Genomic DNA, 72,089 nt, shown 5'->3' on the forward strand with positions numbered 1-72,089 from the left:
CCTTGTTAATGTGGTGTACAGATAAAGAAGATATACCACGACACCTGCAAAAATATCCATACATTTAATATTCTCCTGTTGCCACAGAAGCTACTGCTCCTCCCTTCAACAGAAATAACTTCTTGTAGGCGTTTTACATAATTGTTGTTCACGAGTTTCTGAGATTGGCTTGCTGAAATGTCTTTATTCCTTCAATTGTACGACATTTGAATGTTTCCCTGTATATACTGCCTGCTTTAACCCCCCCACACCCCCCCACATCCCCCCACATTATTTCAGTAGGATTTGAATCTGAGCTTTCAACAGGCTAATCCACAACCCTTTGTTTGTTTTTTCCTAGGTGAATTTGCATTGTTTTTCTTTAGGATCCAAAGGACTCCCATTATTTTCAGGCACTATTTAAAATGGTGCCTCTGAGTAAAATTCTTTTACACCTGTGGAATATCCTTTAACTCTTGCAACTATTTAGATAATAGCATGGCAACACTGAAAGCACAAGTATGGCACAGTCCTAGCGAATAACTTGCATGCAATTTGCAGAATCATGCTTTAACAAACCTGCGGTTAGCTTACCTCTTGACCTCAGTTTCCTCTGATGCCAAAAATATCTCTAGTCCAAAATTTGATTTAGATGCTTGAGTTTTTATTATTATTAATAAGAAATATCTTCCACCACTTTTTCATTCAGCAATGAAAGGTATATGTATTAAAGATAAAGTTTTAAAAAAGGCTAATCGAGTCAAACACTAGCATGAATAGCATGAAGTTTACCTTGAGTTAGCTTGTTTTCCTGTTGCTGCTAACATTTTTTTAATGTCAAAATCCAGCATCAAAGTCAGTCAACAAAGTCCTCCTCTAGTTTACTAAAGTCTTGCTAAATGAAAACTACACAGTGGCCAAATTTTTCAGTGAACAAGCGAGTAAGTCTAGCTTCTGAAGGATTCTCCTCTTCTCTATCGTAGCTGTGGTGACAATGGTTACAATGAACTTTGAAACAATAAAAAAGCAGTTCTGTTCAGTCAGAGGTTTAGAAATACCAGATCAAATAAGCTTCCCCTTTTTTCACTAACCTCATGACGGATGAATAACCCCTCCGCCGACCATGTCGACTGCACACAACAAAGAGCCCTCACATTCTCTAGTCTCCAAAATAGAGACTTACAATAAACTAAGACAGCAGTTCTTTAGCGCTGGCTTCTAAAACTAATTTATATCGTCATCACCAAAGCTAAACCAGAAACAGGCAACAAAATAGCTTTGGTGTTGCCTTTTTTACCTATTAGCAATTTAAGATAGCAATCTAAGCTAGCTTACATAACAGACAAAAATGTTAAATGCAAAATTAAATCATCATGTTGTGGCTGAAAAAGATACCCAAACCTTAATTTAGTGGTTAAAAATGTGCTAATTTTAACATACCACTTACGTTATTGTATTGCACTGTTAAGAGTGTTTCTGCTGAACCTGGTGGAATATTTAATATTAACATAAAGTGAAATAACAGTTATTTAGTTGAGCAACCAATCTCTGAAGCGGCTGACAAATCATTTACAAAAAGAGTGTACTCTAAAGGCTTTTCTAATTTTACACCCTTACCCGACCTGGTAATGCTAGAGAAGATTGGGCACGTTAGTCGCCATCAATTCAAAGCTTTCTCAGGTCCATGTCAGCTGTATCAGTGGATCTCGATGAATGTGACTATCTCTCACTACATAATTGCAGCGGGATTACTATTTTATCATTCCCTTTCAAGCGGAAGGCCTTCCAATTGTGGATAGTAAAATAAATCATTATCCAAAATTGCTGTGAAATAACAGACGTGCTGCAGGAGTGAGAGATTGCCCTGGCTGAGTTTCTCTCAAGCACGCACACACAAAATGAACTGTGATGGAGGTACACAGTGAGTTAAATGAGGGGAAATAATAAGGAAAGAGGAGGTTATCAGGCTCTGAGCCTGGTTCATTCAGCCTGCCAGACTGCAAGTCATCACATATGCAGACTTTACTCGAGCGTCAGGGCTTTCTCTCCCTCTCTTTCTGTTAATAGACTCTATTAGGACTTGGCTTGTATGGGAAATAGGAGTGAAATCAGAGGTCAGCGACCCTCCTTTATGTGCCTTGGCTTGAGAGGACCACAACAGCAGTCGCCACTGCTGTGCCATAATCGCCATCATCACCAGCCCCATCATCATCATTGATGCCGTCTGCCTCGCTAACATTGTCGTTCCCTTTTCAATCCTCAATGTCACTGTTGTCGTCAAAAGTGCCTCTCTGCTCTTCTTACTCTAATGCGCCCTAATATTAATCCTCCTTGGATCCCCCTCCTTAAATAATGCATACTTCCTTAAACGAACCCCCCATAGTAAATTAGATTCTGCACTTAATTACCGTCTTGCAATTAGCAAAAAGAAATGAGAGAGGATCTAAGAACATTGCCCACAACAAAATGTACCAGATTAGATTTTTTTTGTTTTTTTTTTCTTCCTCCTCTGTTTTGTTTTGTATTAAAGCCCCAGAAATATGAAGAGCTAAAGCTTTTTACCGCTTTTAACACAGATTAATTTCCGTCTAAAGCTATCAGTTCTTTTGAAAATTGAGATGCAATCCTCAGAGAGAGCCCGGCTTGCCCCCAAAGAAGCAACAGCCTCTCAAGAAATCTGACAGAGACACAGTGTAGCAAAACCTCCGCCTGCTGATGTAACGAAGTGTGACCTTGTGGCAGAACCCGGGGTGAACCAGCGAACACGTCTGAGTCTTATGCAAAATAGCATGGGTAACTTCATTAGTACAAGTTTTTAGCGGGTGGATTAGTGTCTGACTAATAAAAATTATTTACAGAAGCCACTGGTAGGATTAACCCTGACTGATTTAAATTGTATTTTGCTTCTTTAAGTGAATTTATATCAGCAATATGATTAGTAAACACTAACTGCAGTCAGGTGTGCAGATTTACTTGCTAGTCAGCATGAATTAGCTGTAGGTACGGTGGCCCTGAGAGGTCAAACTCAGTACAACTTTAAGAAAAGTCTGCAAAAGCACACGAAACACAACAGAATTAAACACTGCAAAAGCTCACAAAAATAAAAGTCATGGCGGAGCAGCTGCAGAGGTGACACGCTATTAGCCGTTTAGCTAATAGCAAACATGTATCCACAGTATTACTTGGATTGTGTGATTAAGACAGATTTGTATTCGCCCTCACAACAATCAGATGAATCCTTGCTTCTTTTACGGATGTAGAAAACAGTGTTTTCTGCACTTTTGCAGCATGATTGTATTTGCTAGTGTGTCTTAAGTTGCAATGCATTTGACCTCCCACAGCCACCACATATAGTACACGTCAAAATTTTGCTCATCATAATTTTCAGGCATCAGAAAGAGTTTCTAATGGGAAGGAACTATTTATATGGGACAAAACGGAAATTTGGGAAGAAGACTCTAAGCCTTTCGCTTCTCACTCCCCTTCAGCTCCCTCAACAAGTACAGCAGGGGGTGGATGGTGAAAATAATAGTCTCCCACCTATGGGGAGGCAGATACAATAGGCTGCAGATAGGTACTGGGGCAGAGAACGAGGCTTGTGAAAAGCTGTAAGAGCTGTGGTACATTTGATCAGAATGTATCTGACAAAAAGTACCTAATGGGTCTTTGGGTAAAATGGATCAAATCCGTATTCAGGAACTGTTAAGTCACACAGGGTGGTGTAACTCTAAAAGCCTGCTTTGATGAATGCTGTGTACAACTCCAGAATACAGAAAGAACATATCAAACGGCGTTGCTGTGTTTGTGAGCTATTTTATTGTTTTGTTTTTGTTTTGGAATAAATCAATTCTCATTTTCGATTTGATGCCAGCCACATAATGACCAAAAGAAGTTTCAAAACAGCCAATAAAAACTGTGGAAAAGTTGTGTCATGCTATAAAGAAACACCTGGTGGAATAACCCACAATTAATTAGGTTAATTGTCAACAGGCCGGTGACACAATTTGAGCAAAAACAAAAGATGGTATCCCGGAGACACCGAGCCTTTGAGACGTTAAGGCAGGGAGGTCAGCATCCTGTGGTACATCATATCCTTCAAATACTGTGAGAATTGTGGAAGTTGCCACACTGACTTGGGACAAGATCCAAAAACACCACCCTTGGCTCAAGCTCATCTAATATGGACTGAGGCAAAGTGGTAGATGTGCTCTGATCAAAGGATTGATTGACTGATTATTAAATTTAGGAAATCGTGGATGATTTCCCCTCATCCAGGCTAAAAAGGAGAAGCAGCATTCTCTGCTTGTTACCAGCACAGAATTCAAAACCCAGCATTCATGCTGGTATGGGGGTGCATTAGTGCACGCGACATGGGTAATTTGCACATCCTCAGGGGCATCATGATTTCTGAAGGATTCATATATTATTATGTATTTGGTGCCACATGTGCTGCTATCACCAACAGCCTTTTCTGAAACATCTGTTGCATTAAATATGACAAACAATAAAAAAGGGGGCCCTAAACTGTTGAATTGGAGAATAACTCTAGCCCCTCCTGGAGACTAGAAGAGAATAGATGGATTTATCACTATTTCGTCTGCTTCATCCATCCTTTCTCTTCCACTTATCCTTACCCGGGCTGCGGAGGGGCTGGAGCCTATCCGAGCTATCATAGCGCAACAGGCAGGTACACACCTTTGACAGGTCGCCAATTTGACACTCCACTACAAAAGGAGACAAGATGGTAGCTATTACTGGCACAGGATTCACTCATCTCCCTTACTCCCTCCCATCTTTTGGCTACACCTGAAGCTGCTGTGTTGCTAACTTTTTGTATTATAGATAGGTTTTCCTGGCTATGTTTTCCTGAGCTGCCTTTTAGCTGGCCTTTGTTCATTGTGAAGCTAACCTCAGCTCCTGTAAATCCTGTTCACAAGTTGTCAAGCTCAACAAATATCATCAATTTCTCCCAAGCTGCCTGGGCTTTGAGAGAAAAAAAGAGTCACTCTCATGTTGAGTCTCAGCCACTTCTAGATGGACACATCGCAGCACCATATCCTTCACCTCTGTAGCCACTGGCTACATAAATGGAAGAACTCACTTAACAGCTGTGTGACAAAGTTTAGTTTGCTTCCAGCAGTGTGGGTGGAGAATGACTGGCATGTTGTCCCCTCTGGACCAACCGTAGCCGTGTGTGCTCACTGCTGTGACTCTTCAGTACTACAAACCCATACAAAGCCCTATAATTGACTTGACCTGACTTGACTCCAGCTCTTGTACACACTTGTTGCCTTCGGTGCTCCCCGTTCTTGCCCAAGTGTGGCCAAAATTTCAACAGATATTGAAGAGCCCACTCAGAGGCTTTAGGGCTTACCGGTTCAGTCTGCCAGCCTGTTAGCCTGCAGATATATTCCTGATGTCCGTGGACTTTGACAAAGCCTCTGCTTGAAGTTAGAGCGACAGCTGTAACTGTCAATATCTCCATTGCATTGATTTAAAAAACAACTTCACCTAATACTAACACAGAAAACACCACATTCAACCCAGTACAACAAGGTGGACTGTTTGTGGGTAGCTGTGACTCAGGAGATACAGCAGGTTGTCGGTCGGTTGGAAGGTTGTTGGTTTGCAGGCCTTTGCGGTATCCTTGGGCACGATACTAAACGAGTTGCTCCCGATGCATCCATCCAAGCACTTGCACGAACGTGTGAGATTTGGTGATAGAGGCTTGTGGTAAAAAGTGCTATGAGTACTCAGTTAAGAGGCAGAAAGTGCTATTTAAGTATTATTCCATTGGATGTCTGGCCAAATAAAGTTTAAAGCTCAATAAGATGGCATTACAATATAATTCTCTTGACAACTAAAGCTATAATACTGAGTTATCACCCAGCTCTGAATAAAACCTTACAGCTACATCATATGGAACAGTTTATATGAGAACAAAGGAAAACCACAAAGCAGTCGGTTGATAAATAAACATGCACATCACTGTAAATTGGCCACAGCGCGTGTTCGTGTCTGGTTGTCAATACATGCGTGAGTTGCTTTAATAGAGAGACACGCAGGCTAAGTGACGGAGGAGTCTCTGGGTTCACGCTCAGTCCTCAGAAGATGCATCTCCAGCACACGAGGTAAATCAGTCCATTTGAATACAAATCCGGGTCAAACTGGGTCACAATCATAATTGTCTCTGTAATTAGATTCAGTCTCTGAGTCTCTGGCTTGTGTCAGTCCGGCAGACAGCAGCAGTCTACCCAGGGGGGATGGACCAAAATACACTGTTAGCCTCTGGAGCCAGAGGTCGGGCGGTCAAGAAGGGGTGAGGACAGGATAGCGCACATTCACATATAATGGTCTCTGGTGTAATGGTGTTTTCGTCCATGCCCTTTTCCACTCTCATTAAGGCATTCTTGGTGGATCACGTTGCTTCAGAACTCTAGATGCGAAGCTTTGTCGGTTTATGTACACTAATGATCCCAGTTGTTATGGTGCCATCATGGCATTGGATGTCATTCCAAACAACTCGTTGCTATGTTGCCGCACGTAAGCACACTGACCAAAATAACTGCATTGTCACTTCTTGCTTCTGAAAGGCTCTGTTTTCAGCCCACACTTTACCACCGCTGACAAAGTATTTTCCTTGAACCGTACAGCCAAAGCACTATCTGAAGTGCGGGGATTTCATTTACAGCAACTAAACGAGATGTCAAGCTTTATAAAAGCTGGTATGATTTTCAATTTCTCTTGCCATTATATTGGTAGTGAGCAGAGACACTTATTACTTGAAGTCAAGGTCTGAGATGCTTTGAAAAGTCCTCTTCTCTCTTCTACAGGTTAACAGTGTGCATTTGCATTAATCACCATGACAACTGCCTCCTGACTGCGTGTTATGCCTGGCAGAGAAAGAAGAAAGCAGCAGAGAGAGATGGCGATAGCCTCGTGACAAGATGTATTTTAATTTCACACTATGTGAATATTTTCACTTCAAACTTGTGCTGATATGCATTCGGCTTTGCTCAAATTGCAATTATTGTGTGAAAAGATGAGGTCACACCACACTGGTTGTGTTCCTTTTTCAATCCATAAACGTCCACTTCATCTCGGTTTCAGAAATCCAGTCTGAGGAGGGTTTTTTCTTTTTCCATTTATCCATTTAAACTTATCATGTGCCGCTTTAGAGTGTATCGGGGTAAAGGCAGAGCAGTTACAGGAACTTAATGATATTGGAATAGAACAGATGTTTATTGTCACTGTTACAAGAACAATGAAAGACAGTCTGCCATCTCTCCGTTAGCAGCATGTACCTTTTTACATTAAAATTCCTTCAGAATAAGAGAAAAAAAATAGACTTAAAGTTATAGAGGGAACTTGTAATAACGTAAGTATCTATACAGATTAGTTATATTTGCCAAATAAAGGCGTAGGTGCAATATAAGCTGCAATGTAATCAGTGGTAGTGCACATTGAGTAAGAGGTAGGAGTAGAGGTAGGAATGCTGGTTGCTATTATAATAAATGTGGTTTATAAATACAGTGTAAATGTCCATAAAGGTTAACAGCACAGTTAACCTTCAATCAGGGTGGAGGTGGGGCGTGTTTGACAGCCTGTGGGTAGAAACTTTTATTGAGTCTGTTGGTCTTTGACCTGATGGACCTGTAGTGTTTACCAGAGGGGGGGGGGGGGGGGGGTGGTAAATGGACTTGTTCTTATATAACGCTTTTCTACTCTGAGCACTCAAAGCGTTTTATACAACTAATTCATTCACCCAATCACACCCATTCACACAAGCACTTTTTTTTTTCTGACCTAAGTGCTAAGTAGTCTACCATTCATACACATTCACACTCCAGTGGATGCATCGGAGAGCAACATGGGGTTAGTATCTTGCCCAAGGATATTTGGCATGCAGACTGGAGCAGCCTAGGATCGAACCACCGACCTTCTGGTTAGTGGCTGACCTGCTCTGCTACCTGAGCTACAGCCACCCCATAATGTGGCTACACTCCAGGGTGCGAGGGGTCGAGGGGGGTGAGAGTCTGTGGTGCAAAAATGTTTGGGGACCGCTGCTCCACAGTACAGCAGTTAAACTAGCATGTACAGCAGTAGGTAGGTCAGAAGGCTCTCGGTGGTGGAGCGGTAGAATTTAATTAGCAATTTTTGGGGTAACTGAGCCTGACGCAACTTCCTGAGAAAGTACAGCCTTTCTTGTGCATTTCCTACTTGGTGGGAAATGTTTGCGGACCAGGTAAGGTCGGCTGAGATGTGGACCCCGAGGAACTTAAAGCTTTCTACCCTTTTTACCTCCTTCCCATTAATGTAGAGGGCAGAGATCGCTTTGTTCTTCTGAAGTCGATTACCATCTCCTTGGCCTAGGCTGTGTTCAGATGTATGTAAGCTGTTGTTGTCACACCATCGCTTCAGATGCTGAACCTCCTCTCTGTAGGCTGAGTCACTGTTGTACTCGATTGATAATGTTAGCAGTGCATTTGTATTTTTAAACTGATAAAATAACATAATGTTTCTTAGTATTACCCAAGCCTTATTTAGTTACAGTCATCATTTTTTATTAGTCTATATATATGCAGTGTACTCAAATAAAATCTTAATCTGGAATTACAGTAACTATTAGTTGCAACTTTTCATTAATATTAGAAGACGCAAAGAAGTAAAAATTACAGTAATTCCCTCTGAATTGTTGTGAGCTGCTGTACAACTAAACTACTGAGAAATGTGAACTAGAGAAAAGAAAGGTACCATTGTGGAGCTATATGTACTTATCTTATGCTTTTCTAGTCTTACTGACTATTCAAAATACTTCAGAAAGCAAGTCTAAATGAACATGTTGTACTGGAAAATAGCAACTAAGGCTACGTCCACATGTACACGGTATTTCTGAAAACTGAGAATTTCCATTTTCGTCTTTAAAAAGAATCCTGTTCACATGTGCAATTTTGAAAAAATATCTCTGACCACATGTAAACGCTAAAAACGTTGTCAAGAACATCCCAAATCCTAACGATGTAGAGTAGGGGTCCCCAATCCCAGTCCACGAGGGCCGGTGTCCCTGCAGGTTTTAGATCTCACCCTGGGTCAACACACCTGAATCACATGAATAGTTCATTACCAGGCCTCTGGAGAACTTCAAGACATGTTGAGAAGGTAATTTATCCATTTAAATCAGCTGTGTTGGATCAAGGACGCATCTAAAACCTGCAGGGACACTGGCCCTTGTGGACTGGGATTGGGGACCCCTGGTGTAGAGATTTTGGCCAATCAGAAGTCTGGAAGTCTGGGAGGGAAAGGGTAAACAGGGTTTTATGCAAACCTTAAGTACTTCTGAAAAGTTTGTGTTTTTCTGGAAAGGCAGCTAATTTTGTGTTACTTGTCAAGTGCCTTCATTATTTCAAATGTTAATAACTAAAGACATTATTTTGGCTGGAGTAAATTCACAACTTAGAAATGAACAAAATGCATACAGCATTAAATTAAATTAATTTTTTTTTTTAATTTATTCAAATCCAACATCGGGATTTGGGTTGTGAGAGCGTCTGTGGTGAATGTTGAAGCCACGTCTCTGAAGCTCACTCTGATGCCTCCGTCCTTCTAAATGACAGTAACTGCGTGTCTATATGTAAGCATGTAAAAACTGCAGATAGTAAGATTAACAGCAACAGTATTTTGACAGTATTTAAAACCTTAGGATGTAACTACAGCCCAGCCCATGCAGCAGTATATGAATGACTAGGGTTGCCAACCGTCCCTTAAAAAACGGAATCGTCCCGTATTTAGAAACAAAAGTACACGTCCCGTATTGAGCTAATAAGGGACGCACTTTGTCCCGTAATACAGTGAGAATCAAAAGTAGTCTATAAGTTGTAATGTAATTAACGCTTTGTTTGAAACCATAATTCCCAGCCCCGCCCCTGCTTTGTGACCAATGAGCTGACAGCACACTTATGACAATTCGAGTATGACAATTCAGATTACCGCTCATCTCATTGGTTGAGGAAAGGTCGCTTGCGGAGAAAATACCGGAAGACAACAGATGACCACAACAAAAAGCATGGCCAACAGGGAAATAAACGCCGACACTGCGGTGCAAGTCTCAGACGACAGTACACCTGAAGCTGGGCAAACACTGCGATTTTCAAACTGCACGATTGGCTCGCATGGGTTATAAGTTCGTAGGTCACGATGCAGGGTCTCACACTATACCGCCCGATGCTCTGATGCGACCTGAGTCACACTGTGCCTCCATAAAATGAAGGTTATAACAGAAAATCTGTCGCTCGCTCTCCCTCTCTGTCTTTCACTCACACAGACACACACCGCCATCAACTTTGCTAAATTACTAATGACAAACATGATCAGGCAGCTGTGATTGAGCAGCAATGTAAATCCAACTATTTTCACGGTTGTTGTGGTCGTGATAATTTGGTGATGCCACATCGAAAAGGCTCGGATGAGCTTTCCAAAGTTCTACAAGTTGTGCCTCCATCGCTTGTGTCCAGATCACACGCTGCACAGCCGTGCTGCTCCGTCTTTTTCACCGACGTTTACGTGTTTGCGCGTGAGCAGTGTGAGCGGCTGCGGTGACACCCTCACGAGCGATTGATGATCGGGAGCTGGTCGTGAGGTGTTAATCGCTTCTCGTTACCCCACGTATACTACACTATGCACGATGAAGGCCAAAATCGGGCCGATCACGACTCAAAAATCGGCTCAAAATGGGCCAAAAATCGCACAGTGTGAGCCAGGCATTAGACCAGCAATGTTTGTGCCTCTCAGAGAAAGAAAAAAAGGCTGCAAAAGTGCAGGGAAGAATGGGAAAAGGAAAACACCTGGCTGGAAAAGTTCACGATAACACCTATAAAGCGCACTGCACTGTGTGCCGGCGCACTTTTTCCATAGGCATGCTTCTAATGGTGGGCACATGAAGAACATGAGGGGCGTGAAAGCTCGGGGAACCCTTAACCAATTTTTGTCTACCAGGCCACGGCAGAACCAGATATGGTAAACACTGGTTTGTTTGTTTTTAAACCCTCTGGTTAAGGTTAAAATGGGCATGTGCAGTGAATATCAGCGCTATGTGGCCAGAAGTGTGATAATATAATTTATTTTGTGTAATAAACAACTGCAAGGATAGATGATTACAACAAATAGATGAGTAATACATAAAAGTAATACATAGATGAATAATGATGATGAGTTATGATGCGTAATCATGGGAACAAGTGGGTTTACAAACGGGAGCAAAAGCTGAAATAATGCCTCTGCTGAAGCCAATTGCACTAAATGCACTAAATGTGCACTGTTACAAGAATATTTTTCTTTCTATTGTTTTCTATTAATTTATATAATTTTAAGTTAAGCAGGACAGAGTTCTTTTAAAGAAAGATTTACTTTTATTATCAAAAGTTAAGCATGACAGGCTTCTGTTTAAGAAAGAGACCTGTTTTATTGTGTTAATGTTGTCATTTTGAGCTAAAAATAAATGGCTAAATGATTTTTGTTTCCCATGTGTTGATATCACAAAGAATACGCATCTACTTAAATCAAATTCAAGTCAAATGGTTAAAAAAAATAATTTCACACACAAAAAAAGAGCTAAAAAATTCACCACACTGGGAAGGGTGAAGACAACTGGGTCGCCCGGCCCTGGCCACGAGGTGTCCCTTATTTATTTCTCAGGGAGTTGGCAACCCTATGAATGACTAACCTCATATTGTGGATGGATTATCTCAGTTGTTCTCCTGGCTGAAGTTTGGTCCATTTACAGCATCCTGCCATGCGATTACATTTGTTCCTGACCACCGAGAACACTCAGTTAACTTTTATTGAGTGGAAAAAAAGTTAGCTTCTTTATATTATGCTAACATAGCTGTGTCGCTAGCGGTCACGTAGCACATCATTATATACCAGCTAGCCAAACTTCAGTAACCCTACAAACGTCACTGCTGTTTAGTTTTCTATCTTCATTTATGTTGGAATTGATAGCAAAGCTGTACGTTTTAATTTGTTTCCAAAACCAAAACCATGCTATATTGTATTTAGATAGAAGCTAGCGAGCTAACTTCCTGCTAACTTCTAACTCCGTTAAATGTCATAAATTCCGTTTTCATGGATGCCTGGATGTTAAACTCAATTGTTACACCTGGTAGAGCAGAACGCTGATCATTTTATTAAAGATGAAAGACTTTAGAACTAATGCACGTATAAGATGCTTATTTTTCTAGAATAGCAAAGATTTGCACTGTATAGACAGCACTTAATTAAAAGTACTTTACTTGCATTCTATTTTGGTTATATGAAATTCTTCACGTTACGTCAAAAAACAGATGAGGCACTGGCCTTTAAAAAGCAGCATCCCATACTTAGCTTTTGGTGTTGACCATCAGCAGCCGTTGTTAGCTTAGATTGCTAGAAGCTAGCTGTGAGTTCCTGGCAGGAAAGAAAAGGTAGCACCACTTTGGAATGTGAGGACTCCATTTCTCCTATGAGAAGTGAGACTAACTCTCCATCAAGCAAACACGGTGGCACCAACTTAATCCGCCAGCGCAAAACTAATCAACCTCACTTCCGGTAAGCTCCGAACTATTAGCTACAACTTGTTTCCTTACAGTACACTGAGTGAGCACGTGTGGTTTGATAGGCTAAGTCTCAACGTCATTATTAGCTGCACAAGAATTAACTTTGCTAAATAATTGCCCTTCTTTCATTTTATAATAGGTGCACTAAATGTAGCCATGTTAAGCCAGTCATCAAGTTTTACGAGTTATTTACACTTCACTCCATAATCTCTCATTTAAACCTAAAAGGCTACAAACGAACAAGAATGCTCACGCAGAATATTAATCCTCCTCTCTCCACCTCCATCTCAGGAATTAATTTTGCAATGCACACCAGCATTCTTTGCACTAGACCCTAATTAATTTCTGGTCACACTAATTAATTATCGACAGAAAAAATGTGAAGAGCGTATAGGAAATACTGTAAGGTTTAACAAGGAAAGAGGGGAGATTAAAAAAAATTGCTGGAGGTGTCTACATGCTAAAATGTGTGACAGTATGACTGAATGTTGTTAAAGTCCTATCTGTCTGCAAAGCTTGAACATTCTGAACTTTTAATATAGTGTGTAAAATGTTCGTTTTAAATTGCTTACCTAAGAAGAGCTTTTTTTTGTTACTGTAGGATACACATATGCAAATGGTCCTCATAGCCATGGAAAAAAAATAAACGACAGAAGAGGGAGAAAGGGCAAGCACTTTCTATTTTCAGCTGACATGCTCTCTAGCATATTTCAACGATTAATTGCTACTCCTTGTGGAAAAAGACATCTGTCGTCCAATTATTAAAGTGATTGTTTTGTTTTGCCGGCTTATTCTTGGGGTCAAGGGGTGCTGTAGTAAAATATAAATGACTCTGGCTCTCTTGCATGCTGGTGCATAATGCTTCAGAGACGACACTTAGGAATGTTAAAAGGTTCCGTAACCCTGGAGCGACATTGAAGCTAATGGTGGCGACTCTCTGGGAAGCGAGCAGCCTTTTAGTGCCAAAGTCCTTCTTGACCTTAGTGCAGCATTCGATACTGTTGACCATAATATTCTATTAGAGCGATTAGAACATGCTGTAGGTATTACAGGTATTGCACTGCAGTGGTTTGTATCATATCTATCTAATAGACTCCAATTTGTGCATGTAAATGGAGAGTCCTCTTCACACACTGAGGTTAATTATGGAGTTCCACAGGGTTCGGTGCTAGGACCAATTCTGTTTACATTATACATGCTTCCCCTAGGCAGCATCATTAGAAGACATAGCATACATTTTCACTGCTATGCAGATGACACCCAGCTCTATCTGTCCATGAAGCCAGATAACACACACCAATTAGTTAAACTGCAGGAATGTCTTAAAGACATAAAGACTTGGATGGCCACTAACTTTCTGCTTCTTAACTCAGATAAAACTGAGGTCATTGTACTCGGCGCTGAAAAGCTTAGAAATATGGTATCTAACCAGATTCTTACTCTGGATGGCATTACCTTGGCCTCCAGTAACACTGTGAGGAACCTTGGAGTCATTTTTGACCAGGATATGTCCTTCAACGCACATATTAAACAAATATGTAAGACTGCGTTCTTCCATTTGCGCAACATCTCTAAAATTAGAAATATCCTGTCTCAGAGTGACGCTGAAAAACTAGTTCATGCATTTATTACTTCCAGGCTGGACTACTGCAATTCATTATTATCAGGATGTCCAAAAAACTCACTGAAAAGCCTTCAGTTAATCCAAAATGCTGCAGCAAGAGTACTGACAGGGACTAGAAGGAGAGAGCATATTTCTCCTGTTTTGGCTTCCCTTCATTGGCTTCCTGTTAAATCCAGAATTGAATTCAAAATCCTGCTCCTCACATACAAGGTCTTAAATAATCAGGCCCCATCTTATCTTAATGACCTTGTAGTACCATATCACCCTATTAGAGCACTTCGCTCTCGCTCTGCAGGCCTACTTGTTGTTCCTAGAGTATTTAAAAGTAGAATGGGAGGGAGAGCCTTCAGTTTTCAGGCCCCTCTTCTGTGGAACCAGCTTCCAGTTTGGATTCAGGAGACAGACACTATCTCTACTTTTAAGATTAGGCTTAAAACCTTCCTTTTTGCTAAAGCATATAGTTAGGGCTGGACCAGGTGACCCTGAATCCTCCCTTAGTTATGCTGCAATAGATGTAGGCTGCCGGGGGATTCCCATGATGCATTGAGTTTTTCCTTTCCAGTCACCTTTCTCACTCACTATGTATTAACAGACCTCTCTGTATTGAATCGTATCTGTTATTAATCTCTGTCTCTCTTCCACAGCATGTCTTTATCCTGTCTTCCTTCTCTCACCCCAACCGGTCGCAGCAGATGGCCGCCCCTCCCTGAGCCTGGTTCTGCCGGAGGTTTCTTCCTGTTAAAAGGGAGTTTTTCCTTCCCACTGTCGCCAAAGTGCTTGCTCATAGGGGGTCATATGATTGTTGGGCTTTTCTCTGTATCTATGAAGCGCCTTGAGGCGACATTTGTTGTGATTTGGCGCTATATAAATAAAATTGAATTGAATTGAATTGAATTGAAAAGTCCACTCAGAAAAAGGTTATAGAAGAAGGAAAACCATTCATTGGTTATATGAAATCTCCACATTGGTGATTTTTACACTTCTTCTTTTTTTTCTTTGTGACATTAGCGGTATTTTTACAAAAGAAATACATTGTTTTTTAAAAAATAACCGGGTTTGTTGGAATTTTAAATCATTTCTATATTTTTATTTACAGTTTATCTTCATTTTATTAATGGATTACCTGTTTTTTTATCCTAAACATGATATTAATATAAAATTTAAACCAGTTTAAATTAAAGAACCATGAGTGAATGAGTCATATAGCACTTAAGTGCTCCAGTAGAGTAGAAAAGAACTATATGAGTCAATTTACCATTTATCAGTGTTAATGTTATTGGCTTGCAATTATATTTTTGAGTAAATAAATCTTCATGTAACTCTTATTTGTCAGTTTCTGACTATTTATGTTTTTTTTTAAAAAAAGATGCTAAAAAATAAGGTTTTAAAATTGTAGCAGTTTTGTGAGAGGACACCACAGGTTGGCATAAAAAGTGTTTGGAAAAATAAGAAAAAATAAGAGTTTGGAAATGTTTTCATTTTTTCAGTTCACTGAACTATTAAAGTGCACAGTGTACGTGTGCTTACTTGAACAAGTCAATCGCTCTCAACTTCATAAATTGCCGCTCAGAAAGCTATAACATCAAAAGATACTAAACTAACACAAAAAGCTCACAAGGGATCTGTGTTTGCTTTTTGGTTTGTGTGTTTTAGACAGTTGTGCACTGAAGTTCAGCCTTGATGTTTCAGGATTTATAGGGTAGGAAGCAACTCTAAAGCTACAGTGATACTAGATCAGCCGAGATATGCAAGTGAATAAGCAAGAGGCAGCGAGGCTGACTGACTGCACCTCGTCACGTCCGATAACTGCAGCAGACGGGCAACAGGTTATTTTGCATTTTAATTATGAGAAGGTCAGGCCAGGTTTTGTTCACCAGTCTTGTGTTTCATGTGATTAAACATGCACCGGACGCATAATTTATAGAGCACAGAGGACGCTTTGACCCCATCGAAATTTTTACAGTCTCTCGCATGTCTTTGTTGGTGCTATGTAAATAAAGACAGTAATTTATAGCAGAAAGATTAAAAGCTCTTAGAGGAGGGGGGGAAAAATCTATGATACATGTTGAGGAAATTTCATTTTTATTCTGCTTCTTCAAAAATCCAGACTTTTTTCTTTTTTTTTTATCTTGAAGTGCTTTGTGTTTTTTTTAAGTGGTGTTCTCGCCAAAGGAAACAGGAAACATCAATGACCAGGTAGCACATTTCCCACAGTGAACCTGCAGTTGAAAGTTCTTGTGCTGTTTCTACTTTCTGTCACCCAGCAGACTTCACTGCAATTCCCATTATTTATTCTCACTGAGCTATTTTGAGGGCCAGCACACACAAATGCATGGGGATGAAGAACTACACAGCGAGCATAGGTTGCATTTTGCAGCTTGAAAAATTCTAAAAATGCTCGATGGGTGCAAACCAGCACCCTCCAGCCCCAACAGATAACAAAAACGGTTGCTCTTTTAGTTCCCATTTATTTCCCATGGATTACTGCTCTAATTTACACCCCCTTCCCCCTAAAGGCTTATGGATGCCATTCACTTCATAACAGTAGTCTGGCTCTGCTTCACAGGATCTAGTTCTCAGACTTTAGCCTTTTTCTCATTTGCATACTGTAACGCAGCAGGGGAGGGAGGGCTAACTTTCTCACATGGGAGGCCAAAGACTGTGACATAATTGTTTGGCACATTATTAACACTCAGTGGCTGTGAATGCTTCACCCTCCTATGGTTGGCTTGAGAATACACTCCAGCAGAAATTGGAGGTTTATCTCATTTAAGCTAAAAGGGAGGGGCCACTACCAAAATAATGCACTCACACTCACCCTTTAGGAAATGGTTGCCCACCCAATGTCCACCCAGAGCAAAACAGAAAGAGCAATAACCTGCCGTAGCCTAGGGGCGGCCCCGCTCTTTGGCTCAGGCCCCAATTATGTCGTTTTAGACAGCGGCACTTTGAATGACAATAATCCACTGTCATCATGCCTGTAATGGTGTTTTTCAATACAGCCCTCCAGATCCACTCTCAATCCACAGCCGTAAGCATCCTCTAGTATTTTTGAACAGACACCAGAGAGGACAAACAGCCAAGGTGACGACATCTTTACCACCTGCTCCTCTGCTGATATTACTCTTGGCCTTTGAGAGCCCTTGGAAAATTTCCCTATGATGAGCTAGAGGCGTCCGCTCAGTGGAGAGGTGATTTCCATAAACCAGGTCAAGTCCAATGGTGGTTAGGACTGTGATCACTCATATCCACTTTACCATGAGGGGGTATTATTGTTTTGTCCCTCGGCCGACCTCTGGTCACTCTGCTGTGGATGGGTAAAGAAGAGTTTTAATCCGTAGGCGGGCCTGCTGCAGAGGTAAAGATGGGATTGAAGTTGGGTCTTTGCATTGGTCATTTCCAGATGAGACTTAAGCAAACATTTCCATAGTTTCCTCATAAAGTAACAAAAGCATTTGTCTCATCTAAACTATAGAAACTTTCTCAAACTAAATCTGAGCGTGTGTTTTAAACCCACGAGACTAACTGAGACTAATTCAGTTGTGAACTCGGAAGAGCATTAGTGCCTAGATTGTAGTCAAGCTAAAAACAATGAGTCATTTCCCAGAATGCAGCGTGGCAGTGTCTGTCACTTGCGCTTTCCTTGTGGTACCAACACAAAAACCCGGTTTGTGCAAGCATGCAGTTAAGAATAAGGTTTTGGGTTTTTTTTATTGGTTTGGTTTGGATTTCCTTCTCATTTCAGAGCCACAAAAGGCTTTACAGTTGGAGAAGTAATTATTTAATCCTCTGCTAAATATCTAAGTCTCTAATTTTCTGGTAGTTTCATTTTAGTGGACAGTCAATCAAAAATTCACTCAGTGAAAAAAGGATTTCATCCTAACAGAAAACACAACTTAGTATTTGACGGTGAAACCCTTGTTGGCAAGAACAACGGTAAGATGTTTCTTGCAGCTGGTCAGAGATTTTGTCCCACTCGTCTTTACAGGAACTCCTTTAGGTTGCTTGGCTGCTGCTGGGCAACTCAAAGCTTCAGTTCCCTCCACAGATATCGGACTGAGGTCTGGAGACTGGCGAGGCCACTCCATGACTTTAATGTCCTTCTTCTTCAGCCAATCCTTTGTTGCCATGGTATGTTTTGGATCACTGTTATGCTGGAAAACCCATCCAAGACACATTATCAGTGTTCCAGCTGAGGGAAGGAGGTTTTCATCAAGAGGTTTTCAAGAATTTATCATATATGGCAATGTAGTGAAGTTGTCCTGAAGCCTTAGCAGAAAAGTAGCCCCAAACCATAATGTTTCCACCTCGTTGCTTGACTGTGCACTTGTGAGCTTGAGTAAGGGGACTTCTGAGCCCCACAAGATGTCAACCCAGTACGTTATGATGTATTAACAGTGGTGTTCTTGGTGACTGTGGTCCCAACTTCCTTCAGATCATTAACAAGCTCCTCCCATGCAGTTTTGGGCTGATCTTGCATGGAGTTCCAGAGTGAGGGTGATCTATGGTCATCTAATATTTCTTCCATTTCCAAAAAAATCAGATCAACAGTTGTCACCTTCCCGCCAATCTTCTGATGGTCTTGTAGGCCATTCCAGCTCTGTGCAGGTTTGCAGTCCTGTCCTGTGACAGCTCTTTGGTGGTGGACAGGTTGGAATGAAGAAACCAATTCTGTGGACAGATATCTTTGGTGGTGGATATATCTTTGATATCTTTGGTGGTGGACAGGCTGGAATGAAGAAACCGATTCTGTGGACAGATGTGATTTATACACATAATGAGTCAATGGATTTCTCTCACTGCATCATTTTCCAGCTGTTTTCACTTTGACATTTAGTTAGTCACACAGTTTTATGTTGCTGTACATTCTGAACATTTTATTCTGTTGTCTAAAGATAACTGTACCCTTTTCTTTAGGGACTAGTTGATTTTGACACATTTTATCTTGCTGCAAACTAGGTTACAAACTCCAAACTAACCAAACTGGTTTTGTTAACAGCATTTTTGCTCAGATATAATCTTTCACTGCAACGCATACTGATGAGCATTCATATGAACTGGGTATGCGTGTGCTGTGCTGCATCGCTCGGCTTCCCAACCAGATCTACTCATGACTCATAATGTCGGGTTTCAAAACACCAAGATGGCAGCTCAGATTGAGTTTATTAACCAATGGACGGTATCACAAAGCACATAGTCTGTGGTAACGAGGGAACAGACTCAACTTGGAAGCTCTACTTTGTCTTTTTAGCATATTGCCGATAGTATTCAGCTGTCCAATGGCTGCAAAAACCCAAAGTTTTGGTAAAACTGAAATAGAACTGCAGCAAAGCAGCTAAAGTTCAAAATGCATCCAAAAGTTAATGTCGAACTTGTTAAATGATGATTTGAAAGTGATGCAATATTTTGTGTGTTGTACTTGTTAAGAAACATAGATGGGTTTTTTGTCATGAATTTTAAAAAGGAAACACACAAACACAAATAAAGAGTCTATCAGTACTCCAAGGTACCTGAACCTATTAATCTGCTGTTTGTTTTCAGTCATGGATGGCACATACAACAAAAACAACATCCTAGTTTATGTTTTAATTAGTTTGCCACTGTTGAATACACAAATCATAATTCTGCCAACACACCACCGTTAATGGATCCCAATAAATGCAATGTACATTTTGAAAATTGAGCAGGCACGCTTCCAGAATAAAGGCCAGTTAATCATACGCGGACACTTATTCATTGATTCTTCGCATCAACTCGACTTCTGATATCACACTTCCTTCTTATTCCCCCGCCAGCTATTCATTCCTTTTATTTGCGAGACAGGCTTCATGCAAGAACCATCCTCTTTTTTCTTTTTTCCCCCTCTCTGACATTGTTTGCTTTTGTCGGTACATATCCTGTTGTTTTGTTTTGAGGGTGTAAAGGTCTTTGGGAGACTGAGAAAGCCGTATCAACCCTGTTTAGCATAAAGCTTGTGGCTGGCCCCCGTCCGTGGCCTAATGAAAAGTAGAAGATAGGCTATGCTTGTCATGCTTGGCTGGCCCTGTGATCGGCAGACTGTGGACAGTTACTCTGCTTGCATGCCAATTAATCTCAGCCCCTGAATTTCCCACCGTCGCCGTTTTTATCCGCTGCTTGATGGGAAAAAAGAAAACTCTGAGGGTGGCTTTCGAACAAATAGTCATCAAAACAATTGGTGTTGAATTTATGTGCATGGCACAGACTTTGTCTGGAGGTTTTATAGTTCAACACAGATTGATTTTGCTGAATTCACTCTGCTTGCTTGCTTCAGATATGGACATTAGAGTGTAATGGTTTTATTTAGCTGCAGATAAAATAAGGCAGCAGGAGTCCCAGTTGTGTAGGATTACAGCTTTCCACAGACTGTTAGATGCCTCTGAAGATCATATTTTCCACCTTTTGATATGGTGCATTGGTTAAAGGGCACTTTCAGCCGTATTAGCATGCTGCTCAGGCAGCCGCTGAACATTATTATTCTCTTTTATTTATGTGTCAAAGCAGTGGGAGGAACCTGGATCACAGCTCAGGCTCAAACGCTCTTGGCTCTGTCTCAACAGACAGCCCGAGTATCTTTAAATGGCCAGTCATCGCCATCGGAGAGCAGATAAAGATGGATTTCAGATGAAGATTCATCGGGCGAAAACAGACCTGAGCTTGCTGTTTTTGGCCCTCATCACTCATCACGCGTCATCTGCTACATGCTTACACGGAAATAAATAGTGGGGAGACAAAAAAAACAAAAACGAAGCCGAAAAGTTCTCATACAGCTATTTTACAAATCAACAAAGAGCTGACAAAAAAATAAAGGAGGAAAAAGAGAAGCTCGTTCATCATTAATAATAGACGGGCTGGCTAAGCTCACAAGGCAAGTGAGGAATCCAGGTTACAATTTATGGGATAAATATTTCATCGCTAACATCTGTCTGTGTATTCTGTGCCAGCGTGTTTTGAAGTTGTTACAAATGAACGTCAAACGGAAAGTAAGTGAACAAGCCGTCGAGGGACTGGAACAAAGACGTAGCAGTGCTGGGAGGAGAGAGAAAGAGGAGGGGGGGGGAACTGAACAGCAAACAATTTTCCTCGGCTCGTCACACAAATTAAATATGCAGCTTGGCGGACTTTACAGCATTGCTGTTATATGGAGGGGGGTGGCGGGTGAATCCATGGCCTTCCGTGCTCCTAACCCCCCCCAACCCGACTATTGGGACTGTGCCACGGCTTGGACAGTGCTCACATTCTTCCACAGCTTATCCCAGGACTCTCTCAATTAGGCACTAATAGGCAACCACACAAAGAGCTTTTAAAAATATTTAACAAAAAAAAAAAAAGTACAGCAAGAACGAAGCAGAGGGAGCCCACTTTGCTAATACATCTAAGTTTTTCTAGACTCTAATTGGCCGTACTGTTTCCCGTTTCCTGTTTGTATTTATTGTCGGGCTTTTTCATTAGATTACACCCCAAGGAACCCCGCCACCAACCCCTCCCTTTACCCATACAAGAAACCTCTCTGCTCACTTGAACGTGGTCAATAGGAGAACATCAGCACCTAAGATGGGACGTGACAGCTCTGCTTTGACAGCCACTTAAAGCCACGGAGCTCAGGTCAAAATGTCAAACGCCGCCTTGTGCTTATCACGCAGCTGAAAAGAAGAAGAAGCAGACAGACTGCGAGCCCTCGTCGCGGAGAAACACCAATAAGTGAACAATTAGAATTAGCTCCGGTTTCCTTTCTCTCTCCTGCTTTCACTCCCATCGTAGGATCAAGAAGAGAAGGAATAACACGGGACGCTGATACAAAGCGCCGATAGTGAAGCGCCATGCTGAGTAGAGACTAAAGCTGGTGCCACATCAGAGCACATCCATATGAAATGAGTTACTGATGGGGCTGTTTTCTGTCAGCTTCAGAGAATATGGCACTGAATCAAAAACAGACCCCCCCCCATCACCGCTACCAGCACCACAACCAAAAAAAATAGAAATAGGCACGTCTGAGAGTCAGTGTGGTTGATCAATTAGTTATATTCTCTTTCACCTGTTAATTTATAGCAACTTTGGTTTAAAATGGAAATCTTAGCATGCCAAACAGCTTCCGCTTCTTTTTTTAAATGCGCCTCTTTCGGCACTCCAAATCCTCTCCAGTGAAGCCGTTCAAGCAGGTAGAAGTACAGCCGGAGCTTCACGAACGCAAGCAAAAACTTTCCAGCCTAATCCCCCTTTCTTCTTCATTAAATGTGCCACGTTTTCGACAACGCGACGCGTTAAAAGTCGTGTTATTTTGCTCGCAATCAATTCTCGAGACACTTCAGCTGGCTTGAAAACAAAGTCGTTGAAGGTCATTTATGAAAAGCACTCCAGAATTTCAGAAGTGGTGAAAGAGTTCACCCCTCATCCGCGTCCTCTCGAGAGATCTTTTCTTTTTCTCAAGTGCCATAGCGGCCGCAAGGACAACTACAAACAGTCGCAATTTAAATATAGCTAGTTATACAGGCGTCTCTCTGATGGCAAGCAGCACTGGAAGCACAAAAGTCCTCCACAGAGGAGGTAAATATTGTGAACGCGGTCGAAAAACTAGCTAATTTGAAGCTCTAAGAACGAGCACGCTGTGAAAATGTAAACGAATGTCCGAGCATTGTAGCGAGATGTGTGTGCGTAAAGCGGGAGCTCAAAAGCAAAAGAGAATTACTGAGGCGTTTTACCACAAACTGAATAAATTGCAAACGTAATGGAAGGGTCAATATCACAAAAACAAAAACCTCCCTTGCTGCTCAGAATGCAGATTTGGCTATTAGCATCTAAGCTTCTGTCAGCGACTGGTTTATATATAGCAGCAGTGTTGTATTGTACACCAAAACCTTACTGAGAGCTTACTATGACCTCAACTTGTGGCAATAAGCGGGAATGTCATGCATAACAACAACACGTGTTATATTATGTTGAGTGATAGTATATCGTTTAACGTTATGCTAAATATATACCTTAGCACTTCCTAGAACTGTGTGTGCTAATTAACTGGGTTGCGCTCTCACATTTCCAGCATGGCTTTCACCTCTGTTCTCACGCCTCTGAAATCAAATCTCATGCAAAATAAGACGTTTTGCAAAAAGACAAAAACAGGTTAAACAGGCTTTTTTTTATATACATGTATGTCTGAGGGTTTTCCCACATTTTAGCACCAAAAGAGCTGCATGCATTGACGAGAGTGGCACAAAATTTGTAACTCGATTAAAAATTCATAGCTATTAATTACTCCCAACACCATGGCGGGATATTTTTCTATTCTGTAGTTGTTGTTTTATTTGTATTTTCTGCATTTTGCATGGATTTGTATCAGTGACCGTAGAGTTCATCCAAACCTTTAAGAAACTCTTTCTGGGATATTTAAAGGGCCGGCACTCTCACCCAGACCGATAGCTGAAATGTAATATCCGCGCATGACTTCAGTGAGAGGGGAGTCTTCTGTGATGGTATGTTAAGTTATGTAACAGGCACAAAGTCAGAATGTTTTAACATTCACTGCTATATCCTATTGATTCAAATGCAGACTTGTGTATGTGTGTGGAAGTGATTGCTGCGCTATTAACTTGTGAATTTTACAGTTCACAGAAAATAAGGTCAGAACTTTGTAAATAGAGTGTAATGGAGTGAAAATCAAAGGGTGGTATACATTTAAACAGCTAGCTTGGTCTTACTGACATCTCTTCATCTTCAAAAACTGCTGCTCTTTTTTCCATATCCATGCATTTAATTCATCCTACGATCTTATTTTTAGCCAGAAAGCAGTGTTGGACTTGAATCTTTTCTCAAACTCCTTTAATCAAACAAAAGAACAAACCAAAGGAAGACAAAACAACCCTGAGATTTACTTCCTAGACAACACACCCCCACACTGCCACATAACTTTGTGCTGAGTGCTTTAGTGGGCTGAACCAATGGAGAATGTACCATTAAATCATGCATCAAGGTAATCCGGAATCGCTTTACACCCTTTAAAAGGCACTGAAACTGGCTTTGCTGCTTAGCCACGGTCCTGCACCAAAACCCTCCCGCCTGCCCACCCTTCTGTTTTCCTTTCTGTGTATCCTGGGAACCTGGAGAAGTAATTACATCACCGCAGCTCTTCTTTTCAGGCTGTCCGATTGGTTGTGTGGGAACCTCGGTGCAGGAAGGAAGGACTTGCAGGTGCGTTCATAATTAGGAGAATAGAGTAGGCCAAGGGACTGTGCACATACTCTCTGCTCTGCTTTCCGTCCACACGGAGAGGTGTTTGCTGCAATTATTTGCATGTGGGTTTTTTTCCCAGAGCTGCAGCCTATGATATCACCCAAGCTTATATCTTGCTGTGCTCAGGCGAGTATTTTCAAATTAGCAACTGAAGAAAAACAGCCAGTGCAGTTTAGAGTGTGAACACAATCAAAGGTGAGAGGTCACATGCGTCCAGCCTCATTAGCTGCCTATTAAACCTATTGTGTTATTGCGGCTCCCAACCAGGCAGTTTATATCTGCAGCGCCGTCGCCCCCCGCCCCCCACCCCCCACACTGAAACATCCATAATTTCAAAGGCTCTCCTAATGAACGTGCAGGCCTGTCCATTAGCTTCAACTTCCAAACAGCTATTGTAGCGCCACAGCATGTGGTACAAAACAACAACAGACTGACACCATTTCTCTCTTTTGTTCCCTCGTTCTCTCCGTGCACATTATTTGTTGTGCTGTTCCTTGTGAAGTGGTGTTCCCATGCGACTGGCAGACGTCTTGGCGTGAACCTGCTGTAAAAATAAGAACAGGCCACTGCGTTATTTATAGACGAGGCCACGGCTGTCTAGTGAATATGCTGCCGAGATGCAAAGCACACCTGTCACTTTCTGCATGATACTGGAAAGAAGGTGGAAGGGCCGTAAAACGCATCGCTTTTACAAATAACTTTTGCTGAAAGTGAAAGCTGAAAGTCGTCTCCAGTTAATGCAAAAGGCTCAAGTTGGCCTTGATTTCCCATCCAAACACAGTCGAAACGCTGACGTTATCAGTCCGAGCTGAGCGCCGTGTGAGAGCCAAAACTGCATCATAGCACAGCCGATGTTGGCATTGTTTCCACGCTTCCTGTGGGTGATGGGCCCACAGGAGGTGAGGGTTCAAAGAGCTGTGCCCAGCCAAGCTCTGTGGGCTAAGGTCCAGCCACCAGATGCTCTCCCTGGAGCTCCCTCCACAGCCCTGGGGTCCCAGTAACCCTATCCCAGGCAGGGTAAACTAGTAAGTGAGTAACTCCTGGATGAGACATTCCGAGCTTGTCCTTACAGGAGGAGCCCCAGGAGGTTGATCCAGGAGACTGGATGTACTGGAGAGTTCATATTGCTCGTCTGGCCTGGGAACACCTTGGTTTTCCTGCAAATGAGCTAGAGGAGGGGGCTGGGAAGAGGGTGGTCTGGTCTTTGCTGCTTAGGCGACTGCTTCAGCAGCTAAACCCCGGATAAGTTGAAGAAAATGGATGGATGGACATTTAGGTGCAATTCCCAAACTTCCACTTTGGAAATAAGTTTAACTTAATTTTAACCCTGATGGCTATGTATCATTTAAACATCTGTAAGTTCTCTAATCAACAAAAGTCCAGCCAACATTTGAGTTGTTGGCTAGTGTTTCCCACAATGCACTGACAGATCCTAATGTATGTATGTTGGTATGTTGGTCGTCTGTTTGCAGTTTTTGAGGTCCTTTAATTTTTTTTAAGCCACTCTTTTTTCCATACCTTCTTTTGTTTGCACCAACAGTTAATAGCAAGGTGCAAATCTGGCTTTTCCCTCTTCCCACTTTCTCTCAAAGTCCAAAGATATGCATTTTGGGTTAGCTGGTGATTCCAAATTTGCTGTAGGCGTGAATGTGACCAATGGATGGTTGTCTGCTGTTAGCATAGTGATAGGCTGTATCCCAATTCAGGGTCTGCAGCCTTAAAGTACGCAGCCTCAACGATCCTCAAGGGCCGCGTACTTAAAGACCGCTAAGGCCGGAAGTGCGAGGCTTGTGAAATGGGACGGTCTAGCCTCCGTTGCGCTGCCCAGGTTGCCTAGCAACCATGATACTAACAGCTGGAAACGTTTCATACAGCTTTGTTTGACAGAAATGAAGGAGAAACTCTTTTGTTCATTTGCTTGTTTGTTTCTACATGAGCTCTGATCATTCTCTGATTAAGCTCAGCTATTGGACGGCGTATATTTTAAAGTAAAGGCTGTAAAACCAAGTTAGTACAAACGTCACTTATGTCACATAACTTTGCCGACATGTGGCCAACAGTAATGTTTTCATGTTCTTCGTTATTAAACATTTGCACATAAATAAGTGACATAATATTCAGTACTTACTTAAAGTTTACTCTTCGGGCGCCCCTCATCTGCCGTTTTTTTCGGCAAAATTATCCACACCCACCGCCGCGCTATGCATTCTGGGATATGTTGGGCCACGAAGTCTACACTGCCTGTCACTACCCGATCCGTACCGGAAACCCGATCCGTACCCCGCATGCGCAAATCTCACGTCACTTCCTCTCTTTGCCAACATTGCGACATTCAATATATTTGAATGATACGGTTAGGGCCCAGTTAGCTCCTAGCATTTTTCAACAGCTCTGCCTCCTTTTCGACTGCCCGGGACCTTTAAACAATGGATAATCCGTATACAAACAAATTCATGCTTTTCTCCTCAACAGAGAGCGTTCCCCGATTGAACAAAAGCGCCGTAAAATAAGAAGAATGACACCTAATTACAGACTTAATAATATTGACTTAGCAATGTGTCACATGAAGATTCATCAGCCAGATTAAGTGTTTACTGACAATTGACAGTGATAGCGGACATCATCATCACTATTCCAGTCAATCCTCTCCACACAGACAAGCATAAACACACTCGACTATCACTAAATCAAATTTAACACACGTTTGTAATGACGCCAATTCAGTTTACAATAGGGTTCATTCGCTCGGTCAGCAGGTGGCAGTATCCTCGTACACTGGGGAGTAAACTACCATTAAACGAACAGAAGAAGAAGAAAACCTCTGCACATGCGCAGTACGGATCGGGGAGTCCGATCCGTAACTATCTTTTTATTTTTCGTTTTTGTCTACATTGTACTGAAATGCTTCATTATTGCAAACATTTTAAGATATACTTATTATTCTAAACATTTTAACAGATACTCTGACCCATAACTATCGTAAAACGCTACGACCGGAAGTAGACACCTTTCGCGCATGTGGGGTACCGATCGGGTTTCCGGTATGGATCGGGTAGTGACACCGCCACGTCCTTAAAATTCAGGGAAATTAAGGACGCATTTGAGGGCCGCATTTCGAGCAGCCTTCGAATTGGGACAGCCTTCGTCACGTCGCGGTGACGTAATCGGCCTTAAAATGCGGCCTTTAAGGCTGCAGACCCTGAATTGGGATACAGCCATAGACTGGTGACCTATCAGGGTGTACCCTTGCGCTTGTTGGTGTGAGCTGGGATAAACTCTAGCCCCCCAACAAAACTAGATTAAACAGTCAAAAAAATGAATGGATGGATTGATGGACCTTTAGACCAAATCTCAGCGCTATTCTAATATATAGCACTGTCATGTTAAATGTCTTTTCATTGCGGTTTTGCTGGGTGGGTAGTACTATAATAAAAAAGGGAGGACTATCTAGAGGAAATGCACTTAAAGCAGCATTAGGGTAGGGAAGGAGGGCACATTTCAAGAGCTGGAGATAACTCTTTTAAATTCCTCGGTGTTTCAAATCGATTCTGACAGGTAGTTTCACCATGTTTATTTTCCAGTGTGTACATTGAACTGCAGTGTGCCCTACTAAACTTATTTTCAATTTGCTTAGTTTCACTCTGCTCACTTGAGGTCAGAGGATCTCAGCGGGGAGAAACCGGGGCTGTGAATCTTCCATCTCATGCTCCGACTGACTCTTTTGCACTTCAAAGTGTCTCTGTGCACCTTGAGATCACCAACTCTGCATCTCAGATGGAGAATAAAAGAGATACATTATGCTTTGAAGAAATTGATCCCCGAGGATGGCAAGCTGGATGTCAGCCAGCGTGGTTATGATACTGTTATGGTTCTGCCAGGCTGTTTTTTTTTTTTTTTTTTATCCTTTTGTGAAAGCTATACTATTAGATCTGCTATTACGAGTCAATAATCTTCGTCCCCGGTGTTGCCGCTGCGCTGATGTGTTTGTGGATGTCATGTCATGCAGAAGGGAAAGGTTGTCTGCACTCATATTCCAGGATGCAGCTGAGATTTGACCCAATTTGTTTTCAAGCTAAACACTCCTGCCTGTATTGGCAGTAAATCTGCACTTTATACCAGGTAGAAAAAGTTTTTCCTATCAAGACTCGAGTCGCCCAAATGGAGTCGCATTCTGAACCAAATCCCCCCCCCCCAAATATAACTGCTCATATCAGATAACAGCAGGCTGAAGTATACAGCATATTCAGCAATCAATGTGAAACATGCTTACTGTTCAGCAGACCGAATGGAAAGAAAAATCCTTACTCCTGACACAACATTATTTCCACGAGTCTATTAGAAAATAACAGCATTTGCAAAGACGGGGGAGGAATACATTATCAGCAGTTAGGCTGAAATGACAACACGCATTATACGGCGATTAGTTTACACAAGGCAGCTAATGGATCCAATCACAGCACATTAATAAACAAGACACTTAGCTTTGTATCTACCTGAAGAGCCTCATCAATCTTTCATTGAGATAGCCACAGCCGGGGCCGAGGCAGCGCGGGTCCAATATTTTGACCGCTGAGAGGGGGGGGGACGACGATGTCAATCACTCTGCCTCTCCACCGCTACTTATGCAGAAGTATGGAAAAAATAAAACAAAATAAACATCTCTGGGATCAAAGCAATCAGTAAGATTATTCTCTCTGCCGTGCTGCACAAAACGACCGTCATATATCTGCAGAAGCCGATCGGGGATCAATGCCCATGAATCAATGATCATTTTGGCAGGTGTTTGCAAAGACACCCCCCACCACCACCACCACCACCACTTCTCTACAGTGTGCATTGACATTTTTGTCTGCTGCAGGGTGTGTGTGTGTGTGTGTGTGAGGGGGGAGAGGCTGCTAGGAGCTAGAAACCGGCCTTATGAAGACTAATAAGCCTCGCATGAAAAGCGAATGAAAGCAAATGCCAAAGTTGTATAATTACTGCAGTATTTACTCGTGTGATATATTACCAATTTACTGCATGTTTCTCTAATTAGCCAGCCCCCTTGCCTTGTACACTGTTTCTGTCAAGTACAGGCCACAGCTAAAGGAGGGTGGGAGTGGGTTTTGATGAGTTCTGTGACGCTGTTAGAATTCCTAACAGCCACCAATAGAAAGCAATGAAATAAATAAAATGAATCGTCGCAGTCAGACACATATTGTAATGCCTGCAGCACTGTAGCAAAAGCAAAAAATGCCTCACTCCCGCGTTGCTTACACAACAGGCAGGAAATATGACTTCAGAGTCGGCGTTTTCACAACTTCATCGCCAGAAAAGACGGAAATAAACTCCAGATCTGTGAGCGCACGCGGGGATCAATCCGTTAGTCAGACAATTAATCACCTCAAAAATGCGTGTTTATCATTTGTCTCCAACACTTCCATTCTGATGGATTACATGCATTACAGCCCTGCTTCCGATCTGATTTGTATGCCTCACTGTGCTGATTACAAAATTACACTGCTGATGCATTGGTTTTGTCAATACAAGATTAATGGCGCTGATGAATCCGAGAACAACAACAAAAAAGCACGTAAAGATTGTTAAATAAATGCAAAGGTAAAAACAAAAAAAGGAAAAAGCTTGAACAATTAAGCAGCTGATGGGCCGAATGACAGACAGGAGGCAGACAGAGCTGAATGGCAGAAGGGGGGGGGTTGGAGTTTTTGGCTTCTACTCCACTATTTCTGTGACTCGGGGGCGTATTCCCCCTGGTCTGCAGACAACCCCAGGCTGTTCTCTCAACTTCACCAAGTCTCTGTCTGTCTCTATCAGCCTGGGATCAGGGCTGCTCCGAGCTTGTGCGAGTGTGTGTGTGCGAGTGTGTGTGCGTGTGTGTGCCCACGCTGTCTGTTGCTTCAATAAAACCAGCCAGAGCAGACTGGGACCAGGGGGAGATTGACAGACAACACCAGCTCACAGGCACACAATAATAATGCAGCACAAACACATCGTGCAGCGCACCGGCACATCCATAGAGAGCCATGCAGAGTAGCTGCGTGTGCACGTGCAGCTCCATATTCCACTCTCTCACAGGCACACAGACAACCGCATTTGGTGTGTGTGCGCGTGTGGGTATGCATGTGTGCCTGTTAGGTGGGGAATAGCGGGCCTCCCTTCCCCTGGGTGCCAGGTGCCGACAGGACATCTTCTGCTGGAGGCAGTTATCTGAGGACGAGCAGAACAAGAAGGGGGGAGGGAAGACAGGAGGGGTTTTTTTCACCACAGTATTGCCTCCACGCTGCCACAACAAGCCAAGACAAAATCTATGCATGTCGAAAAGTATGCATGGTAACGTGTAAAATTACCACCTCTGACAAGACTGTGGATAATTTCGACTAATCCTCAGTGAATTTGCTCAGCAGATAAGTCGTGTTTCTGTATTCTGCCCGTGACAACGAGGCGTGATCCTGCTTCCAAATTCTAAGGAAGATGCTGAAGAACACGTCTCAATGTTTTGGATAAAAAATAGCTTCATCAGCACTCTACATTTGGCAACAAGCCCTATCTGGATCAATGTTCAATGCAAAGACACAATTTCTTTTTTGTCATTTCAGATAAGCCACTCCCACCTGCCCTTCTTTATGACTCCTGGTTGATGCCTTGCTGGTTTTTCACTGCACAGATGTTGCAAAAAATATTCACTTACACATCAAAGTCACTGATTTCAGGTATTCCAATCACTTCCATTGGTGTATAAAATCAAGCACCTATGCATGCAGAGTGCTTCTGCAAACATTTGGGAAAGAATGCATGGTTCACAGGAGCTCAGTGAATTCCTGCATAGTACATGGCTGTGGCTACAATGTAGCTTGCCATCACCAGTGTGTGAATGTGTGCGTGAATGGGTGGATGACTGGTTGTGTAAAGCGCTTTGGGGTCCTTAGGGACTAGTAAAGCGCTATACAAATACAGGTCATTTACCATTTACCACAAAAGTGGAAGTGATTGGGGAATGACAGCAACTCAGCTATGAAGTGGTAGGTCACATAAATCAACAGTGGGGTCCAGTGAAGCACATAGTGTGCAGAAGCTCTCAACTTTTCTGCAGTCAGTCGCTACAGACCTCCAAGCTTCATGTGGCCTTAGCTCAGGAACAGTGCTCTGGGTCTCTAGAGCAGTGGAGACTGAGACTGATCTGACAATCCGACGGACGAGTCTGAGTTTTGAGGTTGCCATGAGAACGGTCCTTGTCTGACTGCACTGTGCCAAGTAAAGTTTGTTGGGGGTAGAAGGGATTATGGTGTGGGGTTTGTTTTTCAGGAGTTTGGCTCGGCCCCTTAGTTCCAGTGAAAGGAGCTCCTAATGCTTCAGCATACCAAGAAATTTTGGACAATTTCATGGTCTCAATTTTGCAGGAACAGTTTGGGGATGGGCCCTTCATGTTCCAACTTGACTGCACACCAGTGCACAAAGCAAGATGAGCGAGTCTGGTGTGGAAGAACTTGACAGTCCTGACCTCAACCTGACATAACACCTTTGGGATGAATTGGAGTGGACACTGCGAGCCAGGCCCTTCTCATCCAACATCAGTGTTAGACCTGATGCACTTGTGTAAGAAAGGTCAAAAAATTACAATAAACACTCCTAAAGTTTGTGGAAAGCCTACCCAGAAAAGCTGAAGCTGTTATGGCTGCAAAGGGTGGATCAGCATCATATTAAACCCTATGGATTAATAATGGGAGGTCACTGAAGTTCATGTGTGTAAAGGCAGACGAGTGAAACCTTTGTAGTGTATTTTGTTTAACCAGCACAGATACTCTTTTAGTCTAAATAAACCTGTTTCAGCTCGTTATATCTATAAAAGCAAAAAAACAAGAAAGACTCTGCAACCATCCATGAGACAGAAGAAGACTTCCCTTCCCAAGCTTGTGCTTTGCTGCATCCTGTACTGGTTGCTGACATTTTCCCATGACTAAAGAAAAGTTTATTTGTAGAAAAGCGTTCTTGTCACAAGCCAGTGCAGCGCCTCAGACCATTGTTTTCACCGATTGTAAACTACACTGAAAAATAATTAACTTCAATTGAAGCCTGGATTTGAGCTTTTGTTTACGAAAACCTAATCAAAAGAAAAGATTTTCATTTTAATGTCTGCCGGTTTACGAATGAGCTTAGATTTTTAAAAGGCTAATAACAAGCTCAACTTACATTGGCTAATAATCATTGCTAATCCAGTTTTCATATTCAGAGTTTTTACCTGCTTACAACCGGCTGCTCAAATGTGACATTTACATGTAGTCCAAATATACTGGAAACAAACCAGTTAAATGCAACCTTACATATTCTGATGGAGTGGCGCACATTCCTGCTGATGCCTTCCTTCTTCTGATACGACAAACTTTGTGCTGAGGTTTATGCATTTTTTGGCTCCATTAAATGCTTTTCAGCCTCAGTTCATGAGAGCAAGTCTCCGTCAGTTTGTTCACATTTGCTTACTTTGGTTTTATAAATTGCTAGATTGAAGATAACAGTGCGGTTTTGCTTTGCAGGCAGTTCTATAAACTGATAACAGAGATTTAAGCTCTTCATAAAGTACCTCCTCTTGTTTGCTTACACGCTCCTCAGACTCCGTATTCACGGATCCATTGCAGCACCGGGGCTATTCTATCTGCCGTTGCAGTGTATGGGATTACAAAGATGCACGGCCCATACAAGATTACAAAGACGCAGAGCACAGCAGAAGCCTGTTCACTCCCTGCAGCATCCTCCTTGTTTATGTCCAGGAGATGTGGTAGAAGAGCAGGCTACCAGTAGGGAATCCTGCATGGCCGTGTAATCTGGGCTCTCCGCTTAGACACAGTGCATGAAGGACAGGCTTATCTCTGGAGGGCTCACTGTGAAACGGCTAGACACGGGACGGGGGGCTCCATTGCTGAATGGATCTTTTACGGAGACGGCATGTGTTCTACACTGCATTTACACCTCGATGAAGCAAAGAGATAAAGCCTCGCTATGTCAGGATGTGAAATGCATAAGCATCCTGAATGCTGGCGTAGGCATTTTGCAGCACTCGTATTATCGACTTGACACATGAGTTTTAGAGGATTTAAAACGATGAATGAACCAGAACGACTGGAAACAACTAAGCTAGTGATCCGCTACATGTCGTTTTCTCATCTAGCACTCACTTTAAAGCATAACAACTCTGCAAGTTGAGTTGCAAACTTTTATTTTGCAGCACCTTTGCTGCACGCTCCTACACATTCCTTCTCATCTTCGCAGCCACGGGGTATTTTTACGACATCACGGTAGGTTACAGCAGCAGTTTTTTTTTGTTTAAGCCTTCAGCGCAGTTTCCTGCACTTGTCTGAGCTTGTGAAGACCTTTGTTAAGTTTCTCCACCTCTCCCCAAGGGCATCTCCTCAACCCTGCGCAACCCCACTGTCACATCATCCCATCCCGTTTTCAGTTTGTGTCGAGATTCCATTTCCCTGCTTTTGTACTCCACGCGCAAATCCCAGCTCTGGGCGGATCCCTACATAACAATGAGCCGTGCCGCTATCTGTGTTTTAACTGGCTCTGCTGGAGGAACTCTCTGGATCGCGGCCAAAACAATTCATTCACACAGAGTTCCTCACACGCCCATGTTGTTTCACTCCTTTATTTTGGAAACTCGACGGAACGGCATCATTCATCACTGGCAGAACTGCTGCAAATATTTTTTCCTGTTCGCTGTTAAGGAGGCGAGCTGGTGTATAATTTGCTGTGCCACCTGAATATATTGCACATAAATAATTCAAACGTGAGCTGTTACAGTTGTTGCGGACATTTCGTGATGATGACAGTTAACGTGAAAATGATGGTTATTCCCTTTAAGTTCAGCTCTGCGTTTATGTTTATCCGCTATAGAATCTGCACAAAGTTCAGTGAGTTCAAGCAGTGACTGTAAACACTGCTTTCTGTTAGCCAGAGCCTCCATTTTTTTAATCAAATCTCTCCATCCTGAGCTCTTGGCTTCCTCCTGTGTTTCTCCTTCTGTGGCAGAGAGATACATCTTGATTTCATAATTAGTTTGTCGTCTCATTCCCAGTCTCTACCTGCCTTCCTGTCCACCCTGAGGACTCACACTTTATCAGCCCCTGCTATCATATGCGGGATAAGCTTATATTACTCATTTCTTTATTTTTTTTACATGTTTTTATGGTCACTAAGTCACTGATGAACCACGGACTTTCTGGCCTTCATCTCAAGATAAACGCAGAGATCGAGCAGTGCGTGGGAGTATTTCTCTCTCCACGCACCCATACAAAAGACACACTGCTATCAGCTTAAAAGGTGGGACAGCTCAGCCATCTGGCAACTCACCAGCGTCAGATGTATTTGGAAATTTATGCCTCTTCTGATTAGATAGCACGTAATTGGCACATTGTAAGCTCTGCTGCTCTTAGTTACTGTTGCTGCATGTGTCAAACTTTGCATCCAATCAGGTTGCAGTGGTAACAGCAAGCTCACATGAGACTTTGTTAGGAGCAAATCATTTCTGATGACATAACCACGGGATTCAGATCTTAAAAACTAGATGAGTAGTTTAACCTAATGATTTGATAAGTTTGAACAGGAAACAAAGATCTCAGACGTTAGTTTTGTTGGTCACATTTTCATCGACAGTTATACCCAAGAAAGACAATAAAGGCTAAACGATTAGTTGTGCCAATTGGCTGACAGCTTTGTGACAGGGTAGAACTCTGAACTAGCTCATGTGGGTCATGGCTGTGGTTAGCAAAGTCACGTTAATGCTAATTTTGGCAAAAAGCAGAAACAAAATTAACTTAAAAACTTACATTTAATGAACAGCCAACTGCTTAAACCAGAGTTATACCTTCCACGTCCACAGGGGGCGTGTCTGGATCTGAGTGACATAAATTTCATCAACAGTCAGTGAGCGTGAGATGTCCGCATGTCTACTTGGTTTTTTGAGACAGATTTTTTGCAAACCCCTCTAAACCCATCCTCACAACCTGACACACACCTGAAATGTAACCAGTGTTGGGGAGTAACGGAATACATGTACCGCCGTTACGTATTTAAAATACAAAATATGAGTAACTGTATTCCGTTACAGTTACCGTTTAAAAAGGTGGTATTTAGAATACAGTTACTTTGTTGAAATAAATGGATTACACGGCGGTACTTCCCTGTTTCATATTGTGGCGGGTCAGGACTGTTTGGGTTTTGTTTGACAGCTACGTTCTGTTGTTCCAGGTGGCAGCGTTACGGTTGCCATGGTTACAGGGCATGTTTCCTGGGTGAGAGAGCCCTTTTTGTTGTTGTTGTGCTAAGCTAATAGGCAGAATGCTACAGGTATAGCTCTAAAGAATGTAGCATCATAGGCAGTGTAGTCCGTGCTGCAGGGAGAATGGACTGCCATACACGTTATGTGTCTGTGAGCGAGGGAGGGAGAAAAAGGAAAAGTACGAGCTGTCATCGAGCAAAAACGGGAGCTGGAAGCATGTAAATATAATAATAACCACTGCAGCCAAGAAGAGTGCCTGACGAGCCCAGTTGTAAGTAAGCTATTAAGACTCGACTGTACACCGTGTTCGTGTTTTCCTCCAAAAACAATAAGTTCTGTTGGAGCAGCCTTTCAACGCCTCTCTCTGTCTCTCGCTAGCAAAGTTGACCCAGACAACAAAGTAAAGCTATTTTTTGGCTACGAGCCAACACAGAACCCACCGTATTAGCCAGAGGTCCCTTTACTACGGTTCAGAGCCGCGGACCTTCAGTAATAGTAATAAATCACAGCAATAGTACATTCATGTAGTTGTAAACAGCATGCTAATATATTAAGTAATCCAAAGTATTCAGAATACGTTACTCTCATTGAGTAACGTAACGGAATACGTTACAGAATACATTTTGGGGCATGTATTCTGTAATCTGTAATGGAATACATTTTAAAAGTATCCTTCCCAACACTGAATGTAACTAAACATCAGGCTGAAAAAGCCCAAAACTACTGTGACTGGCCTGTTTAGCAACATCGATTCCTCCTGTGCTTTTCATTGCAGTTTTAAAATGTGTAGAGAATAATGATTGACTCAACATCAGGATGCACAATCGTCAGCGAATTCCTGGGCCGAGATTGCTAAAACCATAAGAGTGGATATGAGGGAACGTGCAAAGAAGTTATTGCACCCGGAAAAAACTGACCACAACAATAAGTGGGGATTTAGGAGGGAGAAAAATTCCAGCATTTTATTTGTTTCCATTGGCTGGTACTGCATGTGAAACACTGGGACAAGACCATGCGGTAATTAACACTTTGTGCACCACACTCAAGCATGAATGCTGGCAGCGGTTAAGATTCCCAGCAGGAGTCTAAATCGAGCTTTAGCGAGTCTTTCAATACAAATGAATGCTGAAATGCAGCATCTACCTCACAGTTAAAACACCCCCATCTTTGACTTATACCAAACTTATACCAAAGTTGCTTTCCAAGGAGCTCGCCACTTTAATTGGAAAACACAATCATATAACTTGCGAATAGACCCAGTCTATTACTGCAGCTACTACTACAAAAAACGTTTCGAGAGCTGCAGATTTCTTTATACTGCAGACCCTGCAATGCTCGGCATCTGGGCCTGTAAATGTCTCAAACTATAACTCCTAGATTGTATTTCAGTGCCTGCCAACACAGCCTCCCTGCAGCCTTTTAACTACTAAAACTTCACACAAGAGTCTGCGGCTAATGTAACCTCTAACTCCACGCAACAGTGCAATAGATGTTAATTTATATGCTTCTTTTATTCAGTCACTCTGTACTCTTTGTAATCCATTTCTTAGTTTTCCTATCGCATTTTGATTTCGTGCATGAGAATGTGCGGACTCTTTAGATTCCAGATATTATTCTTATGCGCGTTATCAGACGAAGCACAAAGAGTCACATTGCCAGAGAAGTCGGGGCGGAGATTTTCTCTTTTCTCCAGATGCATGTGAAAGCAGAGCTGGTACCAGTGGGTAAACAGGATATTGTAGCCTGCATACCAGACTTCATACCTTCATTTCACTGCAGTGCTAATTTAATCCCTGTTACTATGGCAGTAGAACACAGAGGTTTAAAGACACGTGGTCATTTGTACGATGTGGCTCCGGGCCCAAATATCACATCTTCTGCATTTGCTTGTTTCCATTTAATGAAATCCATTTCATATGGTAGCATCGCATTTCGTTTGTGACAGCGCTGCCAGCTAATTGAATTTCAGGAATGAAATCGGTGTGAGATATGGATCATCCACCTCAGTGTCTTTGATCTCCCGGGATCTTCCATTTCTGTGTTCAGATTTTTATTTGAAAAGGATAATCTGTTCCACGGGCAGAAATCATCTCTCAGCAGCCTTTCAAAAGGGCAAAGGTGATGTGAAAACGGCCATCGGTGATTGGTTTTAATGAGAGTGTGACCTTTCAAAGAAGCCCAACAATAACTGGGATGGCTGATTTAAGCAGAATCCATATCAAAGAAGCTCTGGGTTGCAACAGTGAGCACGGTACACGGCGGCAGGACGAGGAACTCATTATTCTGCGACTTACAGAGAGAGTCTGAAGCAGAGAGAAGTGGAGAGGAAAGCGAGGGAGAGCAGAGAAAACAAGTGTGGAAAAAAAACGATTTTAAAATGATCAAAATTCCAGTCACAAAACATTAGGGCTTATGCCGGGTCTTTTACTCGGAGCTGACAAGGCTCTGCAACTCTGCCAGCTGCCAAGCATGTTGCATCATGAAAACACACTAAAGCCTCAGAGGAAAGTGCTGAACAGCAGGGAGGGATATGAACAGCATCAAACCACGCACCCTGCTGTTCCATACAGTGTTCTCGCTGTCTTTTTTAAGGAACAATCCAAGACGCACGCCGCATACGTTGCTCTGCCAGGTTTGTCTGAAAGATCGTGCGCATTAAGCAGCTTTACAGGTGATCACGAATGATAATGCAGCAAAAACTACCACATAAATTAGCCGCCATTGTGATCCTTGTGTGCATCGGTGCGCACAGCTCGGCTCGAAGTAGGAATGCAAATGGCATTTTCTGCATTAATCCGAGACACGGTGATTGAATTGCAAATGCACTAAAGTCACTGTTTTTTAAATTCATTTAAAGGCTTTGAATAGTAATCGTTTCCTCTCTTCCCGCACTGCGCCGCTTAACACAAAGAGTTGGTTTTACCTTCCTCCAGTGCACGAACTGCTGACCAAAGCCGGCACACTAAAGACGAAGATGCTACAGTGTACGTAGCGCTTGAATACATTACCTCACTGCTTTTCTGTGCAATAGTGCATCAGTTACATAGCTTGCTAAAACACTTGCATAAGAGGGACTATTGGGAGATATGAAATAGAAGTAGCTAAAATTAATTGCATTAATAGTATTTGGGGGTCGTCTCTGATGGAAGTTCACGTGACCAGACATGCAGCATTAAGTCGTTTTACCTCTTTAGTATAGCTCTAAATCTGTAGTATTATATATCTGGCAACAGTCATATGCTGACACATTGTCTGAGTTGTGTATGTTTGCATGGATTTGTTGGCATTTTGCTGGTTTTAGCACTTGCTCAGTGTCACTTTAAACTAGGAGGCCAGCATGGTGTTATTTTTGAGCACACGCAAATAATTTTTGCAAGTGCAAATGTTGGGGAGGAGAAAGTTAGTTTGAGCGAAGAAAAGCTTAATTTGAGCGAACAAAAATTCATTGCTGCGTGCAAGAAATGTATTTCAGTGTTTGCTATTATTCCTCTCGCTCAGTTGTTGATATTTGCTCTGTGTGCTGACAGACATCTGCGGATCTGCTCTCAGTGTGTCGCTCCCACTCTCAACATCCCTGCTCTCTGCACGCTCAACTCTTTCTGTACACCGATAAAAATGTGCCACAAAACCAACCAGTCACAGACTGCGATGCAAAAATTCTGATTGGCTGTTTTGGTCTCAATTCAGCTCGCTAGCTACTGGAAACATCGTCCAAAATGTAGCTAAATCCAGGAGAGTGGTTTAATTTAAGCTACAGGGTGGGCCATTTATATGGAAACACCGTAATAAAATGGGAATGGTTGGTGATATTAAAGTCCTGTTTGTGGCACATTAGTATATGTGAGGGGGCAAACTCCTCAAGATGGGTGGTGACCATGGTGGCCATTTAGAAGTCGGCCATCTTGGATACAACTTTTGTTTTTTCAATAGGAAGAGGGCCATGTGACACATCAAACTTATTGGTAATGTCACAAGAAAAACAATGGTGTGCTTGGTTTCAATGTAACTTTATTCTTTCATGAGTTATTTACAAGACCCACCCTGTAGATTAAAACCAATAATGGTCTTAAAAAATTACATATTTTAAAATAAAATATTGAAACATACTAACCGAAAAAAGGCAACATTTCTATGTGTGCTCAGAATAGAGGCACAAAAATAACGCCATAGGCCAGTTGTTATCAAATACAGCTGTCTGATTGGTCAGATCTGGTTTTTTCAATGTGCGAAATTGGAATAATCGAGCTTGACCCAAAAAAAGGAAGCACAGTTTTAAATATTTTACAGATCCGGTGTGTAAAGGCTTTAAAGTCAGGCGTGCAGCTCAATATGTGTTTGTTAGCAGGCAGTGAACTCTTCTATTCGTTTAGATTGAAAATAAACAGTATTATTAAATTGGAACGTGACATATTCATTCAAATAACAACAACAGTTGCCTCAAGATGCAAAGCAAAGACCCTACGACAATACTGAGAAAATCCCAACAGATATATGTCCCCCTGTAAGCAAGCGCTTTGGCAAGAGTGGGAAGGAAAAACTCCCTGTAACAGGGGAGAGCCAGGCTGAGGGGAAGCCATCTGCCATGGCCGGTTGTGGGTTAGAGGACGACAGGACAAAGACACCCTGTGAAAGAGAGCCAGAGATGAATCATAACTCATAATTAAATGCAGAGCGCTGTATAAACACACAGTGAGTGAAAAAAAGGGGAGTGAAGAAGAAGTGCTCAGTGCATGTAGACTAAAGGTCACGTCTCTGGTTCTTTTCCCTGCATTTTGAGTCCCCTAACTTTAATGTATAAAACAAAATGTAAGATGTTTTTTTGTAGCTTCTGGAGGAGATGGTGATAACTTATAATATATCTTCATATGTCAGGCTTTATGTTGAAATTAATTAAACTAATAAAGGTGATGACACATATATACAGCACATGTTGAGCTTAAAATTTGTGATAGATGTTAAATTATCATTTTACGGCCACAGTGACATACTGTAGTTGTAAATGTCACGGCAGCCTGTGGTGGCTGTGCGTAATGATGACACAAGGAGGATCGGTGTAGCTGTGCCTCACAGCAACGATTTAAAGCAAGCCGCATAACAGACATAAAGGGAAGTACATGGTTACGTACTTACATCATTTATAGCATGTATGACTCCAAACAGGAAGTTAAAGGTTGTTCGTGTCTCACTGTCCTCATGAGTCCTTGGAGCGTCCAATCAGGTTCTTCATTTTTGTAGTCCCTATCTAGGTTAGTGAATATTTATTTATTTATTTGAACTACAGTATGATTCCCTTGCACGCTCCAGAGGTGGAGTTCACCGTACAAAACATAGTTGGATTTTTTGGCATCTTTTTGCTCGAAATTAACATTAAAAAACGATAATTAAATCCAATCAAATCCCAATTTAAGTTCCAGGCAGGAAGAGGAAAACTCAGAGTTTCACGCCAACAGAAATCAGCAGTCACTTCAGGAAATTACACTTGCTATAATATGTCCGTCTGCAGATCGTGCCCCAAACTCTAGCATTCATCCATGTGATGGGGTAATAAAAAGGAAGAAATGTGGTGAAGTGAATGAGGCGAGAAGCAGCAGTCATTGCTGGTATTTTCCTTTAACAGACACTTAAATCCTCTCACGTCTTCTCAGATGATTTGATTCCACACCTGGCTTTTATGACCTTTTCTTCTAACCATCCAGTATCTCGATAATGGCCTCTGTCTTTAGTTTTCTGGCAGCTACATAAACATATCCTGTCACTCATTTTATTTGACCTGATTTAACTTGATTTATTAAAGAGTGAATAAAGGAAAGCCATGATTTTAGTGCGCCATCCCCCAATATTTATATATCCTTAAAATCCCCTTTAATATCAAATAAAAATAACAAACAAACATGCAAGTGTAATCAGAATCGTAACTTAGCTTAAAAGCTATATCTGCTGGTGTTAAATACACATTATAGCACTGGACAGTTCAGTCACACTCTGTAAATAAAAGATGGAAATCACAAATGGGTTTATTTTAAAAAACACCACATTTTAAAATATCTAAGTTACTTTAAATTTTAGCTTTCTTTAGACAGAGCTGATCACATTTATCAAGTTATCAGCGAGTAAAAGACTAATAAAGCACTTGAGTTTCTCTTGCTAAAGCTAAATCGTAGCCTTCTTGCATAGGTTTCAGCTCAAAGTAGGTTATATTATTTGTCAGATACCTACCGCAGGTGGAAAGGTGCAGTTTAGGAACATGGATTAAATTGACGTAAAGCCTGGAAGGACACCTAATTTAAATATAAATTTAAAATAAAAACTTGCTAAGTTATTCTTAAAATATCACCCTGCACAAGTGTTAACATGGCCTCACGTGGCTCTTAGAGGGTTTTTGGCACTTAATCACTGGCTTCATGTCTCAGCACCCAAGGCTGTAACTTAGCTAATGACTAAAATATTCACAGAGAAATTTCTTTCATCAACTTTTCTCCTCCATCAAACCGATTCTTCAACTCTGTCGCATCAAAGCCTTAAAATAGTTTGAATGGTTTGTTATAAGCCAGGTAAAAGCTTTGGACTACTCCGCTAATCCAGGACTAGATTATAAGCACAACTGTGTTAAACACTTTTGTAACAGAGCCTTTTTAGCTTGTACTGTAGTCATTAGAGTTTGCTATTAATCCCCAAATAAATTCACCGTTCTTTTGAAGAACACACAAGTAGTTTTTACTTTTGATATTGCCGCCTACATTGCTACAAGCACTAAACAGCGGGGGTCTCACGGTTAACAAGCAAGCTGTTATGCCAAGTGCTCCTGTGGCTCGGGAACTCGAACGGATTGTTGACCAACCGGTTTCCTCGGGCGAGAGACCGAACCACAGGACACGTCACCCGATATTTAATCAGTGTGAGACTGCGTCTGTGCGACACAGAATCAGTGTGTTGTGTAAATGGGTGATTGTGCCATGTAGTTTACAGCACTTAAGTGGCTGATTGGGCAAACATATAAATGTAACCCATTTACCATTCATTTAAGAGGTAGGAGTAAGGATAACTAATCAAACGTACAATAAACTCCATCATGTGTAGTACCTGAAGTTTAACCTCAGAAACTGACTGTGAAGCAACACTCAGCTGCTCGTGTGTTTAGTCAACACACACACACACAGTGCTGCTGCTGCTGTGACTGAGTCATGTTGACTCTCATTTATTGAGGCTACTTTGAATGCATAATATTAAAGTTTATGCAAATGCTGCTTGTAGAGTTTTATAACTCTTTTTATGACAATCTTGTTAGTTTTTACAGCGGGGATTCGACTCTGTTTTTTCTCACGCTCGTGTGAGGTTTATTAGGCTCTAAATGTAACACGGAGGCGTAGAGCTAAATAAAAATGAATAAAATTGAGTGATTAGACTTTTCCGTTTGAATTAGTTGGGCAGTGCTGTGCGATCCTGCAAATTTTGGTATCGATCCAATACCAATAAGCGTGTAAAGATGAGTCACATTTTAATGGCCACTAAATCACTGTGATTTTGACTGTGCATGATAATGAGTTAACGTGCACAAAAAAGCCCTCAAACCTTTCAGCACATGTTAGTGGGCTACGTTGAACTTAGAGGATGGAATCAAAGTATCGATGCCATCACACTCATATCAGTCAGATACCAGTACAGTGGTCCCTCGCTATAACACGGTTCACCTTTCGCGGCCTTGCTGTTTCGTGGATTTTTTTGTGCGATTTTGCATGCTTTTCTTATGTTTTTCATTGTGTTCTGCGTCCTGATTGGCTGTAAACCATCGTCAATCAATCTCCTCCATGCCGTGTCTCCTGCACAGTACAGAATGCTTCAGCTTGTCAAATTTACATTAATCTTCAATCGCTGGCAGTGTGACTCTGAAGTGCTGTACTGTATGTTTGTAAGTTTTCTCCCCAACAAACACATTTTGCACTGTCAAGGGCACCTGCAGGAGCACCCAAAAGGCAGAGGAAGATGTTACCATTGCACAGAAAGTTGGACTTCTGGACATGCTAAAGGAAAGTAGAAGTTACCGTATTTTTCGGATTATTAGGCACGTTAAGCGAAACAAAACAGTCAGATAAGTCAAACTTTACTCAACTCATTCTTCTTGCTTCCTCTGCTTCTGTACCATTGATTCATTAATGTTGAGTTTTCTGGCAGCTGCTCTATTCCCATGTTGTGGACCTGAAAACAGGGTTTAATCTTTGGTTTCCTTCTATAATACTGGACTTATTTTTCTACGAAGGTTTGAACTTTCAGAGTGTTTAAACACGAGAGAAAAGTGTGAAAATATTCATGTCTGTCTGAGAAAAGTGTATAAAGTGTGTAGTGTTTTACAGCCTTACAACATCTATAATAAATGTAAAAAAACCAAAGTTGGCTACTTTGCGGATTTCACCTATTGCGGGTTATTTTTAGAACGTAACTCCCGCAATAAACGAGGGACCGCTGTACCAGCTTTAGTATATTTGGATCGATGCGCCCACCTCTGTTTATAAGGTTTAATTCCCAATTGATTTTAGTTTAACTTATTAATATTTTTCCATACAGACTAGAACAGATGAAACAAAAAAAAGGAAAAACTTTCAGGTTTGTGCAAAATTCGTGCTGCAAAAGTAGCATATGTTGTAGATGTCCCTTTTGCTGCACCGGGGGAATAAAGGCTAGTATGAAACCTCGCCTTGGGCTATAACCTTTGTTCTCTGATATCAAAACCCCATACAATCGTGCTGTATGCGATCAAAATCTGAGAGTCGCATTGATATTCAGGCAAAATAGCAGTAGTGGCCTTTGAAACAATCTTTTCCATGCAAGACCATCCATTTTTGTTCCAAATGCAGCTACATTAGGACATACTATATCACAGAGGGAAACACTGGAGAATTCAATCAATGCTCACTTTGAAATCCACCCTAGCACAATTTCTTCTATTTCGCTTTTCACAAAGCGTGATGGTGATCTGATGTGTGTGTGTCTACGCTGCACGGTGGTGTGTAAGCGTGGTTTGTGTATGTCGAGCATGCCGCATGTTGCAGTAAATCGTAGCAGATTCCTCCCAGGGGGACGTGAAGATGAACCGCGGGGAGGGTGAAGGATCGACAGAAGGGGGGTTTGAGGAGAGGGGGTGGGGGGGGGGGGGGTAGTGGCTGAGAAGCTGACAGAAACATTATTCAAATGATCTCCTGTGCTTTTGCTTTCTCTCTTTTTTTTACAAACTAAATCCTACCATTTGAGTCTCGGTGAGATAGGAAGAGCTGAGGCAGTTCGTGAGCGTTACCCACCCCCCTCCTCGCCTTTGGCTCACAAGCGCCAAAGGTCCCAGAGTCCTCTGGCAGAATTACACGCACCTTGGCCATGCTCGACTCAGGGGCCCTGCTGTTTATGAATCAAATATTTGATTTGGAAGGTCTGCCGTCCCAAATGCCACCCAGACAATAGAAAGGTAACGGTGAATCCGGCTTATCTGAGAGAGACCGTCCACTCGCAGACTGCTGGGCCCAGACACGGTTGCTGCTGGTACTAGGGGACTGAAAGAGCAGCGAGAGGATGACAGGGGGGAGGAAGCATTTTTGCAAGGCTGCGGCTGGACATATTGTGCTTTGATAGGTCGGCTTTCATTTTTACTGCTGTTTTTCTTCGGTGTGGCAGCGCAGCATTAAAGTCTTCAATCTCTAGTTGATATTACAGGACTCACGGCAGATTGTGATAAACAGCACTGCGCCTTCCTGGGCACTTCCCCTCTGAACATCTGTTGAAGCGTCACACGGCGACAAAAGCAGTGTAATTATAATGCACCACCTAAACCTGCCTACCGCACAGGACTTGGTGCGGTTCTTTAAAGTAGGTGTCGCTCTGGCAGACGAACAGTCAGCCTGGAAGGGGGAGTGGGAGAGCTGGCTGGCTCGTGGGTGGATGCACATAGCTGTGTCTGTGTTTTCCGGCACTTGGAAAATAACAAGTGGCTGCAGGTGTGGTTTTTCATGTTGCACCATAGAATTACAGTGCTGATGTTCAAGTATTCAAGTCTGCTGAGTCATGTTTATAGGTACGTGGGGCCGTGTTACACAATGGGACAGGTTTCAACAGCTGTACTCAGTGTTGTTGTACACACTGTACCACACAGGAATTTTAGTTTGCAAACCTTGGCAGGTTTATATATATATATGTGTGTGTGTGTGTGTGTGTGTGTGTGTGTGTGTGTTAAAGGTAAGGTTCAAAGTGGTCTCAGTGGTTAATTAGAGAATTAGGAGCTGTAACCTCGAAACTGGAAGAGTGCCTCCAGCAGGTTCCTGGAACAACATCAGAGGTCTCTGTTGATAAGAGCGCAGTCCGAGGAACAGCTAAGATACTCCACAGAACCCCTCAATGTCCCAGACCTCTATTAGAGGGCCTCAGTTTGAGGATCACACACATAGCACTCCCCAAAGTGTAACATGTGAAAATGCTTAGTATGCTATGTCTATACAGCATGCAGCACTTCTACATTTCCTAGTCAGATCTATCCCTCATGAGCATGGCTATATTGCCCATGCAGCCATGGTCATGTCCTTCAGTTTTTGAAGGTCAGCCAAGCAACTACTTCCTACTTCCCTTATGATATTACTAATATCAGTAAAATTGGTATTTATTGATGGTTTGGCTTGCTTCTCTTCTGTATATTTGGCACGTTGCTTCTGTTCATCAAAAAGTGGACGCGTCTGTGCAGACTCTTTTCATGCAGGCACACTTTGCTCCACGACCTCCTCCCTGTCTGCCGTGTTTATAACGCCTTCAAGATATCTCAGAAATCAGTATGTTGAAATGACATCACTGCTGAGTTAGCACATTCCAGAAAAAAACAGGATAATTTGGTTTGATTCTTAGCAAGCTAGAGCTATTCAGGTATCCATCCATCCATCCGCTTATCCTTTTCAGGGTTGCGGCGGGCGCTGGAGCCTATCCCAGCTGTCATAGAGCGAGAGGTGGGGTACACCCTGGACAGGTCGCCAGTCTGTCGCAAGGCTAACACATAGAGACACAGACAACTATTCGCTCTCACATTCAAACCTATGGGCAAGTTAAATTAATTAATTAACCCACAAACTACATGTCTTGGACTGTGGGAGGAAGCTGGAGTACCCACTCAGACACTGGATGAACTCTGGGCCTGCACCAAAGCCAAGTAGGAGGTAAATGAGGATTATTTTAAATAAGTATAGTAGGTATAACAGGCCTGCTTTAAAACCCATAGTCACACCTCTTCCTGTTGAACCATCCCATATGTACTAATACTGCGCTCTTGTTTTAAGGCTGCAGTTCACATTACACATCAGTGTTGCACACACCTGTGACAAAACACAAAAGATGTTAGCTAATGTTGCACAACCCAATGCACAGTCAGCGCACATGGTGCAATAGTGGAACGTATTGTTGCGTATTGGTTAACACAGACAGGAAGAGAGTGCGGGCCCATATTTACAGTCCCAGGAAGGCGATAAGCTCGAGCCCACTCCTACACCACAGATCCTGAGAGCTACACAGGTTCACAGGTCAGCGTTTAATAGCACAAAGTAATCTGCAGACAAACAGCCCAGCCCACTGTACAGTCATCCAGGTAAATATTGCTGCGCTCATTTGTCTCGCCCTAGCCTCTCACGGCCTAAATGTACATTTCATAAATGTTGATGAGCTGCCAGACGATGAGCGGGCCAGCGGTTATTGCTGTACAGCATGTCTCAGCCCATTGTTTGGGATGGGAACGCCCGTGATTAATTCAGCCGGCTACTTGGAATCACCATGTGGAGGAGGATTACAGTCAAGGTTATTGGCCTGGTGGCTGGAGGCCAAGAGTGGCAGACATATAGAGAATTGCAGAGAGAGCACAGAGGAAAAGGAAGACGTGTAAGATCCCCACGGTGAATGAGACTGCCTACTTATCAGCTGTGATGCGTGATGTGCAAACAGAGGCCTTTCAGGGCTGCCAGGCACACAATAGCTTTGTTTGCTATGCAATAGAAACTAGTTGTTCGCTGCTGAGTCAATATTTACTACCTAATGGAATGTGTGCTCTGCTACTAGCCCTGATCAACAACACCAGATTGAAGGAGGGACTTATTACCTCCCCTCTCTGTCTTTCAAACCCCCCCATGATCATCCTCTGTCCCTCTTCGTCCTTCCCTCCCTCTCCTTTATCGTACTGTCCCTGCCGTCCCATCTTTTACTTCCTTTCCTCCCCCTTGCACTCTCAGAGTTTTGTTACTCCCTGTTCCTCCTTACCCTGCCCTCCCCTGTTCTGTCAGTCACATATCATATCTTGCATCTGCACCTCCCCTTGGCATAGCCAACAAAAACAGTTGTGGAAACTCCATATAAGGCTCTGTTTGGGACAGACGAGGTAGTGAGCGAAAAGGAGATCACTTATCAGGTCATTTAACAAAGGAAATATTGAATCCTGAGCGGAGTAGTACAACGATAGAGAAGGAAAAAATAAAAACTTGACAGGAGGAGGAGAATCCTCTATTTCTGAAGGCCAGTGTCCTACCAAGGCCGTGACACTAACTGTGAGAGAGATAGCTTAGCGATGAGATCACTGCGCTAACAGAATGATCCCTTTGTGTCTGAGCCCAGAGGTTGGCAGTGAATGCGTCGCATGTGGTATTTACGCCGTGGCTTCTGATAAACTAATCACAGGCAATTTTCTTAAAAGGTGCACGCAGGCCAGTCATGCACAAACGCACCAGCGTATCTCCGTAATAGCACCAAGTGGAACTGGTTTCTTCCCTCACCGGGTATTGATTGTGCTCTGTCTGCCACCCTCACACACAGACGCACACCTTTGCCCAGGTGTGCACCGATAACTAGAGGCATGACACACTTGTCTGAGTTCTTTAAAGGTTTTTTGTTTTTTTTTACACGCCAGCCAACCCGACAATCCATTCCTTTCAGTCATGCTTCAGCATCGTTTCCTTACAGCCCCGAGGATTACTGAGGAGAGGACGGCTGTGGGAGTGACTGTGCAGGGGTAGCTGGGGTGAAGGGGGGTTTCCATAGTGACACCAAGGCAATGAAAAGATTGGACCAGTGGAGTGCGGAGCCGGTGCCAGGGTGTGTATATGCACGCACGCGGGTTCTGCTCTGTAGCTCGGTGGAGACACAGTGGAACCATTCATGATCTACTATCTGGCCCCCAGCGGCCTTCTCGCTCTTAAATCAGAGCCCTCAGATCCCTGCTGGGTTTTGTTTTTGCACCCAAATCCACAGCAAAAAAAAAAGAGAAAAATGACTGTTTTAATAGTGTTTGATATTTTCTGTCATCTTTCTCCTCCCACGCATTAGAGCCTTCTCATTTCTGTCCAAAAACTGTGCCAAAGTGGCGAGGTCATGTTTAATACCCCTGTCATGGAGAAGAGAAATTGATGGCTCCGAGTTGTGTGTGTTAATGGTTTTATGCTGGCTGAGGGATAAACAATTAGAGGGAGATGTATTCATAGTCTCTAATTATCCTTTCTGCACGCAGATTAAATGTTTTCATAAGTCTGGCTCTAACGAGCCAAATCCTTTCAATATATGGGCATTACATCTGTCCACAATCCAAAACAAAATCACTTAGCTGCTGTTGTTATCAAGTCACACTGTGCTGTGAGCGAGACTCATCAATAAACTTTAACTGGGGAAACTTGGGGCCTCATCCGATTGGCTTTTATAGCCATTTTCCAATGAACTTGACCTCACACTGAGTCCACTGACAGGGCACTGACTGTGGCTCAAAGTGTGCTCAAAAATACATTTAATAGGAATCTGTCTATGAAACGACTCAGAACGTGCTCACGTCTTGTAAAGATCCCCCCCTCTCTGCCCTGAGCATACATTACAAGAGGAATCATTTTCAAAGGGGCCTTGATTGTGCCTATTAATGAAATCTGTGGTCTTTCATAGAAATGACACTTAATGAAGACTATAAATTGGGCGCAGACACCTTGAAAGAACGGCGTCAAATTAGAGCTGAAACTCTAAATCTGGTGTAATACCTTAAAGAGTAATTTAAAGATAAGACAATTTCTCGTTCGGCACGTGAAATAATTAATTATCTCTTTGATCCAAATCTTAACAGGGCTGCTTAGTATGCATATAAAATTCTGAATTGTAAAATCAAATTGACATTATTAACTTATAGTGTTTTAGATTACATCGATTTGCTTTTTAAAAGGTCCCACGGAGTTGAATTGATAATTAAGTAATGAAATGAAAATGTATGATCTAATCAATGGCAGTCTGTATTAGCTTAGCAGTAGTAATAATAAGGTCACGGGCACTGAGGGGCCTGCCTAAAACTGGCAGAAGCCCTAAAGAATTAGGTTGCAATATGACTGATAATGATCATGGATCTATAATGAAGCTTTTTTACTCCTCTTGGATAATTGAATGGTTTTCATATAGTGCTTTTCTACTCCAAGTGCCTTTTACTACAAGCCTCATTCATGGAAGCTTGTTTCCACCACGGACAAAAAATAAAAAGGGCCACACATTGCCTGAAATTTCAAGTTAATAAATCAAAATGTTAGGTTTTGCATTAGTATCTCATAATTTTGAGTTGATAAGTCAAAATGTCAAGAAAAAGATTTCTGAGAGTTAGCGCTGTCAGTCAGAAAGCTCCGGGTTCTTCAGCTGTGAATGGCTGCATATGAAGTGGGCATGCACACTGGAAAGTGTGCTGGCATCCAGTGTGGATACGCAGACTGGATCCACTTTGTACAGGTCACATCAGTGTGGTCATAGTGAACTACTGGACAGCTTCTGTTTCCACATAAGAGCTAACTCTGCCTTTTCAGTTATTTTCTTGAAATTGAGCCGTTACTGAATTCAAGATAACGTCAGACGTCTTTTTCAGTGGCAGAAACAAACTTCACACACCCAGTTTTTTTCTACACCCAGGCGTCTTGTCTAACATCACTGACTTCATATATTTTTTAAATCGTCTCACTTCATCCAACAGTGCTAATGTTAAGTAACGGAAAAACACTGGACACCCAATCAGCTTTGCTCATATCTTTGCCCAGCTAACCAATCAGATTTCCCACGTCCACCTCTCTTCTTTCACCTGCCACGTGCCCGATTGTCTTTTGCTCTGTAGCAAAGCCTCCTGTTCACGGCTATCTAATGCATGACCTGTTGCCTATTTTCGTTTTTTGGACCTTGCCTTTTTTCCTGCGTTGTGCCTACATTGTTTGGTTTTGCTGGCAGCCTTTCTTTGTATGACCCATGCCTGGATTAAAGACTGGATTTGGGATTTTACTCTGCCCCCTGGTGTTCTGTATTACATTGCCATTGTCATGATCCCTAAATTTTCTGTCCCACTGAAAAAAATCATTTATTTTTACATTTGTTTTTCTATTCAATTCAATTCAATTCAATTTTATTTATATAGCGCCAAATCACAACAAATGTCGCCTCAAGGCGCTTCATAGATACAGAGAAAAGCCCAACAATCATATGACCCCCTATGAGCAAGCACTTTGGCGACAGTGGGAAGGAAAAACTCCCTTTTAACAGGAAGAAACCTCCGGCAGAACCAGGCTCAGGGAGGGGCGGCCATCTGCTGCGACCGGTTGGGGTGAGAGAAGGAAGACAGGATAAAGACATGCTGTGGAAGAGAGACAGAGATTAATAACAGATACGATTCAATACAGAGAGGTCTGTTAATACATAGTGAGTGAGAAAGGTGACTGGAAAGGAAAAACTCAATGCATCATGGGAATCCCCCGGCAGCCTACATCTATTGCAGCATAACTAAGGGAGGATTCAGGGTCACCTGGTCCAGCCCTAACTATATGCTTTAGCAAAAAGGAAAGTTTTAAGCCTAATCTTAAAAGTAGAGATAGTGTCTGTCTCCCGAATCCAAACTGGAAGCTGGTTCCACAGAAGAGGGGCCTGAAAACTGAAGGCTCTCCCTCCCATTCTACTTTTAAATACTCTAGGAACAACAAGTAGGCCTGCAGAGCGAGAGCGAAGTGCTCTAATAGGGTGATATGGTACTACAAGGTCATTAAGATAAGATGGGGCCTGATTATTTAAGACCTTGTATGTGAGGAGCAGGATTTTGAATTCAATTCTGGATTTAACAGGAAGCCAATGAAGGGAAGCCAAAACAGGAGAAATATGCTCTCTCTTTCTAGTCCCTGTCAGTACTCTTGCTGCAGCATTTTGGATTAACTGAAGGCTTTTCAGTGAGTTTTTTGGACATCCTGATAATAATGAATTGCAGTAGTCCAGCCTGGAAGTAATAAATGCATGAACTAGTTTTTCAGCGTCACTCTGAGACAGGATATTTCTAATTTTAGAGATGTTGCGCAAATGGAAGAACGCAGTCTTACATATTTGTTTAATATGTGCGTTGAAGGACATGTCCTGGTCAAAAATGACTCCAAGGTTCCTCACAGTGTTACTGGAGGCCAAGGTAATGCCATCCAGAGTAAGAATCTGGTTAGATACCATATTTCTAAGCTTTTCAGCGCCGAGTACAATGACCTCAGTTTTATCTGAGTTAAGAAGCAGAAAGTTAGTGGCCATCCAAGTCTTTATGTCTTTAAGACATTCCTGCAGTTTAACTAATTGGTGTGTGTTATCTGGCTTCATGGACAGATAGAGCTGGGTGTCATCTGCATAGCAGTGAAAATGTATGCTATGTCTTCTAATGATGCTGCCTAGGGGAAGCATATATAATGTAAACAGAATTGGTCCTAGCACTGAACCCTGTGGAACTCCATAATTAACCTCAGTGTGTGAAGAGGACTCTCCATTTACATGCACAAATTGGAGTCTATTAGATAGATATGATACAAACCACTGCAGTGCAATACCTGTAATACCTACAGCATGTTCTAATCGCTCTAATAGAATATTATGGTCAACAGTATCGAATGCTGCACTAAGGTCAAGAAGGACAAGCACAGAGATGAGTCCACTGTCAGAGGCCATAAGAAGATCATTTGTAACCTTCAATAAAGCTGTTTCTGTGCTGTGATGAACTCTGAAACCTGACTGAAACTCTTCAAATAAACCATTCCTCTGCAGATGATCTGTTAGCTGTTTGACAACTACTCTTTCAAGGATTTTTGATATGAAAGGAAGGTTGGAGATTGGCCTATAATTAGCTAAGACTGCTGGGTCTAGAGATGGCTTTTTGAGTAAAGGTTTAACTGCAGCCACCTTGAAGGCCTGTGGTACATAGCCGATTATTAGAGATAGGTTGATCATATATAAGATCGAAGAATTAATCAATGGCAGGACTTCTTTGAGCAGTTTTGTAGGAATGGGGTCTAAAAGACACGTTGATGGTTTGGAGGAAGTAATTATTGAAGTTAACTCAGAAAGATCGATTGGAAAAAAAGAGTCTAACTTAACATCAATGGAACTAAGAGTAGCTGTAGATAATATTACATCTGTGGGATGATTATTGGTAATTTTTTCTCTAATGATAAAAATTTTATTTGTGAAGAAGTTCATGAAGTCATCACTAGTTAACGTTAAAGGGATGGTTGGCTCAAAAGAGCTCTGACTTTTTGTCAGCCTGGCTACAGTGCTGAAGAGAAACCTGGGGTTGTTCTTATTTTCTTCAATCAGTGATGAGTAGTAAGCTGTTCTGGCTTTGCGGAGGGCTTTCTTATAAAGCAACAAACTATTTCTCCAGGCTAAATGATGATCCTCTAAATTTGTGACACGCCATTTCCTCTCCAGATTACGAGTCATCTGCTTTAGGGTACGTGTTTGAGAATTGTACCACGGGGTCAGGTACTTCTGATTAGAGACCTTAGTTTTCACAGGAGCTACAGTATCCAGAGTCGTACGTAGTGAGGAGGTGAAATTATTAACAAGATAATCGACCTCTGTTGGGGTAGCGTTCAGATAGCTGCTCTGCTCTGTGTTGGTACAGGGCATTGACGATGATAACAGTGGCTGGATTATATTCTTAAACTTAGTTACAGTGCTTTCAGAAAGACATCTACTTTGATAAAGTCCACTCTCCACTGCTGCGTAATCAATTATTGTAAATGTAAATGTTATCAAGAAATGATCAGACAGGAGAGGGTTTTCAGGAAACACTGTTAAATGTTCAGTTTCTATGCCATATGTTAAAACAAGATCTAGAGTGTGATTAAAGTGGTGGGTGGGTTCTTTTACATTTTGAGAGAAACCAATTGAGTCTAACAACAGATTAAATGCCATGTTGAGGCTGTCATTTTTAGCATCTACATGGATGTTAAAATCACCCACAATAATTATTTTATCTGAGCTCAGAACTAAATCAGATATAAAGTCTGAGAAATCAGACAGAAACTCTGTGTAAGGCCCAGGTGGACGATAGATGATAACAAGTAAGACTGGTTTCTGAGTTTCACAGCTGGGGTGGACAATGTTAAGCATCAGGCTTTCAAATGAATTAAAAGTTTGTCTTGGTCTTTCATTAATTAATAGACTGGTGTGAAAAATTGCTGCCACACCTCCCCCTCGGCCTGTGCTTCGAGATTTCTGGTAGTTAGAATGACTCGGGGGTGTTGATTCATTTAAACTAACATAATCATCCTGCTGCAACCAGGTTTCTGTAAGGCAGAGTAAATCAATTTGTTGATCAATTATTAAGTCATGTACTAACAGAGACTTGGAGGAGAGAGACCTAATATTTAATAATCCACATTTCACTGTTTTACTCTTTGGTTCAGATGTGGATACTGTATTGTTCTTTCTTTGTGATTGTTTAAGTTGTTTGTTGCTGGTTTTTAGTTTGTTTTTTGTCTTTTTGGAAGCAGACACAGTCTCTATGGAGATGGGTTCTTTACTTTTCTTTTTAAAATCTTCAGATCACTCTCAGGATGCCACCAGGAGCTGCTGCTAGCACCTTGGTGTGTGATACCACAGGACACCTTCAGAGCTCTTGTGGCGTTTGTGCCTCACCGGGTCGTGATGTTTTAGCAGGACGTGTTGGACCCACACTGTGTGAGGCAGGGAGTTTAAATGCTCTGTTCTTAATTGGAGTATTGGATGCTAACATGCTCGCCTGCATATTTATTATTAATATATGTGTTCAAAACAAATCTGTGAACATTTGAAATCTCAGCTCATGAAAATTCATGAGCATTTTAATATATCTGGTTTAATCCTTTTTTGTATGGAATTTGTTGCTTATTAATCTCTTTAAAAGGATTTCTCGTGATATGTTATTTGGTGCAACAATTATCCACGTGCAGTGACCAGCTATAGCAATAACTGTATTCAAAATGTAAAAACAAAAATACTATTTTAATACATTTTTAAGTCGGTTTTATGCATTATGCATGAAAGCCACAACAACTAATTTATCTGTATAAAAAAGTCACTTAATTTGAAATCTGAAAATGTTTGAATTTCTCATATAAATAGATATTTACTGTTAGTGTTTGAACAACACTTATTTATTGTTGTTGTTTTAATAAAGTATCAGCTCCAACTTCATGGTGTCTTTGTGTATTAAAGTAAAGGAAAACTTACTTATTGATCAGATACCAATAACAAAGTTGGTATCGATACCTTTCAGGTATGATTTTTATAACAACTTACAAATTGTATATATTATCTGTAGTAGCAGATCTCAAACGAATGGTAAGATTACATGCACGTGTAGCCTCTTAGTGCACATAGGCGATATGGCCTAAAATCTATATTGCGGTATAATTTGAAGCATGTGCAGTAACAATATATATTGCGATATATTCTTTTCTTCTGTATACACACACACACACACACACACACACATATAGATATGTCAAAATGACCGAACAGTATAAAATGCCATTTTAAGAGCATTCATTGTGCAAAAGTTCTTGTTTTTTTAATTTTTCAACTTACAAAGCTTTTCAAATCATTTTTAAGATGTAACAGATCTGTTTCCAGACTATGTAACACAAAATTCTTAAATAACAAATAAAAACGAAGATAAATGTGTAAAAAGTTTTGAATAAAATAAATACAAGTAAAAAATCAGTAAAACACTAAAGTTTTTTAAAATAAAGTGCAAAATGTGCCTTTGGAAAACATCAGTCTGCTGGTGTGTGCCACCTTTTTTCTTTCCACTTGACCGACTGGGCGTTTGTGGAGGGCGAGTTTTTGGCTTTCCTCATATTGAAAACGTGCTTCGTCTCTTCGCTATTACTGTCGCCCAGCATAATTTGGAGATGATATTTTTCTGATTAACATCCTACTGCTTAAACCCAAACCAGGTGCATATGACCGACGTCGCACCCTTCTGCTTTATGAGCACCTCCTCCTCTCCACATGTAAGCTCCATGCTTGCAGCCGCTGCAATGCTTTCGATCAAAACAGGCGCAGCTTGATGATATCATCAATATGGACTATCGTGGTAGAGTGGTATAGTCACAATCTCTATCCATCCATTCGCTTCTGCTTATCCTTTCCAGGGTTGCGGGGGGCACTGGAGCCTATCCCAGCTGTCATAGGGCAAGAGGCGGGGTACACCCTGGACAGGTCGCCAGTCTGTCGCAGGGCTAACACATAGCGACACGGACAACCATTCGCTCTCATATTCACACCTATGGGCAAGGTTAGATTAACCTTTCCCCACTAACTGCATGTCTTTGGACGGTGGGAGGAACCCTCGCAAACACGGGGAGAACATGCAAACTCCACACAGAAAGACCCCGGCCTGATGGTGGAATTGAACTCAGGACCTTCTTGCTGTGCAGCAACAGCACTAACCACCGTGCTGCCCCAAAATCTCTACTGTTGGCCAAATTCATATAATTTCTACTGTATACCATTTATACTGCCCATCATCCATAGCGGTTGTTTGTAAAAAGATTTTGTAAAACTATTTTTAGTGCAGTGGCACTCTGGGCTCAGCAGAATGTGTTACCATGCATCTTTTTTTTTTTTTTTAAACAATGTCTTTTTTATTAAGAGGTTTCCTTTTATACACGTAAACATCAACATATATATTATACATATAAACAGAAAGAAAAGAGAAGGAATCCAGATGATCTGTACATTAAGGTTAAGTAGTACATTTAAGCTGTAAAATGAGTTCAGAAATGTATCTTCGGCTGTGAAATAAAAGGAAAGAAAAAAAAGGGAAAGAAAGAGAAAAATATAAACAAATGTATAATATATCCCAAAGTAACATAATCCCTGCAAAACAATCCCATTCATTCCCACCCAGGTCACTGCCTGCACCTGCACACTGTAATTCCACACCTGACTTAAGAGAGTTTGCTGAAAAATTCTTATAGATTTTGAAAAGCATCAAGGAAGGGTCCCCACATGTTTTGAAATTTCCCAGTGGAGTTCTGAAGTGAGTGTCTTATCCTTTCCAGTTTTAGACAGGCCATGAGGTCATATTACCACTGTTTGTGAGTGGGAGGGGCAGCGTCCCGCCACCTCAGTAGGATCGCCCTCCTGGCCAACAGGGAACAGAATGATAATGCCTGTTCTTTAGAGGCCGGTAGAAGCACCTCATTCCCACTGATGCCAAACAGAGCAAGAAGGGGGCCGGGGGCCAGCGTCACATTGAGAATCCTGGACAGGGCACGAAAAACCTCTGACCAGAACTGAATGAGGTTGGGACAAGACCAGTACATGTGGACCAGTGAGGCTTCAGCAGTTTTGCATCTGTCACAATATGGAGTGATTTCACGGTAGATACGGGATAATCTGGATTTTGAGAAATGGGCTCTATGCACCACTTTGAACTGGATTAAACAGTGGCGGGCACATAATGATGTTGTGTTGACATGTTTGAGTATAGAGGCCCATGTTTCGTCAGCCATGCATCTTTAAACCTTTAAATAAGTGTTCATCAAATAGTGATGCTAACAGTGCCTGTAATTGATGATTTATAAAATAGTTTGCAAAGAAGAAGGAAAAATATACATATTTATTATTTATTTATTGTTGTTAGTCAGCCGGAAAATGAATGTGTTTGCACAGTGTCATCTCAATTAATTTTGGGGTTTTGTTTCATTTCAGTTGGAAAATCTGGAAAATGCTGCTCTGCCAGAGGTACAACGAGAAGAAGGTTAAAGTGAGGCTTAGGACAAGGAGTCATCCTCTGTGCAAAACTTCACAACTGTCACTGGTTACTGAGATATTTCAGTCAGTACAGAAGGCTCACTGCGTGCCCGCAGCCATGCAGCAAAACACTTGCTTGCACAGCGCTATCAAAAATGAAAGATGATTAACATTTGTTTTGCTGTAAAACCAAGACGGCTTTGCCCCCTGCAGGGACTTCTCAATTCTGGAGGCTTTGTCAATATATTTTAATATTTGGCCTGATGCAAGGAGACACAGTGACATAAAAACGCGATGCTTCAGCTCCACTGCTTCATAACAGGTTAAATGGAGCGGAGGGCGATGAGCAATTCTCCGACAATCCCTCTCCTTGGGTTGTTCTTCCCCCTCCAAACCCATCACTTCCTGGTGTTCCGGCTTAAAGCTTTACCCTGTGGGCTCCCAACAGGCTGGAATAAAACACGAGTGGATGCGGCAAGTTGCCATGGAAACTTAATAAGCCGGCAGTTGTAGTGAGAGAGGGAGTCAACTACAGTACCCGGTGAAGCATGCGTCTGAAGGAAATAAATTGAATGCTGTGGAGGGGAAGAAGACGGAGGGAGACGGGAGGGGAGGAAAAAGAGGCAAGGGGGACCGGGTGCTATTGTGAAATAACCTTTTAAGTCGGAATTAAATATTTTGTCGAGCGCGCGCGACTCTGATGTCCCACCCAGGCCTCCCTCCGCCCCTCTGCGATGTGCCTGAGGAGGGCTGGAGGTTAAATGGTTGTCTGCGTTGTCACAAGGACACTCTGAGCCGTCTTCTGCCGTGCGTCTCAACTTGTGACCAAGGGGCGCCTGACTGCTACCTCCGGCCCCACCCCCCAGCTTCCCCTAACCTCACCTACAACTGTCACGGCTGTCGGGCCATTACGCAGGCGCTCGTCTCCAGGGCGCAATTGATGTGCCTTTAGCTGTCAAAGCTCAAAAGCCTCCAACATGCTACAATATTGCCGAGCATCCTTTACGCCGCGTTCATTAACCGCCAATCTATCATTAATTATTGGCTCCTGGCATTTATGGAGAGGTGGGGAGATTGATAGCGTGGGGGCTGGGTTGCTGATTGAGCCTGTGTATAATGATTCACAACAAGGAGGATCCCTCTTAGCTTTTATTTATAAGGCATGGAGTGAAAAGGGGGGGGTGCTTCTCACCACTTGCCAGAGGTGTTGTACATCGGTCTAGCTAACCCGATAAGTCCTCACGGCAGCTGGAAAACAGCTTTATCTTCATTCTTGTCTCTCAGGGTCCATCTCCATATGTTTTTGGACAGCTCAATGATCATCTCTCTTTACCTCTGCGGGCTCCTCTTTCCCCCCGGCCCCCTTAACAGAAACAAATTAATTCCCCTCTGAGGCTTAAGCCCTGGACCCTGCAACTTTAAAGGTGATGAGCTTCCTGCTCTTGATTCAGGGGCCAGGCGACTGCCAGCTTTCTGTTTTTGGGCTTTGAATAGAATTAGCTATCTGCTTCAATAGCAAAAAAACCCCCTAAATAACAGTGTCAATGACATCCTTATGTCGCTGTAGCTCTAAATACAATAAAACCAGGCCTTGCCGAGTCTATAAATCATCAGGAAACCTTGGCCTGAAAGTGCCAGCAAAAAAACCCAAAAAACCTGAAACGTCTTCCTTCTCTTTTTACACCCTAATTCTTTTTCATCCCCCTCTCTCCCCGGACCTAAAACTATTTACAGCTTTTCAGATGCTCAAGCCACCAAATTATAGCGTTGTTTTATCTTTAGACAAGTCGATAAGGTACCATATTGGTTTTCTGCTAAAAGCTACGGATTGCGCTGCCTGTATTGACTCATCAGTCGGGCAGTTCAGACAGCAGCCCAGGGAGGCACATCCGTCCACACGCACAGGCACACACATAGTCCTCAGTTGCTCACAGCGTTTCATTTTCTGAGATTCACCTGGTGGAGGGAAAGATATTAAAACTAAGAACAAGGATCAGAGCCGGGATAACACAGTGTAACAAGAAAGAGGTAGCGAGTGGGAGCAAGAGAGAACAGATTGGTACGAGACAGAGGCAGACGGAGTAAGACAGGGGAACAGGAATAGACGTGAAATGAACACCCCTCCAGAGCGCTTCATCCTGCATTGTCACGCTCTGTTATACCAGCGGTCTGCTTGATATTTAGTGACAAAGACTAGATTAGGGCTGCCTGCCTATCGCTGCTGTCCCCAATCAACCCAGCAGTGCGCAAGCAGTCACACGGAAACCTGCTCCCGCTGGGAGCTAGTGAAAGCTCCTGGAGGCATCAGGTGAGAGTTAAGATATTGTCAGAGAAGCCAGAGAGAGAGACGGACAGATTCGTTACATCGGTTATTATTCCAGGTCGTGTCACAGTGGAATGGGAGAACTCAGCAGGTTTCATTAAAGCCCCCAGAGTGAGTTGTTCAGCGGGCTGGTTAGTGCGCAGATTCTGGGAAAGCACTGAATAGATGGAGGGTTACTGGAGGTGACTGAGATAAAATGAACTAGTGTGTTTTGGCCCGCAGAGGTTATTATGTGTTGTTGCACTGAGGGCTCACAAAAGGCTGGCCTGAGCTACAGCTCGGTCAAGCTGTTTATTACGAACTAGGTTGATGTAACCAGAAATATCCAGAGGCTGAGAAGCCAAATGGACAGCTGCCATTTAAAATAATAAAAAATAATGCATGGGTGACTATCACAGGCAACAGGATGAGCTTTCAGAAGATGATTTTATGCATTATTCTGTACCGTCGCTCATAAGAGTATTCCAGGAGATGGAAATCTGCCTCCGAAAGACTTTCATCTGCAGCCTGAGAACGGTTCCCATGTTAACCTGGGAAAGATGAGTGTTGAGCTTTCAGCAGAAAGGCACAATAGTAGAATTAGGATTCATATAGTGTTGGCTTTACAGGTACTCTTCCAAATGACTCCATGGAGCCCTTCAGGCTACTGTCAGCAGAAACCCTCACAGGAGACATACAGCTTATATGCCCTTGGTGTTTCACAGCACTGGAGCAGATGGTTATGATATGGATTACACTGACAGTAAGTCAATAAGACCCAGATCTTGGGTTTGCACCGGATTAGTCAATTGTCTCTGCGCCGTCCCCCCCCCACACACACACTCTTTTTATGATTTTGTTTTCTGACTGTTCGTGCCTCTCAGCTTTTCGACTCGATTTGAAGCCACTCTGCCAACCAGGCTATGAAACAGTCTGCCGTCCATGTCCGGATAAACAGGGGATGCTCATCCCGACGCCGTAACCCACCAGCACAACCCGCACAAATCTAATTTATTGCTCCCGTGCAGTGTTGGGGAGTAACGGAATATATGTACCGCCGTTACGTATTTAAAATACAAAATATGAGTAACTGTATTCCGTTACAGTTACCGTTTAAAAAGGTGGTATTTAGAAGACAGTTACTTTGTTGAAATAAATGGATTACACGGCGGTACTTCCCTGTTTCATATTGTGGCGGGTCAGGACTGTTTGGGTTTTGTTTGACAGCTACGTTCTGTTGTTCCAGGTGGCAGCGTTACGGTTGCCATGGTTACAGGGTGACGCTCTCTCTGCGTGTTTCCTGGGTGAGAGAGCCCTTTTTGTTGTTGTTGTGCTAAGCTAATAGGCAGAATGCTACAGGCATAGCTCTAAAGAATGTAGCATCATAGGCAGTGTAGTCCGTGCTGCAGGGAGAATGGACTGCCATACACGTTATGTGTCTGTGAGCGAGGGAGGGAGAAAAAGGAAAAGTACGAGCTGTCATCGAGCAGAAACGGGAGCTGGAAGCATGTAAATATAATAATAACCACTGCATCAAGAAGAGAGCCTGACGAACCCAGTTGTAAGTAAGCTATTAAGACTCGACTGTATACTGTGTTCGTGTTTTCCTCCAAAAACAATAAGTTCTGTTGGAGCAGCCTTTCAACGCCTCTCTCTGTCTCTCGCTAGCAAAGTTGACCCAGACAATAAAGTAAAGCTAGTTTTCGGCTACTAGCCCAACACAGAACCCACCGTATTAGCCAGAGGTCCCTTTACTACGGTTCGGAGCCGCGGACCTTCAGTAACAGTAATAAATCACAGCAATAGAACATTCATGTAGTTGTAAACAGCATGATAATATATTAAGTAATCCAAAGTATTCAGAATACGTTACTCTCATTGAGTAACGTAACGGAATACGTTACAGAATACATTTTGGGGCATGTATTCTGTATTCTGTAATGGAATACACTTTAAAAGTAACCTTCCCAACACTGCTCCCGTGCCATATGTTACATGTCCACATGCTTTTACTCTAATATATGCGCTCAAAACCAAGCTTGCAGGCCAGCTTTGGTTACAATTAACCAGTGCGCCATCCAACCAGAGCGCGGCAATTAAACAGCACCCAATCAAATTTGCGTGACAACCAGACGCCTTTCATCACAGCGGGAAACCAGACGTGCTCTGTGCAGCCCACCTGCCCCGAGCACTGTCTCGGATATGGTCTGGAATAGCTAATTAGGCAGGGCCGCTTTCAACCATCCAGCACGGGACACTCACACCGAGCCGACACAGAAAAAATTCCACTTGATCTCGTCATCGTGCTTTGCTGTTTTTTTATGTGTCAGCATTCTCCTGTTTGATCGTGCATCCACGCAGGCAGAGGAGAGAGAGGAGCAGTTATGGTTTGTTTAACAGAGTTTCAGAGGAGTTTGGAAACACCTGCTGTGCACGTCGCACCGCATGCTTTTCAACCGCAGTCCCACCCAGGGAAGGGGGATGGGGGGAGGGGTGGACTGTGCAATATATTTTTTTAAAAGTCTTTTCATTTTGGGAGGTTTTTTTTGTAAACGGTGGACTCGTCTTTCTCAGCTAACACGTTTAAACTGGCTGTCATGTTGTTGCGAGAGCATTCGGGAGGTGATGCGCTGCAACTCCGGCGCTTTGAGCCGCAGGAAGTGCACTTCAAAGAACGCGTCTCTGCTGCGAGGCTCTTTGGTTACACTTTTGTTAAAAGCAATCCATTTTTAGCTATTGTTCCAGGTTTTGTTAATGCGAAAGCATCGAGGGGTGGGGGTGGGGGGGGCTATCTTACCACAGAAAGGATAAATATATGCATATGTAAATAATTTCAACAAAAGCATCGAGTCAAGTCACCTCTCGCTTAGCTGTAAACAGTCAAAACTCCTCTCCGTCCTGGTGTTTGGAGAGGTAAAGAGTGGAGTTCTCACTCACAGCTGGAAAACAGTAAAGCAACAAATAATGTATGAGGGGCCAGCAAAGGGGGAGCGCACCGCAGCGAACACAAACAGGAATTATTCATTATATATGCAGTATTCGCTCAGTTTGTGTGAGCGAGCAAGTGAGCTCACCTCAGTTAATATGCAGTGTTTTCCATAAGTCAGGCAGGGTAACTCACCCTTGCTTCTAGCAGGAACCCTGTGAACCCACCTCCTTCTTTAGCTTTCCGACTTCCTCCCTGCCCCTACCCCCGACGTCTTGCGCTCACAATAAATTGATGTGAACGCTGTTTTATCACTAGAATACCAACTTGTCAGTAATGTGCAGGAATGTGCTCACAGTCAGCCTCTTTCCCTGTCCGCTTTCTTTAATGTCTGGCCTTGACAGGGAAAAAAAAGGCATACGTTGGACCTCAAAATTGAGCAGCTCATCAGTCATGACATACCATTAGTGTTCAAAAGGCCAATTACAAAAACCTACAAGGCACTCCTAGTCACTAAACGGCAGACTTCGATTGGAGCTTGACCTCGCTGCGATTTGCGTGCACAGCTAAGCACCAAATAATAGATAAAAGATCTTTAACATAATTACGCTTTAATGGACGCTGAAGCCATGCTGTCAAAAATTGATATTCAGGCCTTGGTGCATTTAAGACGAGATGGCAGAGCACATTTATCTGCATGTCAAAGAGGAACCGAGCGAGAGGGGAGGACAGCTAGAGGAGTGACACACCAGGATGTGGATAGCACCACCCGCTGTAAGATCTTCTCCCATCAAGCAATTGTGTGTTAGTGCTATCTAAGCTAATTGCAGTGCAAATATCCACCCTTCACCCCTACCAACCCTTTTTTATATTTAATCATATCCTGCTATTCTGTTGACAAAGCCTGATGAACATCATTTCCACCGCCGGGTCTTCTGCCGGGCCGTATTAGCGCCAATGTTGACCAACTCCACCAAGGTGACCGCCAATAACTGCGGTCAGCTCCAGTTGGCCGCATTTAGCAAAGACTTTTTGTGAAGTCAGCCCCATTAAGTCAGGGATAATTGTGTGTGTGTTCTCCGTGGTGAATATTTGATCTGCTGTTTGCCCTTTGCTGGCCACACAGTGCAGAATAATGGCCCTCTTTGAGCGGCGCGAGGCAAAACCTTCGGCTCCTTCGGCCCAGTAAGAGGCCAACGCAATTACTCTATCAATTATTAATTCATCATAAAGGTCGCCCCTTTGCTCCATTATCCACACCAGTCTAAGCATGCCAATGCCATGAGTGTTAAGAGGCCCTCCGGGTCAAACGCCACCCAGACAGAGAGCTATACAGACACTTCACAGGATTCAACTTATTGTCAGAAGCAGTGGATGCCATATGTGTATAATTAAGAGTGTGAAATTTTAATATTTGAAAATTCTGAGAGTAGTAAGGAGTCTGAATTAACCTTTAATTGAAGGTTTTACTAAAGTGTCATTTAGCGCTAGCTAGCTAACTGAAGGCTAAAGAAGGAGCAATTAGCTTGGAGCCTAGCCTAGCTAGCAACTGGGTCTAGTGGACAAAATGTTTTATATTAAATGTGATTCTACAACATTTTGTTAGTTAAAGGTTTTGTTCTCTTCCTATGATATTTCACCTCAGTGAGCAGGCTTGCTACCTAGCAAGCTGTGATATATGAGAAGGGGACAGACGTGAGTGTGATAGACTGAATTTAAAGAGCAAAAGAGGAGAAAATAGGAAATGGGATTTGAAAACCTGTTGAGAAGAACAGGGACAAGACTTGAAAATGTCTTCAGAATTTAAAAAAAAGAAGAAGAACAGAGGAGGATATGAGAGCAGAGGTGTCAGGAGCTGATACAAGAGAATAAAATATGCAGTTCATCTTTTGTGCATCTTAAGTTACTGATCAAAAATATTAATGTTTTTTTAAAATATTTTCTTATTTCAGTGGAGGACATTTTCAGGCTTCAGCGAGTGAAGTAGAGAGTGGAAGAAATGAACGATGAATGGCAAGGAATATATAAGTAATACTGTAAGTATGCACTATTAGGCTCCCGTTGGTCTGATAGTCACTTTAGTCTAGTGTGGTGTTATTGAACATTATTTGATTTTTACACCCTACCTTCTGTAACTTAACAAATATGAACATCAGAGAGGTTTTGCCTTTGGTTTGGTAGCAGAGGGGAACATTTATTGCTTGCTGTGTTATTTTTGCTGGTTTCACAGTGAAGAATCAAAGTATCTTTGCTCTGAAGCAGGTTTTTTTCTGTCTGAAATGATGCATAGACCTGTTTGGCGTTCCATTAGCTCAGTTGAAAAATAACTTAGGAGACCTTTAGGACTGGGCTAAAGGTCTCCCCAGTTATTCTCACATCTAGTTACTGCTCTCAACTGGTTACGGATGCCAAACCAGTGGTTCCTAAACATTTTAATCTAATGTACTATGACATGCCAAACAACTCAAAACCTTCATCCAACAAGACATCCTGTCAAGCTCCAACAACTTGAGGTCCCTCATTGGACATGAGGGACCTCAAGTTGTCCACATTGGACATTTTTTTAAACGTGAACCGCACGTTTAAGGTTACGCCAAAGCATCTCACTCTGATTTGAGTCTGGATTTTGAAAAGCCAACTGCAAAACATTTGTTTTTGATTTTGTTGGTCTTTTTCAACCATTCAGAGGTGGATTTTTTTGTGTTTTGTATTATTGTTCTGCTGCAGAACCCAAGAGTACTTGAGCTTCAGGGCACAACAGGACAGAGGACTTTACCAGAAAATCCTCAGAATTTGTCAATTATGGCAAATCATCCTGCTCCTGAAGCAGCAAAGCAGCCCCAGATCATCACACTACCACCACCATGTTTAACTGTTATTATCAGGTTCTTTTTCCATGTGGTGCTGTTTTGCGAGATGTAACAGGACTCCCCCATAAAGTTCAACTTTTGTCTTGTCAGTCCAGAGAATATTTCCCCAAAAGTCTTGGAGATCATCAAGATGTTTTTTGTTTGTTTGTTGTTTGTTTGATGAGTCTTTGTGTTCTTCTTGGTCAGTAGTTTTTATCTTGAACTCTCCCACGGATGCCATTTTTGTTCATTCTCTTTCTTGTTGTTGAATCATGAACACTGACCAAAACTGAGCCAAGTGAGGCCTGCATTTGTTTGGATGGTTTGGGGCTTTTCTGTAACTTCTTAGATGAGTCATCAATGAGCTCCGGGAGTATTTTTGGTAGGCCGGCTCCTGGGAAAGTTCACCACCGTTCAATGTTTTATTGCCTCACCGTGGTTCACTGGAGTCTCAAAGCCATAGAAATGTCTTTGCAACCCTTTCCAAAGTGACAGATTTCAATGACTCTTGACTCTTGAGATCTTTTAGCCCACTTCACTTTGTCAGAGTGTCTCTATTTAAGTGATATCTTGATTCAACAGGCAATAATCAGGCCACAGCATTTTGTACTTCATCGGGTCATCCTTGGCTAATGTTAAAATGTTTTCGATGACCTGAAACATTTAAGAGTGAAAATATGCAAAAGATAACATTTTTGGAAAGGGAGGAATGCTTTTCTTAACGCTGTATACAGCAGTCTCTCATGTCTTACGGTCACAGGCTAAACAAATTGACTGAAGCGAACCCCATGAGCTTTGCAAGCGGATCAATCCGCTTTGACCATGACCAGTGGTGAGTTTGTGGTCCTGTGTGGCTACATGTCAGCGCCGTGGCAAATGTTAAATGTGTCGTCTGGTTTGACCTTTAGTTAATGGTGCTGGCGCTCCTTAGCAAAGGTCACATTCTACATTTCAACCAATCGCCGTTCATTGCATTAACCGTCTGCCCGCTGGCGACCGACCGAAACAACCCCCCCGAAAAGATCAAAATACACTACGTAGTATGTGGCCCATCTCACAAATAATGATGTGATCGGTGCGCGGTGAGGTGATGGTGATAATCAGTTTCATGAAGGATTTGATAGCGTGACATGCTACGACCTTTAAAGAGCCTGATAATGTATGTGTGCTGGGTCAGGGTTATATTACAACATCAATATTTATGATAATAACAGCTAAGCATGTTATTACCCTCTTCATCTGGAACAGACCACCTGTATTTTTTAGTGTGCTGTCAACAACTAGAGTGAATGCAGTTGGGGGAATTGGATAGCAGGAGGATTAAATATTTTTCCACACATTTACTGCCAAAGCAGATTTTCAATTAAAGCAAAGCAGTCTACTTTGGTAAATTATAAATTGTCAAGGCTGTCTTCATTAAATTGTATTATTAGTCGTATTAGCATTAAGTGCATAATTTAATACAATTATCCCTAATTATTCACATAAATTACATTTAGGCCACTGAAGAAGAAAAAAGGGAGAAGTTTCCGTGGTGTATTTTTCCTGCTCTAATTTGACTGTCCCATTAAGAAGAACGCCCCCCCCCCCCCCCCCCCCAAACAAAGCCAGCATTAATATTCATTTCCCACATTTCACTTTCACTGAGGAGTTTACAAACCTCCTCTCAAACTTTCTCTTGCTCGTCTATTAACAATATTTTTTATATAACATTATCTTCCAGAGCCACGACGTTGCTGCTGAATATGTGCAGCTTGGGCAATTACAAAGAAGTGTGAGGACCTGACAGCTTAAATACCAAATGATATTTTTATTACTATCAATTCTCATGCGGTGTTAAATTGAGGGCGTAAAAAAGCATTAATACAGTTATAATTCATGACATGTCGCGATTCGTGACTGTGAACAGAGTGATGACTGCTTTTATAACTGAAACAGACCTACACGTCTCTTTCATATCATTTCGGCTCGCCGGGATACAAGAGCACGGGGGCATTTTCGTGCAGTGTGTCGCATCGTCATGGCAACATGGGAAAGCAAAAGCCAATATGTTTGAGAAAATGTTAAAAAGGACGAAAAAAAAAAAAAGTGCTAGATCTTTTCTGTGGACTCGGTGAGGTAGTGAGAAAGTCTGCCAGCCACCGGTGGAGGAGACAAAACCGAAACAAAGCAGGCGTGTGAGCGTGCACGTAAACTGTGTGTGTGTAGGAAAGTGCTGACTGGGAAAATGTGGGGTTTCTTCAAGAGCTCACAAAGCCATGAAAGCGTGTGATGACAGAGTCTGGTGAACACACTCCATCACTGATGTGGGCACACATGCCCGCCCACGTGCACGCACGCATACACTCGTACGCGCACACGAAGACGCATTCACACTCACAAATGCAATAAAGGCTGTCACAGCAGATGGAGACACTTAAATTTTGTTACAAGTACCTGCCTGGAATATGAGACCTGTTTGAAATCTGCGATACCATCTTGTAGCCAGCGTAGGTGTTTTGTAGAGTAACTGTATCCTCAGATTATACTGCGGTTATAAAAACAGAGGTAGTGCTTTTTACACGAATGCCGAAGCCATAAGCATCCTGCACAAATGTGTTTCTGCACGGCCATTATTTATTGGATTACTGTCTTCTACAGTAGGCATATTTATCAGCACCTTTGCAGGCTATTACTTTAATTTTAGATGAAAAATAAAAGCACATCTCTATGTTTATATTTAGACACCTTGGGCTGTCGACTGAATATTCCTCTGTGATGGGTGGGCTGCGAGTAACACTTTACATAAAAGCCCTGAGACTCAAGTGACTGGCATGTTGTTGCACAAGAACCATTTTTAATAATCAAATTCCCCTGTGGCTTGAGAAAGAAATATGTTTGCGTGCATGTGTGCGCGTCTGTGTGTGCGCCCGTGTGTCTGTTCGTTCCTGTTCTCATTAGGATCTAGAGTACAGGGCGCTGCTTCAATGTTGTTTCCTGTATAGCCCATTACTGCTACCTGCCCCGGGGTTGGAAGTTGAAGCCTGAGACAAACAGCGAGCCGTGTGCAGTAAAATGCACCCGGGAGATTAGCGTGGCGAGGAAATCGGGGTGTGTGTAAGAGGGGTGAACTTAAGGTTGAGTCAACCTGAGGCCACAATGGGCTGTTGTGGAGAGACAATTTCCAGCAAGGCTTTTAGCGTGGAGGGGTGGTGACAAGTGAGAGGCAGAGAGAGGGATCATTTTGTGTAATTTAGTTGAGAAAATAGAGAGATACATTATTAAAAGTCATAGGATTGAGCAAAGCACAAAAAAGTCACCTTGAAAAAGGGCCACGCAATGCAAACAATATAAAAAACTGCACACACAACATTTCCTTTAATAAGGTCAGTAACTTTAGAGCCTGTTCAAATCCATGTGAAGTGAATGTTCCAGCCACAAAGTTTCACTTTCGAGTCACACAGGCAGTGTTAGTATGGTTAGCTGAAGCTAGCTAGCAATCAAAAAGCTGCATTTGTTTTTTAAACAGCTTAATGACGGTTACATTAAATTCTAATGCCAACGTTACATCAAGTAGACAAGTCGACATAAAAGTTGCCGTTTGTTGGTCATTGCAAGTCTTAAAACTTCAAAGTTTGAAAATGTATCACAGAAACTATGAAGTAGGGCTGGGTATCCTCACTGATTTCTAGAATCGATTCGATTCTGATTCACAAGGTCCCGAATCGATTCGATCCACGATTCGATTAAATTTGATTCGATTCGATTCAATTCGATTTGAATCTGGGAAATTTTGACAGTCAGAAATATTATAATTCAGATCAGTAAATTTACATATTTTTGTATCTATAAAAAGGAAGCTGACACACGCAAGACTTTATCAAAGGTGTGAGCATCACAGCAGATGCCTTTGTGTCAAAGTAGCTGAAGATAAAACACAGAAAAACATGAAGGTTTTCCTGGCCTGGAATTTTATAAAAATATTCTGCAGTACATCAAAAACGAAAGAAAACCATTAATCAACATATGAACGTTACCTCTGACGTTACAGCGGTTTTATTAGAGACACGGCTGAGTGTTTTGCATTTTGCATAATTTTAAAAAGTTTAAATTTGTTCAGTAGCCTATTGAACAGCAGAAATTAGGTTTTCTTTTCAGAAGTATGTAAACGGGAAAAAAAAACAGCGGCCGACAGCGCTGTAAACAACGGTAGACTTGTGCATAACAAGCAAATGAATAATGCAGAAAACAGTACTGAGAGAAAGAGAGAGAGAGCTGTGCAGTGTGTGTGAAGTGTGATTTTATCGTGGTGGAAGCAAAACAGTAAAAGTAAGAGTGAATTCATGACGATGTTTATGTGAAGCGTAGTTTGGATCTTCTTTTGCTGCTGGTTCAGTCAATATTGTTTGGAGAGAGATCAAACTCACAGCTTTAGAATCGGCGCAAAAAGGGCGTAAACACAAAGCGCGGACCCGCCGACAGATCAGAATCAGCGAGCTGTCGGCTTTCAGCCCCGACCGTGTCTGTGCTGTCAGGTGAGAAAGGCGACATCTCACTGATTCTGATCCGCGGGTCGCGCTGTGTGTTTTAGTCTTTGTGCAGAATCCGTGTTTCTGCTCTCATTTACTGTCTTAGCTGTTTGGCGGTTGTTGAAATTTTGTGAGATTTCACCAGAGATTCTGGCATTTCGGGCAAAATAAATTTATATTAAAAAATCGATTCAGGATTTTAATGAATCGATTTCACGTTATCCAAGCCAGAATCGATTTTAATCGATAAATCGATTATAAAAACCCACCCCTACTATGAAGTATTATGCTACATATCTTAGGCTATAACGACGTGCTTAAGCAGGCATTGATGCCACACTCATCACTTCCAGTAAGTGCACCTAACATGCATGTTTTTGGACCAAGAAAGTCTTTTTGGGTAATTTTCCCTCAACAGAGGATCTTTAGTCAAAGAATCGAGGTGTGATTGAAGTGCAGATGCAGCTTGTGTTTTTGTACATAGTCGCCGTTTTCAAACGTAATTTGACGAGCTTTGACATAATTTTAAAGATCAGGATTGTTTTTACTACTGGTCTGAAAATACTTTGCACTCACTGCCTAAAGTTTAGAAACCGTGGACATCACCAACCACTGCATGTCTTCCCTTGAGACACTCTGCCAGACCTTTACTGCAGCCACCTTCAGCTGGCTGACTTAGCCATCAAAGAATATCCTTTTCTTTGTCTTTTGGTTTTCTATCTTGTATCTGACTGGATGCAAAAAGCCATCCAGTCGGTTTAGTAGCATTTGAATAAATCTGAGAACTACTTCTATTCGCAGTCATATCATCAGTAAGCACTAGTGACCTGGCACCAGGCCTTTTGGTTGTTATGTATCACATTGCCTCTAAAAACTGGAAACCGTGTATAAAAATGGCTGAAATTCCTAAATAGTTACAGCAATACTGTTATAAAAGCCCCTTGAATAAAAACTACAAGTGTGAACTTCAATCAAATCTTGATTGGTTGATTTAAAAATAGCCATTGCAGTGTACAGATGCAAAATGACAGAATATGTATACATATATGTCATTTTCCAAATTATCTAGCTGAACACATGCTAGGAGAGGTGGGGCATGCAATGCTAAAATGAAGAATTTCCAAAGCATGAGGTATTTGGCGGGTTTTTCTGCAGTACCTGGATGCAGTGAGATACGCCGGATTACAGATGTGTCTCTTAACTGCCTGTGCTGGCTGCAGAAACGTTCCTAATCACACTGTGTGATTATGGATGAAAAATTCTGTCTGGGTTAGCTAGCTACCGAGACTCATGCTAATGCTGAATAAGCATGAGTCTCGTTAGCCTGCTACTGAGACTCATGCTAATGGTGAATTAGCACAATAAACAGACAGCACACCGCGTACCCAAAAGTTAAAGGACAGGAAAGTTAGGTGAGGTGGAAACGGGCAGGTGTAGTAAAACTTAAAGTTGTGCTTTAAATGCTGCTCGTACTTTTTACCACTTCTCTGAGCAGCGATGAAATCTAAACCAACATGAGACATTTTGCGAGAAGAGAGGGTTAATATAGAAAGACAGCATGTGTCTGTTCTGACTCAGTGCTCTGTACACAGTCCGATCTGCCCCATATTCCCCTTCTTCAGTCACGGGCAATACTTTCCCTCCACATTAATATCAAAAGGCTAGTCCGTTAGCATTACGTGACTCAGCTCATACTATGCCTGTGTTGTGCCAGTTGCAATTTAGCAGGTGTTTGGTGGGGATGGCTCACAATGAT

This window comes from Neolamprologus multifasciatus, chromosome 9 (assembly GCF_963576455.1).
Source record: "Neolamprologus multifasciatus chromosome 9, fNeoMul1.2, whole genome shotgun sequence".
Taxonomy (NCBI): domain Eukaryota; kingdom Metazoa; phylum Chordata; class Actinopteri; order Cichliformes; family Cichlidae; genus Neolamprologus; species Neolamprologus multifasciatus.